We start from the raw sequence: 72,089 nt of genomic DNA on the forward strand, positions 1-72,089 counted from the left end.
AGCGCTCACGCATCTCCGGTCGTGTTGGCGCCAAAAAAGACGGCAGTGTGCGTCTCGGCGGGGTTTACCGTCGTCTCAAGGAGGTGACTGTGAGAGAAGCTTGTCCTTTTCCTGCCGCAGAATCTATCATTTCCTTGCTTGAAGGTGCACGTGTGCTTACCACTCTAGATTGCTCACGTGGCGGTTTTCAAATTGAAGTGCGTCCGTATGATATTCCGAAAACAGCCTTCACATGCTACAGGGGTCGTTTCGATACCGTGGGCATGCCGTTTGGGTGAAAAACCTCCCGGAGCTGGTTTTCAAAATTGCTGGACATCTTTCTTGACGATCCACTTCTTACGTACGCGATGGCCTATATGAACGACGTCGTCGTCTTTCCGCGTACCTTTGAGGAGCATCTAGTGCATCTTAAAGATCTGCTTCACCGCATGAAACGCGTTGGTCTCGCCATCAATCGCATGAAGGTTCAACCTGCGACAAGGTTTACTTGCGCGGCTTTGCTGTTGACAACGGAGAGCTTCGCCCTAATGATGGAAAACTGAAGGCAATCACCGAGTATCCCTGCCCGCATGATGCTAAAAGCTTGTTGCGCTTCTTGGGCATTATAGCCTTTTACTGCAGCTTCATCCCTCATTGTTCTGCGCTGTAACTTGCGCTGAGCCAGCTTCTTTGGAAAGCCGTGAAATGGCAATGACAGGAGGAATCGTCCTGCACCGAAATGTGCTCGACCATGATCCGGAAATGTTGGTGCAACAGATTTCGGTGCAGGTTGTTGTGGTGTGGTGTTTTCAGTGCACGGACATTCGGGTGCACGGACGCTTCCCAGCCGCGTTTGCCCGCGTTTAGTACCGGCAAGCGTATGGCGCGAGAAAATAACTGCGACCTCTGTTTGAGCCGGCACGCGTGCGTTGGTATTATCCGTAATAGAAGCGTTGAAAAAGGAAGCAAATTAGGCCAATGCAGGCCTCAAACGCCCGCGTAATTTGTCCTTTGAGTGCGAGAGGGGTGCAGGCATTTGATGGTAGAGCACTTCACGGGCCACCATTTCTACGCCCGGCCCAACGCGGTCGGATGGAAAAAATTTAAAAATATCAGCCCGAGCCCGGCCCATGCCCAACGAATTTTACCATCGGAGTCCAAACACGACCCGAGCCCGACAAACTTCTAAAATATGAGCGCGAGCACTCCCCGAGGCTGGCACCATTCATTAAAATAGGCGCCAGCCCGGAAACTGTTGTTAAATATCTTCTTTAGTCCGACAGACTACAAACATGAACTCGAAGAAGTACGCTGCTAACCTAAAACGGGTGCCCAAAGCGAATGCGACTAATTTAGAGTTAAATTTCCTTCACGTTTCAACCGATCTTTGTTTAACCTAACTATCTTCATAGAGAAGCTGTATTTTGGGTAGTCGTAGTACTTGTTTGGGGAGTCCTCGAAATCAAGACACACCGAGGATACCCTAAATGATTCCGAGCAAGTGGATAATGTTTTTAAATTGCAATACTGCAAGAGATATTGCACCTTTCGTTGTTCCAATACTTCCTGAAATTTGAATAGACATTGGGTCGGTATTCGCCACTTTATTTTAGTCTTTCATTCTGTTACTTTGACAGCATTAATTTATCTCCTCTTTTCTCCTTCCTTGCATTTATTCATTGTTTACCGAAACTCTTACCCAAAGAAGTCATGTGCCCTGCTCCTAAAATTGGTCCTTCATTTTGTGCCCACAGTGCAAAAGGAAGGTCACATTTGTTCTGTTTGTTTTAGTGTGAAAAGCAAACGAAAAAGATAGTCATCTTGTACCCCTTCTAACCCCATTGGGAACGCCCGCAAGGCGCACAAGCCCCCGCTGGTGTGCCGCAAAACCAATAAAAAAGTATAAATGAACGTTTATCCTCCCTGACTCCCTCCCTCTGTGGCTGGAGTGCCATCGTTTTCTGGCCCGCTCTCTAATTATGCTTATGGGTGCCAGACGTTATTAGATGTGGAAAATCTCTTGCTCGGGGGGATGTCTCTTGTCCGTGCCGCGTCCGCAGCGCCTCTGATGATGATTGTGGCAGGATGCCCGTATAAATTGGCCAACCAAAAATCCATCATAACATAGCTTCTCGTTTAACCACCGTCATCTTCCCGTAGGGGAACCGCGGAAGAAGTAGAAAAGAAGGAGGCAAAGCTGTGAAGAGGAGGGTGTGTGCGTTGCTCACAGCCGGTGCACCAACGTCAACAACCTTTACTTCACCAACGCTTAGATGCGGGGCATCTCTTGCTCGGGGGATGTCACTTGTCCGTCCGCACCTGTTCGCCGCGCCTCTGATGATGCTTCTGGCAGGATGCCCCTAGGGTTTGGCCAACCAAAGAATCTATCACGAGAAAGCTTTACGTTCAACCACCGTCGTCATCTTCCCATAGAGGATCCTCTGAAGAAGAAGGAGAAGAAGACGAAGCTGGGAAGACGAGGGCGTGTACGTTGCCCTCAGCCGGTGCATCAACGTCCACAACCTTTACCTCACCAACGCATAGATGCAAAGCATCTCTTGCTCGGGGCATATTAGTTTTCCGTGCCCCATGCGCACCGCTTCTGATGATTGCGGCAGGATGCCCCTAGGGATTGGCCCACCAAAGAATCCATCACGAGATAGCTCGCGTTCAACCACCGTCTTCATCTGCCCGTAGTGGAACCGCGGAATAAGAAGAAGAAGTTAAAGCTGCGGAGAGGAGGGCGTGTACGTTGCTAATTCATCACGAGATAGCTTCGCGTTCAACCGCTGTCGTCATCTTCCCGTAGTGAAACCACTGAAGAAAAAGGAGGAGAAGACAAAGCTGCGAAGAGGAGCGCATGTACATTGCTCTCAGTCGTTGCACCAACGTCAACAACCTTTACCGCACCAACGCCAACGGAGACTACCGATTCTACCACAGAGACGACAAAATCGACAAGAACATGACGGATGAGTTTCGGCTCTTCAAGAACCACCGCCTACTCACAGTCACACAACAGTACTTGCGTGCCTTTGCCACCGGTGTGAGCCCGGACGCGGAATTCCCTCTGACGCTACTTAACACCAAACCACTCAACATAATGGCAACACAATGGAACCTCAAGGAACCCGCATGATGCTTCGCATCCTCATCAGGGTTCCCCACAAGAAAATGGTGTAAGTATTTTTTTATATATGTGGCTTTCGAAGCGCAGTTGTCTTTTTATTTGATCTTTTAACGGCACTGTAGTAAGTTTGCACTTCGCTTCTTGTGGTTTTCGCGTAACCTGAAAATCAACAAGAATTCGTTTTGTTGTCAGCATTAGAGAGTTTGTGGCACAGGTTTGCGCGGGTCAGGGACTGCTCAGGGACGCTCGAGCCGGCACGGCCCAAAACAAAAATTTTATTCAGGCCCGAGCCTGGCTTGGGCCTGGAAACTGCGTACTACCCGGTGCGAGTCTGGCCCGCGAGTGCACTACGCCAGACTCTCTAGCTACGCCACCTCACCCAACTTTTTCAGTGGTCTGCTCCTGTGGTGTGCTGTTTTGTCATGTGCTGTTTCATCGCTGCGCTCTTGCATCGCGTGCGCTTTTGTCGCTGCGCTCTTCTGTCTGTGTGCTTTTCTGTCGTGTGGGCTTTTGACGGTGTGCCCTTCTGACGCTGTTTTTGTACGTGTCCTCTTGACGCCGTGCTGTTGTTTTGTTCCTCTTTTGTCGCGTGCCCTTTCGTCGCGTGCTTTTCTGTCCGTATACCCAGGAACTGCGCAGTTTCTTAGCAACAGCCGTCACTAGCAGCGACACTCACCACGCCATTTATCATCACGTGAGAGGAGGACCCGGTGAAACCGCGTTGCTACCACACAGAAGGAGCTAGTGTAGCCTCGTATACATAGAAAGGGCGGCTCGGTAGGACTCGTCATGAGATACGGATAGTAGTGAGTGAGAGAGACGGAAAGAAACCAGGCTTCGTTGTCGGAACGAAACCAAGAGGAGGCAGCGAGCGAAGGAGGCGGAGGAAGGACAAGCCACACGCCTCGAGAAGCGTCTTAAGTACGAAGAGGCCAGGCGAGTGAATTGAGGTGAGGATGGTTCGTTGTCTTGTTTGGCACGTCGTTCTAGCGCCGCGAAGGAAGTAACAAGCTGCAGGACAGAAGAATGTGCTCGTCGTATTGAAGAGAAACTTAGTGAGAGGAAGCAACCAAAGCAAAAAAGACGCAAGAAGTTAAACGATAAAGGTACAACCGTACAGAGAACCAAGATAAACAATAACGGTAATCGTAGCCCTCGCTAAGCACACCCAGGCCTAACTGAGTTAAGACACAGAGAATTTTTTTTTGTAGATGCTGACTCCACCCACTTGAGTATACACTAGTCTGCAAAATATTTTCTAAAGTTGGGCCAATGATTCATATACTAACTGATACAAAATAAAAAGTTCGCATTGACACCTACGGCTTCTTTGGTGTAAGGATGTCAATACCTTACTAGTCGTAGCCGCAAGTACAATTATTATCAATTCAGTTGAGTTCAATATTAGAGTTATGTTTCATTTCGCCCTGCGGGCGCGTATCCCATGGACAAATTGTGCATCGTTACAACCACGCTGCTAAGCCAACTTACTTTGAAGGCCCCGGTAAAGTACCTTAAAGCAAAACGACAAATGACAGCCATCCTTGCAGTACACCCATAGGAAATAGTCCCCAGGAATCAGATAAAAATGAAAATGAGAAAACGCTTTTATTGCAAAGCTCTCATTTTTAAACTATCCCGTGTTTGCTTTTTTTCTCAAGGGAAGTTTTAGCTCCGAAAAATTGCGGAGTCACGTATCGTATTTTGCCTTGTTAAAAGTGTCCCAGCTATCTAAGTCACACGATAGTGCGGTGAAACCGCCCAGCCACATATACAGGTTGATCAAGGTTAAGTCCACCGGTTTTTTTAAAAATACGCGCTCAGATTTACGCGAAGCAGACCTTTATAGTGAGGTTATGCGCCCAGTAGGACACATAAATAGGAGGTAATTGTTGGTATAGGAGGTAAGTAGGTATTATATTCGAGGCCAAACATAAATAAATCAAAACTAGATGCCTGGCTACGCTGTAATTGAACAATAAAAAATAATACACAAAGGTCGAAACACAATTTTCAATGTTATACTTACCTACAAAGTTATTTCCAGCAAAACAGAGAACAAACGTACTTGCTAATATCGATTGTAGAACATCACGGAAATTGCAGAATCATAGGAAACAGTGGTACCAAAACAGCATTGTCCGCCGACGTCAGTGCGTTTACCGCTTTGTGTACACCACAATATCTGGTGCCACTGTGTTTCTAGGCCAATTTACGGGCTCCCTCAAAGCGGGATTTCACTTCCAAGGACCGCAATGGCGATGACCCAACTTCGTCTGGTGCGCTTCGGTTACATTGCCGGTATTTTACTCTTGTTGCCTATGAAGTTCGGCGTTACACATATTCTGTGTTGTAATGCACAACATATTCAGTTGTCCCCCGCACTCATTTTTCCGCGTCGAGATCATTCATGAAATCAAACTAATATCATGTCGTACGCTTGCTTTTCCCAAATCATTTCTTCCTCGTACCACAATAGACTGGAATAATCTACCATCAACATTGCTTCTGAACCAAATACCAAGAAATTTACTAATGCTTTCAGCACAAATAGCAATGGGTAATGGGTAATATTTCACTGCCTTCTTTCACTCAGTTCTTGCGCTGTCAAATAATAGTCGGTGTAGTATTGCTCAGAGTAGTTGATTTTTGTTACCCTACCAATAGCCGCTATTTTTGTTTCTAGTAATTTTTTCAACGTGTTTCCAGTCTAGCGATGTAAATTGTCCTTGCCTTTTTTACTTCTTGCGTTTATTTCGTTCTTTTTTAGTTTTGTGACACCAGTGTAGCCCCCTTTACGCTAGGTAATACCTTTCTCAGAGCGCCTTTAGGTTTTCTTGGCAATACATTAAAAAAACTAATAAATTTCAATTGTTCATGGCGCAAAGAAGAATGAATTCCGTTTCTTTGTACGGCCATGTATTTCCCGATTACCTATTCCGGAAAAGCAGAACGTCGGATGGCGTCTCTGTTATTTTATTTTATGTTTAGTTTCTTTGGAACGTCTCTGCCATCTTTGCCCTAGAGCCCTTGCAGTCAGCTTTTGGAGACGATGTCTTTATCGAGCTACTTCAACGGGAAAATATACACATAATTATCTGTTTGGCGGCTGCCGATCCAGCCGTAAGGACAAAAGGTATATAAATTCTTCAATGACAAGTTTGCGTAGGCGAACCTTTTCCAAACAAAGCAATTTCCAAAAGAAAAAAAAAACAGATACCTTTTCGTAACCTTTTTCCAATCTTCATGTCCCGCTCCGTTCAGTATTTATATACAACTTTCTTTTCCAACTTCCTTCTGTGGAGTCGCCTTCCCCTCACCAATCACAATAAACTTCAGCCGCTCAGCAAAAAACATGCTGAAGGGGAAAAAAATAAAGTCCGTGGTTTCAGGTTTGCACTCTAGTCAAATATGCCCTGATAGTACAAAGAATTAGGTAGCACTCTAGTGCCGCCGGCCTTGTAAATAAGGTGTGGCTTCGGCACTAAACGCCTCATTTAACCTTTTCCGGAGCTACGTATTCCTCGTTGCCACGGTTGCTACAACAAACTTTGGGTGTATTTCTTTGACAGTCAGAGTTCAAATGTCAACATTTAGGTATTGCAAAAAGTATCAGTCGCCTAAAAACACAATTTTTTCTGCTTTCCGTGCAGATATTGTTGCATACTTTTGTGACATGATTGTTTACAGAATACTACTGTTTGTCATTGTGCTGGTGAAGCTGCAAGAGCTTTTACTTTTTCACAGCAGAATTAGGGTGGGCAACTTTGATATAATAAATACAATACCCAACCCTTGTTTGACCGATATTATAGGTACCCAAGATATTTTACCCTATGATTACAAAGGCTGTAGCTAAACTGAACAAATCTGACCGCGAGGTGTTACGTTCGTCCTAGAACGAAGGAAGCGGACAGATAGGAACTGGCATACAAACAAAACTGCGTTTGGAAACTGTGTCTATCGACACAGTTTCAGGTTTGTTTTTAGGTATACCGCAGTAACGCCGAATCATTGGTAACAATGGTGTAAAATGAACAGCAACCCGTGTTTAATGCACATGAGCGCCGACATAAAAGCATACTGTACAGAGCAAGAACAAGTGTGTTTGCCTATTCCTTTTTTGCGATGTCCACTAAATATAAAAACGCCTTCACAAAAACGGAAGTGCACAATATGAACAAAAAAACGCTTTATGCTTGTCTTTACCGCTTGTGTTGTATGGTGTGTGTAAAACAGGAAACTCATTCATTATTAATATAATTATTGCAATATTCAACGTGTTTGACAAGCCTCAGAATGGACGTCACGTCGAAGTCCGAAGACCACACGAACAAGGAGTGGTCTACGACAGCATTGGCACATGCACTCTGTTTCTGTGTAGATTCGACGCTTCTGTTCGAATACCGGAAGCAGGAGTACGTTGCCCTATACAACCATAGTTATCTTTTTTCATTTCAAACACGGCACATTGGAGTGTGTTTACGTTTACCTCCACAATTTATATTTACAGCGCTTGTATTTGCTGATGTATATTTTCTTTTATCCGACCTGTGGAATACTACTTGTTGAAACCTTCAGGGTGTCAGTGCGGCAATTGCTCCACGCTGCAAGCTGCGTGAATGTGTCAAGACGTTGGCTGAAGGGCCAGCTGGTACATTGTACTTCGAAAGAAAAACATCGAAAAACACATGACGAATTGTGTTTTCTAGTCCTTTACTTCGTCCTATCTTTTGCACTGTTTGTTTTGTAGTATGAAGACGTAGCGAGACGTTCGCTTTTAAAGGCAAATCAAACGTTCTGTAGTGCCTGTGCGTGGTTTATTAAATATTTCCCTTGCACGGGCTTTCAGCGCAGTAAGCAGTACCCTTTTCGCATTGCCCCAAATATATTCAAGCGTTTTTTGCCAGGCGTGTAAGGAAAATGTTGCAAATGCGTTTCAAATTATGGACTTGGAGGAGCTCTAAACAGGTGCAAATTGATTACCGGCGCTTGTTGAAGCTGGGACAGCTGAAACGGTATTTTTGTTTAGCGTTTCTTGGTCTTCGCCATGATAAATATTAAACGTCCGTTTAGGCTGGGGTGCTGGCAAAATAATAATCCAGATATCCCCTAAACGTCTCTTGTTCGAAGTTAAAGATGGTTCGACACTCTTATCTTATATAAGTATACCTGTGGGCGTGTCTCTGTAATGCGAGCAACAATCGGTACGCTATCGAAACGGCCCTTTAAAAACCTCAAAACGCTGCCGGGGTGCTATTGGGATTCAATCATGTTGCACTTCATCAGCTTCGCACACCAAAAGTCATCATTACGTCATACCTAGCCTCTCTTGACCATCCACATCATCATTCCCGTGGATGGAGTTGACGACTGCCACTATGAATGGACGAGCTTTTTGTCTGAGGCGCGCGACGATGGTCGGCGAAGCAGTTTCGATGGTGTTTAAGAGATGTGTCTGGGCCCTCTACCGGAGTATAAATATTCGTATCATTACGCGAAATCGAAATTGGAGAATTTTCAAAAGAGTAGGTTTCAATCAAGGGCCACCTGGTGCATGAAGACGAAAGGGATTTGACGCGAACCTCGCTTCAGTACCGCGTCATATCATGTTAGCCAAATGAGGGTGGGAATGTATGTGGATTGCTTGCAATGCACATGTTCATGTATACAACTTTGTCGCAGAAATCACAAGCTGATGAGCGGAGGAGGCTACGTGAGACAGTTAAAGGTGCGCACGGTGTAGACGACGCACTCTGCATAACCAGATCGGTTTATGCTGTTGGTAGTACAAATCAATACCAACTGAACATAGGTTTTCAAGTTTCCATGCAAATGACGCCCTTATCTCGGAATATCATGCTCATGTGTGTCACTGTGTAAATACGTCATGACCATTTTCGGATGGCTGTATGTAGGACATATTTGAATAGAAAAACCCAAGGCGTCCTGACACTGCATCCCGTCTTGGTAGTCATGTTTGCGGGATTTCTCTACACATTTTAGGTTACATTACTGGCTTGGTCGCAAAACTGTTACCTGTTGGCATGCATTTCCATCGTCCTTCGGTTTGTTAAAAGGTAATGACAGTTTTTCGTGTTTCAGTGACCATAAGACAAAACAATGGCCTTCGTGTTGCTGCAATGAAAGTTGGTAAATTTCGCAGCTACTGCAGTGGCGGTTGCTCTTCGGAGCTCAGGCTTTGTCGTTCATTTCTTAAATGCCACACCAATGAATAAGCATATGTGATGGCTTTCATAAAAACCAGGTGCCCAATTTGGGGTCAAAAGATGCATCTCAAAATCGCCACTCTGAAGTCCGCACAACGAACGGTCACGCAAATGTTCATCGAAGAAGCTTCAAAATCTGCAGGTTTAGCCAACTATTCATTTCTCAGCAACCCATTCAATCTCTTCGGCTTTTTATGCCTCTTCTTCAAATTTCGCGCTTTTTAAAAGCACTAATAATTTTGCAGAAAAGTATTTCCGAACTTGTTTGTAAAGTTCTCGAGGAGTTTCTGATGACGCCGTGACGTCATCTGAAATATTGTTTAATAGCGTGCAAAATTTGCAGAGGACACTATGACTTCGGACTGATTATACGCAGAAACCCGTCCAGTCACGAATATTATCAACTTATTAACATGTACTGACTACCCACTGCTGTACGTATGAAAGGCTGTAGCTGGTAGACTTGTACAATTTGTCTACTTCCCAGAAAGTGAAGCCAGTAGCGACGGTGCTGAAACAGAAAGGCACCGGCTACCTTTAAGCGGAAGCGTTTCTATTGCTTAAACGCGGTACACTTATAATGTAGGATTGTTCCCCTGTCGCAACCTGTTAGTGGTCGGACAATAATGTAGTGTTTGTGGCCCGAGGTTTAAACCTAAAAATGGTTTTCTGAATGCTTTGTCGCTACATTTTACTTTAACTGCACAGAAGACCGGACTAAGCAAAAATGGCACAACATAGGCACTGACAAACCACTGAGCGCGATTGCGGAGGGGATATCTACATAAAAGCTTAAAAAAGTAACAAAAAGTAAAGATAGTCTTACATAAAATGTGCCCTCAAAAGAATTGTTAAGAGATCTACAACATTTTCATCCACCAGGCGACAATTATTTCACTACCCGTCATGTTAGGTTTGCAATTGCCTTGTCGAGAAGCGCCACAAACGGTTCACTAATGCACGCGCTTCCTCCCCTGCTGATTACAAAATGGTGCAGCCCCCCCTCCCACAACCCTCGGCCGCGGTGAGTCATGAGGGTAGCGCATTCACGCAAGAAGAGGGCACAGCCGCCGAACATTTGGTTGTCATGCAAATTCTCCCACATAGCACAAATAGCCCGTTGCCTGCATACGCGCCTGAGGGAGCACGCGGACAAGGTCAGGTCGTCGATTGGTAACATGCTGTCACCACCATGAGCCTGCTGCGGCAGCAACCCCGCTTTAATGAAAGTGCCACCCTCATAACTTACTGTTGTGGAAAGGATGGGGAGATAATCGAATGCTTTGAAATCAACACGAAAGAAAACATGCGTTCCAGTGAACGTTTCACCATTCGATAAAAGAATTACATACATGTCATAAATGTTCGAAAAATCCTCACGCGGCACAAAAAATGTTTTGGTGTCTTAACAAATATTTTGATAAACCATTTTTTTGTGAAATTTTATTTCGCTTTTTCTTTATTTTTTCTTTGAATTTTTATGTATATTTTTTATCAGCGTTAAACCGCTTTTAGTTGTTTCTCAGTTCCTGTGTTACGCTTTTTTGCTTATAACCGTCTACCGCTTTACGCGTTCCTCTAAAACAGGAACGAAAGCTCTTTCCTTGTTCTTTCCCAATTTTTAAATGAGTTTCGTTACAAGTTCCTTTATTGCAAAAGGAACGTGTTCGAATTCCACTTCGAAAATTCGAACGTGTCGTTAATATAAAGTTATATTTGATATTTACAAATTAACACACGGTGCCTTATAATCCTGAGGCGAAATAAAGTGAGACAATTAAAACTCACATTGAACTACGTATATTATATGAATATAAACACCGTTGGCTGCAAGCAGATTTTTTGCAGATGAAAAGAATTCAAACAAACTCTCCTACACGAATTGTTTCAGGGAGCATAGGACAAACTTCAGACATTTCTATCTGTGGCCCTGATATACAAATTTAACATAAAAACAGATAAATGCCTAAATTACCTCAGCTAAACATTACTCACTCGTTCACACTGGTTTTGTCAACTGACCGGTCTCAAGCTCACTTAAACCGACTTTCCAGATCTCGCTCTGACTGTCCAAGAACACCAAACACTTCGGTTTTATTACACAAAAACCACGCCTCGAGGAGCTATTAACTAACATACACTGGGCTGCTGATTGGCCATGTAAACAAACCCAAAGATTTGTTCACAAACAATCACGTGATCCACACTCTTACTCTCACTCAAAGGTATTCCTCAAAGCACAAGTATAAAACAGGTTGAAACCACCTAACTAAAGCAACGCTGAACGCTGGCCGTTGACCCTTGCGAGGCCTCTCTAATTAATTGTCCTTACGTCGCTCGACGAAATTAGTCCCAACAATGGCGAAATTCCTGTCCTTTCTCGAAACGACATGCGATACAAAAGGACCTGGAACTCCCGCCGACCCATTCCCGCCAGATCGGCGATAGACCAAGCCGTGACGAACAGCGCGCGTACTCTGCACTTTTGAGCAGTGCAACATCACGAGGCCAATAACCGCTGATTCTTCAAATGACCTCACAGGGAGTGCAACTCCCCGACTACAACTCACCCGCGCCTTGCGCGCACTAATGCGGTAATTACCCCTGTGCAATATCCAGATGCACTGGTTTCAGAAAGGACCTGCTGCTCCGCTTGGACTTATACAACCTTTCCCCTGCAGAGAACAATTATCACGGCAAGACACCCATCTTGCCCTCCCAAGACAAACTATGAAATGTGAAAGGCATTCTCATGACCGCGCTACTCCCCCGTCGAATGCCGTCACGTTAGCTAAACCAGCATAAAAGCTAGTACAAGCTGCGGCCCGCAACGTGGTTCTTGCTCTGCCTTTGACCTTCGAGGAAGCACGTTCCGCTCTAGGGCGGGCAGCCTGGCGAGCTTATAGAAAGCAAAAAACACTAGCGACTTGTGGATTTTTGTAATCAAGCCTTCGCATCAAAAACAGTTGAATCCTAGCAATGTAACGTTTCCAGAAGGAACGCCATTCCTGCCGTTCCTTCATAAACATTTTTCCTTCATTAAGTTACAGTTACAGTTACACTGACCCTCAATAAAACGGTGGCGTTCCTACGTTCTCCCAAAAAGAAAATAGTTCCAGGAACACCATTTCGCACAACACTGGTTTCGTCTTCTACGTGATTTTTTGACAGTACAGTGCACGAACACATAATCTCTGATGAACAGTGATGACCTCTTTTTGTGGTTCACTAAGCAACAATACAGCTGGAAAGCATTGCCGGATGGCACACCCATGGCGGCCTAGTTCTGCTTCGCTTTTAGTTACATCTAGCTATTTGGAGGGACATCACAGCTGAGGGGTACAATAACTCAATGCAAGTCACGTGTGCATTGCACGGTGGAAAACTGTCTACATAGATTACTCCCTACTTTTTATACCAAACACTAGTACGTGGACACATTATTTTCCGACAACACCTTAACACGTCGGTTCAAGGATTTCTACCGAAAGAATGTAAGCGCTCCATAACAACTCGCCAGTGTGGTAAACTCTCCCATGCTTGTTACCCTTAATACAGCTTCGCTGGTTTATCTCCACAGCCTCACATGCTCCTCTTTGCTCCACACATTGCTTGTATGGCTACCACTTTGCATACCTAAGGAAGGGTACCCAATATTTGTGTTAAAGCCTGTCAACTGGCGCTTTCAAAGTGCTCAAACAATTGCTGATCCGTATCCAAGTGACAAATAACTTTTTACAAAAGTGGTCCGCAAACGTTCGGGCTAATGAAAGACAGGTTGTGCAGCATAACACGCAATATCGCCTAAAGAAAGTGCCATCACACCAAGTCATGTCTATATTTTTTTGCCCTAAAATAATGTCGCAATAAAATATCGTGCCGCGGTACGAAGACGTCTGGAGACAAAAACAGCAGTCAAAAGAAACTGTGGTAATTACCAATGCAAGAGGTGTATCGATTACTGAAAAGATCTAATTTACAGTATGGGCCTGAGAAAATCACACAGCCAGCTAAGACATCCTTCGTGTAAAGCTGCAATGGTATAACATTTCTTTTATAGATTTGAGATCTTTTGTGTCTTATGTTAGGGCCACCAGAAATTGTGCATTTCTGCGGGGAGAAGGTCTTTGTCACGAGAGGGATTATTCATCTGGCATGTGACCTCAGTATTGCAACTCAACTGTTGGACCGAAGCCAATTGATGGCGATGTCAGCAGCAGCGAGCGTCTGCCTGTGTTCTAGATATGCGCCATATTAGTCTTTTCTTGCATCCTCTCATGATGCGCATTTCAACAGACAGCTACGTTTCACAGATATGCAGAAACGTGTTAAGTTGATAATATATCCTGTTATCCCCACCGTGGTTACCTTTTCCCACTGGGGTCGTATTGTTCTGCTTTACCACACCGGAACTCTGTCTTTCGGCCTTGCTGGAAACACACATTTGTAATGCTGTGAACTGATTGTTTAGTTTTTAATTGGCATGTCCAAAGTAATTTTAGAGCACGCGGTGGTAGGATTGCATCCACCGTTTATTGTTCATATCATCCTTCTCTTCTTGCTTGTTTCTGTGTTACTGTCAACGCACATATCAGTATAAAATGAACGCTGCCCCACCTGCTCAAACAATTCCAACGTTCAAGGTTAACCGCATTGTTGCTCCACCCATTGCTTTCAGTACGGTAGAAAACATCTGATATTTGAGAATACCTGACCTGTAGGAAAACGACAAAATCAACAAAGCCATCAAGCCGCAAATCACCACAGAGAACGTCTCCAGAACACCGTAAGACCTACGCAGCCTGCTGTACGCCAAAAATTACATAAGTAGCCGCAGATCACGTGGAAACAAATATCAACTGATCGGCAAATATCATCTGATTGCACCAACCAGTACCACGACCATCTCCTCAAGCCTCCTAGCAGTTTTGCCGAGGGGGCCTCCTTATTTCATTCCAATTCAATTTGATGAGATAGAGCTTGCCAGAATTCCATTACATTCAATTCATCGAAATAACAAACTTAGCCCACTCCCACTCCTGACTTGGACAGATAATTTTATTACATCGAGTTACCGATAAATGTATCCTGAGTCTGACATTTTCATGCGTGTTGGAAACTGGTATAGTATGGAACTGATACAGTATTCTATACAAAACGCGCCACTTCTCTCCGAATTAGAACCGTCGAAGCAGCTTGGTGATATATCTCTTGCAGAAGAACTGCTGTTTTATTTAAAAAGGAGCAGTATCAGGCTTCTGTTTTACGTCTTTATTTCTGCATTGTGCAGGTTATAAACCTTCCGACAGAAATTGGGGAATTTATGGTAGATTGGGAGGGGGGCTACTGTCCACGTCTTCGAGGTGGGGTGGTCCCGAGGTCGGCTCTGCAAAGAAACGGCTGGGTCCTCTCTCGTCCTTAAAATATTGAAGAAAAGCCCGCCAGAGCCGGAGTCCGATGGTCTAACGTGCGTTGGTGGATCGATCTAGTCCTGGAGGGTGCCAGGTCGGCGTGCGCCGAGAGACTGAACTGCAGTCTCCCGAACCATGTTAAAGGCAGGGCAGTGCCACAAACAATGTTATTCGTGCCTCTTGCGGGGCATAACGGGCACTGTGGGGTCATGTATGTGCACGGGTTGATGAGGTGAAGCCGCGCTGGGGACAGACGTTGGCCATTCTTGGCTCGGCGAAGACTGGCCGCTTCTATCGTTCGAAGATTGCTGGCTGGTCGCCGATATTTTTCCTCGGGGTTGGCCAACTGTCCGAGAATGCTGCGGCAAAAGTATTGAGCATGATGCCATGACTCGGCCTAATCCTTTAGAAGTGGCGGTTGGTGTGCAACATATTTTTCCCCGGGGTTGGCCAAGTGCCCGAGAATGCTGCGGCAAAAGTATTGAGCATGATGCCACGACTCGGCCTAATCTTTTAGAAGTGGCGGTTGGTGTTCAACATTGGCAATGGCCGAAGAAGTCGAAACGACAGCGAATCCAGAAAAAGGTGCTGAAAGAGCTGCAGCGCGTGCTATCTGGTATGCGTTTTCGTTCCCAATAATTTCCTCATGCGCACGAATCCATTTGATGACAATGTTGTAGCCTTCCTCCCTTAGGCTACTCTCTTCTTTCCGAATTGCGTTAAGAACAGAGTAGTCCGCTACCCCTGCACGGCAGGCGGTGTACGGTGCTTGCGAGTCGGTATAAAAATAATAGGTGCGAGATGAAGGACCCCGTATTTCCATTGTTCGAGTATTGGCAACGCGTATGATCATGAGTCCAATATTGGTGACCGTGTTTTCTACGGTGAGCCCCTGAACAACAGTCGTGTCTGTCTAAAAATCGTGGTAAACTATTGTTGCGCCATTTTTAAACTGGGCGGCACGCGTGTATATTTGGACAGCCCCTTCTAGAGATTACATGTGCGACATCTTCATGTGGCGTTTAGCGGCGGCTTTGCACCTGTGCGGATTAGCTGAACTCATGTTATTTGGTATTGGCATACCATCCACTAAGTCGGTGAGTTTTCATGGTGGGGCAGGAGACGAGAGCGGCTCCAGGTTTTCGACGTCGTATCCCAATGCCCGCAAGATGTGACGGCCAGCAACCGTTGTGGAAAGGCGGACGCGCCGGGCTTGCGATTGGTGGTTTGCCACATCTTGCAGGGCATTGATTTTGCTGCATGCGTGCAAGCCCACTACTGGGCAGTACTGCGGTTGCCCAGTGACCAAGCGCATCGCTTTACGATCTATTATCTCAAGCTGAAGGCTTTGGGTCGCATCAAGTCTCATGTCGCATCTCATTAGGTGTAAGTCCTTATGGCAAGTATTGGTCGTGCTCTGACGCCAGCTTTTAGCTCCCCGTCCTCGTCAATGAGCATCCCCAGTCTGCGAATTGTTCGTTTGTGGCATATGACTTACCCCCTAAATGAAGGGAGATAAGGTTTCGTTCGTCCTCAGATCGCAGTCGCGGACTGTTTATAACAGCCACCTATTAGGTTTTTTTCTGGAGAAGGTTTCATGCCACACCGCTGGATGTAGTCATGAACGACATTAAGGCATGCCTGCAGGGCTAGTTCTTGTTCTCCGGGGGACCCCGAATGGCTCCAAAGGTTTATGTCGTCTGCATACGCGGAAAATTGACACCGGCTATCGACGTAAGCATTGGTGAGAGACCTGACATGACAATGTTAAACAGAGGCGGCGATATGACAGCGCCTTGTGGGATGCCTGTTTGGTTGCTATGCCATTCACCCTGAGTATCCCAAACAATTACAGGGAAAGTGCTGTTCGCAAGGAAGGCTTTCACGAAGCGGTATAGGTTTCCGCCTACCCGTACGGCCTGGAGTCGGTTAAGTATGGTAGGGTAGAGCACGGGGTCAAACGCCTTTTTTACGTCTACGCCAACTACTACTCGGAGCTATGCGCTGCTAGGGTACACGAGAAAATCGTTATGAAGCCTCCTGAGAATATCTTGCGCACATGGCCCGTGACCAATGCCTACTTGCATAACGTACAGTACGTTTTACTTGTCTATGTACCACTCTAGTCTTCTCAGCACCATGCGTTCTATTACCTTACAGAGGTTGGATGTTAGGAATATCGGCCTGAGGTCTTGTATTGTTCGACGTGGCCTGCCAGGTTTGGGTATTGGTGTCACTACTGATTTATTCCAGGCAGAGGAAACATAACCGTTTGTCCAATACTCGTTGATCACTTTAAACAATGCAAGTTTATGTGATTTGTGAAAGTTCAAACGTTTTGAATATCGCACATCATCCGGCCCCGGGGCCCTTTTAGTGTTCGAATCATACATGGAAGCTTTTGAGTTCATCTAACGTGAAGGGAACGTCGTATTCCTTATATCTGATGCAGGGTCCGCAGGCAAGGCGCCCAGAATCTCAGGTTGAGGAAGAAAGATCTCCCCCTCTTGTAAGGCTAGATCTTCCGCAGAGACGTTCAATTTCAGGGCCATGTTTTGCGACGGGGAAATTGGCCTCTTGCGTCCAAGCATAGATTCAAACAATTACACCATATTCCCGTGGGGATCCATCAGAAGAATGTGAAGCATCATAGGGGTGCCGTGTAGGTTTCATTGTGTTTGCCTTATGCTGTTTCATTTATTGGAGCACGAATGGGACGGTCGTTCTAACCCCCATGTAGACACAGAAAAATAAAGAGAAATGTAGAGAAATTAGAGACAGCGAAGAGACCGACAACCGCGTTGCCTGATCGAACACGTCCTGGTTTTCCTCTTTCTTTATTGTGTTCTCACGCTCCTACCCCGCTGCCCGCCTTCTTCGTCCTCGTCTATGGTTTAGCTGCAAGACGTGGGGCGCTTCCCATAGAACATTTATCATCATCTAAAGTTTTCAATTTGTCATTTCCGTTGACGTTCATCTTCGCGTGCCTTCATTGTATCAGTAGCTTCTTGACGTTGTCTGAATGAGTCAAGGTCTTAAGGCGCGTTCGTAGCGCAGTGGGAAGAGAGTCACGTACCTCGTGTTGCGGCCAGAGAGTCGGGAGTTCAAAACCGGGCGCCACCTATTTCTTTTATTTATAGTCGAGTATGCTAACGTCAGGCTAAATGCTGATGGGGCTGAAGAGACGCGCATGCGCAGTAGAGTACGGACGGCGGACACCGACAAAAATAAGGGGGGAGGGACACAGCCCCGAGCACGGGATGATTCGCATCTTAAATATGCCAGGCCCTTGATAAGTTAGCGGGTTTGTTGCGCCAGTGGCACAGCAGCTGCCAATCTTGCCTCGCGACGTTTGTGATACACTGGTCAACCTCTTGAAAAATTCGCTTGAGAGCGCACCTCCGCCGGGGTGTCCAGCCAGATCGGCGATAGGCCTTGATGGCACGAAGCGTACGATTCCACAATCTCAAAAGGTGGGAGTCCGGCTTCAGATCATCGAATTTGAATGAAAGCTTTGCTGTAGCTTTTTTCTTGGCATCATTAATCTAAGCGATCAGCTCGTGTAATCTCGTGGAGACATCCAACTCAAAGGGCGTCGGACGGAAATCTTGCCATAAAACGTGCTCCTCGGTCCGATGGAACTGGGGTGGCTGGAAGAACTTTCGCCTTCGAGGGGCCCACGACAACACCACAGGATAGTAATCACTGCCCATGGCGTCATTCACCCGGGACCTTTGGAACTATCTGTGATGAAAAACAAGTGTCAGTTCTGGAGAGGTGTCCTCTTGACATCTGTGCTGACCAAATCAAGTGGGTAGGGCCAGTTCGTTGATGATGGTGAGCTTGGCGTTGACAATTTCTTGCCACAGGTGTCTTCCCCTCACATCTGAGCGTTTATATCCCCAGCTGGTGTGCATAGCGTTATAATCGCCCCCAGCAATAACGCAATCCTGGGGATATATTCTTAAGAAGTGTTCCAGAAAAGACACAGCCACACGATATGTAGTAGTACCGAATGATCTGGCATAAACTGAAAAGAGCAAGGGTCGGTGGTCACCATCTAATATAAGGCGCACTCCCGCTACTTTCAGCGTCTGTTTCCACTAAGCGAAAGCATTCAGCTCGTTGTGGCTTACCTGGGAGAGCACGACGACGCATGCCATAGGTGCAGTAAGGTTTACACCCTGTTATATTTGGCCTTTTTGTGCCCGCTTTCTCAAGTAAGACAGCAAGAGGGAGCATTGGTGTAATGAATAGTCTTCTTTGAATTTCAGCTTGTTTGCAACGAATTCCCTGGCAGTTCCAATTTGACGCAAAGATGTCTTGCGGGTTTGCGCTACTGGTCGCTAATATTGAATTGGAAGGTGCGTAAAAATGAAGATGATTTATGTACGTGTGTGGTCTCTTGCTTCAGAGATACTTGCGGAAGTTCAACGAGAGGCATTATTTGTTTATTACCTCCGCAGTAATCAGTTCGATAATGTGCTTGAGTTGGTCTTCTTCCAAGTGTGCCATGCGTGAGCGATCTGTCGAAAAATGTGCCACTGCACCTTGTAATTTAGTATGAACAGAATCAGCATCAGCACGATGTAACCGCGCCTGCTTTGGTACCATCGTAGGTTGCTTGAAAGATGCCGGCCGTTATAACGGAACGGCATTCCCTGTAGTACCCTGAGATTGCGTGGTATGTTTCTGCGCATCGCGCCGTTTTGCTTTGCCTTCCCTGTCTCCTGCCTTCGGTAATCAGCGTCTTTGTATAGGCGCGAAGTCCCCAGGAACAACCACGAAAGGTTCTGAGGCCGATTGAATACTAACAGGGGTGGCATGAGCAGTCGTGGTCAACGTTTGGTTACCACGACGAAGCTCAACTTATTGTTCACGCTTCTTTTGTCGCGACGCTCGGATACGGTGAGCAATGCCGCCGCTGAGGCTTTCGGTAGCCTGTTGCCGAGCAGGACATTTCGAGTATGTGACTGGGTCGTTACCGCCACCGTTTCGTCATACTGTTTCTGCAGGATGACAGGCCTCGAGATTGCCATCTGCGGGACGACCACAGAAGGAGCACTGGCACTCATCGACGAGGGGACACGAATTTTTCCTGTGCCCGAGTTTATAACAAGTCTCGCATACGGGAGCTTTCGGATGATAAGGCACAACCGGTGGGAGTGTGCTGTATAAATAAATTTTGCGGGGTAGTCTGGAGCTCTCAACTGTGATTAGAGGGGCTCCGTTCATGCCCATGGGCCTTGCACGAGTAGCAGGTGAGGTTAGCCATAAGCTGTTCACTTGTTAGCGCAATTGCACGATATATGACACCGCGAATGTGACCGAGGCAAAAGGTCTCAATAACTGCACAGGTGTCACCTTCCTGAAAATTGCAAGAATATGGTGGTCACGGGCATGCGTCTGCGAAACGTCTACTGCAAACTGGTTGCTTCGTTCGAGAGGCTTTAATGAAATACTGAGTCGAAGTGGATTTTTTGAAGTTCTTCGGCGATAGCTCCGTGATGCGAACGTGCGGAGAATGTGCCATATTGCCGCGGTGATGTAAGCTTAACAATCACACTGTGGTTAACATTGAGTGGATCGGTAGCTGAAGCTTTTTTCTGTACAGGAGGGGATTGGGAGATTATCGAAGATTTTCAAATCTACAGAAAAGAAAACTTGTGTTGTAATGGACGTTTCACTTTTCGACAAAAAATTACATATATGTCATGACTGCTCTATAAATCCTCACGCGGAAAAAGAAAACGGTTTGTTGGCTTAACAACGCTTCTAATAACACAATTTTAGGGAAATGTTTTGTCGCTTTTTTATTTTTCTTCTGTTTTTACGTACTTCTTCCGTCAGCGACAAACCGCTCTTGGTTGTTTCTCGGCGCCAGTGTTATGCGCGTTTAGCTTAGTCCCGTCTTCTGTGCTGGTTTTTTGGCTGTACAGTGGAGGGATACATCAGCACTGATGAACAGTGATGAGCTTTGTTGTGGTTCACTAAGCAGTAGGACAGCTGGGTAGCATTGCCGGATGGCACCACATTTGCATCCCAGTTCGGCTTCGCTTTTATATACATCTAGTTATTAGGAGTGACTTCACGGTGGAGTGGTACAATACCTTAATGCAAGTCACGTGATGCATTGCATGGCGAAAAATCGTCTACATAAATTACTTCCTAGTTTTTGTACGAAACACTAATACGTGGACACATGTCATTTTTAGACGAGCCCTTAACACGTCAGTTCAAGGATTTCTACCGAAAGAATATATGCCTTCCCAAACCATTCGCCAGTGTGGTAAATTCTCCCATGCTTGTTACCCTTACATCTTCACTGGTTTATCTCCATATCCTCACATGCACCGCTTTGCTCCACACATTGCTTGTATGGCTGCCGCTTTGCATACCTAATAAAGGGTATTGAATATTTGAGCCTTATGCCTGTCACATGCCGCTTTCAAAGCTTTCAAAGAATAGCTGACCCGTATTCAGATGATAAGTGTCTTCGAAAGAAGGTGGTCCGCAAACTTTCCCGCAACTGAAAGGCAGGTTGTGCAGCATAACACGTAATATCGCCTAAAGAAAGTGTCATCACACCAAGTTGTGTTTATATTTTTGCTCCTAAATAATTTCGCAATAAAATGTTGTTCCGCGGTACGAAGAGGTCTGGAGACAAAAGCAGCAGTCAAAACTAACTGTGGTAATTACCAATGAAAGAGGTGTATCAATTACTGAAAAGATGTAATTTACAGTATACGCCTGAGAAAATCACACAGCCAGCTAAGGCGTCCTTCGCGTGAAGCTGCAACGGTATAGCGTTTCTTTATAGCTTTGGGATCTTTTGTGTGATATGTTAGCCCCACCAGGAATTGTGCATTTCTACGGCGACGAGGTCTTTGTCACCAGAGAGATTATTAATCTGTCCTGTGACCTCTCGATTGTAACGGTTGAAGAGAAGCCAATTGATGGCGATTTCAAGAGCCGCGAGTGTCTGCCTATGTTCTAGCTATGCGCCTTATTAGTGTTTCCTTGCATTCTCTCATGATGCGCATTTCAACAGGCAACTACGTTTCACAGATGTGCAGAAACATGTTAAGTTGATAATATATCCTGGTATCCCCACCGTGGTTACCTTTTCCCGCTGGGGTCGTATTGTTCTGCTTTACCACACCGGAACTCTGTCGGTCGCCTTTGTTGGAAACCGAACTTTGTAATGCTGTGAGCTGTAGAAATAGTGCCATCGATTAAAACAGTAGGCGTTATGATAAATCAAAAACTGTCCTGGGACGACCATGTAACCTATCTTGGTAGCAAACTGTCGCAGGTAATAGGCATTGTTTACAGAAACCGCGAGATGCTGCCGCCGAACGTGATGATCCTAATCTACCAGTCTTTATTTTATTCTCACCTAAACTACTGTCACTTAGTTTGGGGCACTACGACACAAGAAAACTTACACAAATTGCATGTCCTGCAAAAGAGCTTCTTACGCGTAATGGAAAACCTTCCTCGGTGGCACACAACAACCGAACTTTTTGCCAAGCACAAAATTGTGCCTGTAACTAAATTAAATGACTATCGTCTGTGTCATTCGTTCAAGCGTGAAATTAAATATAGTACGTTTCTACTTCGTAAGATTGCTTTGCTAGAGCCGCGAAAACATATAAGCAGAACAAGAAATACAGATACATGTAACGTTCAAACATACCGAACAAGTTATGGCACGCAAACCCTGGAAAACAAGCTTCCGCGACTGCTCAATAGCTTCGCAGCTAAAAACACACCCCTTGAAAGATTCGCAAATAGAGAGTTATTGTCATTTTTCTTTCATAATTTATGTTATCTCTTTGTGTACTTCGTTTGTGTACTTCCTTTGAATATGTGTACTTTGAAAAAGTGTGCTCAAAGTGTACTTTGAAAAAGTGTACTTCGTTTGAATGTCTTCTGTTCTTTTTTTGCAAATGCAAACCATTGCAGCTTTTTATTCCTAACTTTTTGTTTCACTGTGCATCTTCTTTTTTCATGTTTTTTTTTCTTTTACTTTTCCGTAGTAGGTTGTAACAAGGCTTAGAAATGCTATCCCAGTGTTCCTGTGTATTGGTGTTATGTACATTTGGTTGTATTTTCTTTTTCTCATCTTGATCCTTGCTGTTCGCCAAGTTAGGGGTCGGCAGCTTCAGTCAAGCTGTTTTTTGGAGCGTTTACTGGAGCTTTCTTTTGAGCTTTTGCAGCTTTTACTGCGGGCCCTGTCATCATGTAATGATAATGAAATAAACGTATTGTATTGTATTGTATTGTATTGCGACAACCTTACACGCATTCTCACGGAGTGTGCACTAGAAGTCGGGGGCACTATGGCTAGACAGGATACTGGTAAAGTTTCACAGGAGACGAAAGATCTAATCAGGAAACGGCAAACCATGAGAATCTCCACCGCAGCTGACAGAATAGAACTAGCAGAGCTCTCGAAGTTAATCAATAAGCGCAAGACAGCTGACATACGGAAGTATAATATGGAGAGGATCGAATACGCTGTAAAGAACGGAGGTAGCCTGAAAGCAGTAAAGAGACGTCTTGGCGTGGGGAAAAATCAGATGTATGCACTTAAGGATAAGCAAGGCAATGTCATCACAAATAGGGATAAAATAGTCACAGTGGCCGAGGAGTTCTATAGGGATCTGTACAGTAGCCGGGACATACAGGATAATGCCGAACGAGACAGTAGTTCAGAGGAGATAGACATCCCACCAGTAACGACCGAAGAAGTAAGGAAGGCTTTGAAAGAAATGAAAGGGGGCAAAGCACCTGGTGAGGATCAGATAACAGCAGACCTCTTGAAGGATGGCGGAGAAATTGTACTTGAAAAACTGGCAAACCTGTATACGCAATGCCTAATGACCGCAATGGTACCGGAATCTTGGAAGAACGCGAACATCATCCTAATTCATAAGAAAGGCGACATGAAGGAGTTGAAAAACTACAGGCCGATCAGCTTACTGTCAGTCGTCTACAAAGTATTTACCAAGGTAATCGCTAACCGAATCTCTGCAACCTTAGATTTCAGTCAACCTAAAGAACAAGCAGGGTTCCGTAAAGGTTATTCAACAATGGACCATATTCACACGATCAATCAGGTGATAGAGAAGTGCGCTGAGTATACTAAACCCCTATATATAGCCTTCATAGATTATGAGAAAGCATTTGACTCGGTCGAAACCCTAGCAGTCATTCAGGCATTACGGAACCAGGGGGTAGATGAGCATTATGTAAAAATACTAGAGGATATCTATAATGGGTCTACAGCTACTATCATCCTCCACAAGGAGAGCAGTAAAATACCTATAAGGAAGGGTGTCAGACAAGGAGACACAATCTCTCCAATGTTATTCACAGCATGCTTACAAGAAGTATTCAGAACGTTGGATTGGGAACAGGTGGGAGTAAGGGTTAATGGAGAATACCTCAGTAACCTCAGATTTGCTGATGACGTTGACTTGCTAAGTAACTCGGGGGACGAATTGCAAAGCATGCTTTCCGCACTGGGCGAACAGAGTAGAACCGTGGGCCTGAAAATTAATATGCAGAAAACTAAAGTAATGATCAATAACCTCGGGACAGCACAGCAGTTTGAGATAGATGGCGAGGCAGTGGAAGTGGTAAGCGAATATATATACTTAGGCCAAGTTGTGACCCCAGATCCCAACCATGAGGCAGAGATAATTACAAGGATCAGAACGGGGTGGGGTGCATATGGCAGACATTATCAGATAATGAATAGCAGCCTACCATTGTCGTTGAAGAAGAAAGTGTATGACAGCTGCATCTTACCGGTACTCACCTACGGGGCAGAAACTTGGAGGCTCACTAAGAGGGTTCAACTTAAATTGAGAACGACTCAGCGGGCAATGGAGCGGAAAATGATAGGTGTAACATTAAGGGACAAGAAGAGAGCGGAGTGGGTCAGGGAGCAAACTGGTGTTAAAGACATATTAGTAGAAATTAAGAAGAAGAAATGGACTTGGGCAGGGCATGTAATGCGAAGGCAAGATAACCGCTGGTCATTAAGGGTAACAGAGTGGATCCCTAGAGAAGGCAAGCGCTGCAGGGGGCGGCAGAAAGTTAGATGGGCAGATGAGATCAAGAAGTTTGCGGGGATAAATTGGTCACAGTTGGCACAGGACCGAGGCAATTGGAGAATAATGGGAGAGGCCTTTGCCCTGCAGTGGGCGTAGACAGGCTGGTGATGATGATGATGATGATTGTATTGTATTGATAGTTTATTTTTAATTGCCATGTCAAGTTAATTTTAGGGCATACGGTGGTAAGATTCCATCCACCGATTATTGTTTATATCATCCTTCTCTTCTTGCTTGTTTCGGTGTTACTGTGAACGCAAATATCAATATACAATGAACGCAGCCGCAGCTGCTCAAACAATTCCAACGTTCAAGGTTAACCGCATTGTTGCTTAACCGATTGCTTTCAGTACGGTAGAAAACATCTGACATTTGAGAATACCTGCCCTGTAGAAAAATGTCAAGATCAACAAAGACATAAAGCCGCACATAACCCCAGATAAAGTCTCCAGAACCCCATAAGACCTACAAAGCCTGCTGAACGCAGAAAACCACATAAGTAGCGGCCGATCACTTGAAGCAAATATCAACTTATTGGTAAATGTCATCTGATTGTACCAACCAGAACCACGTGCGTCTCTTCAACCCTCCTAGGCAGTTTTGCGAAGGGGACATCCTTGCTTCATTCGAATTCCATTTCGATGAGATAGAACCTGCCGCAATTCTAATCAATTCAATTCCTCGGAATAACAAACTTAGCCTACTCCAACTCCTGGAATGGACGGAGAATTTTATTCAATCGAGTTACCGATAAATGCAACATGAATCTGACATTATGCTACGGGTTGGAAACTGATATAGTGTGGAACTGGTATAGTATTGTAGGCAAAACACGTCACTTCTCTCCCAATTAGAACAGTGGTAGCAGCTTGGTGGTATATCTCTTGCAGAACAACCGCCCTTTCAAAGAAAAAAGGGGCAGTGTCACACTGCTGTTCTTCCCTAATGACAAGGTGGTGTCCCGCTAGTTGTGATCGTTTTTGTATGTCAGCTTGTACTCATGGTTTGTTCTTGTGTGATTCGGGTTGAAGCAGCTATTACATTTATCTCTTTTTTTCCCGCTTCGTTACACAGCCTCTCGCGCGCCATCTTACTATTTGCTTTGCCTAATGTCAGACAAGCGCCATAACTACGCTATAGCTAACTGACGAGCCTGTCGCGTGTACCTCGCTCACATATATACGCACTTGAAACCAATACTGATATATTTCAAGTGAACTTAGAGCATTGAGCAGTAAAATTCTGTCCTAACGCGAGATCCGGCAAGGCAGCGTCACGAAACACCGTTAACTGTTTTGAATTCACCATAGAATAGTGGCCATCGCTTTTATGTTGGCCTTAATTTAACGTGTTTATTGTCATGCCCTTACCTAAGCTCACTTTGTTCAATATTGGGCCATAATTTTTACCCCCTCGTTTTTCTGTGTGTGAAAACGTATGCCCGGAGTTTTCAGTGGACATTTACGGACCCAACTTGGGCCTCGGGCTTCCATCCACATAACGCAAGCAAACTTTCAAATGCATAATCGGGTTTGCTTATATTAGGCATTAGGTGACTATTTGTTAGGGCTCAAGCGCTGAGGCCTGCTTTTCTAAAGAACACTTACGCGCCATAATGTTTAGAGTGATAAAAACATATCAAAATCGGAGGACTGGTAAAAGAAAGAAGTATGCTAAGCAGACTGTTTCCTCTAACGAGCAAATATGCAACAGGGCCTTATGAAAATTTTAAAGACGGCCTTCTTAGCTGAACAATAGCGTTGCTCCAGTTTTCAAAGTGACGACTAAGGCTTCCGTAATCAGAGGCAAAGGACACGCGCACAGTACCAGATCAACCAAACTACGAACAAGGTTCGCACAACTGGATAGGATGTCTGCCCAATAAGATGAAACTGAGGCATGGTGTCATCCTGCTGCTGGCTACCAGAGCACTCAGAAACAAGGCTACTGCTGTAGCCGGAACTGTTAGAAGCCGCGCCCTTTGGCTGATGGGTCTTGTGTTTTGTCTTATACAACACCTAATGTAATCATACAACCCCCTGCCCTCACTCCATTACTCCCCTTCTTGTTCCCAAACTGACCTTTGGCCCTCGTAACCAATAAAGGTGCTACCACAACTACTGTATACTCCTCACAGGAAAATATTGAAGCACGTGGTTGGTTATTGAATGACTTATTGAAGCACTTGAGCTTCAATAAGCACTTCAGCTGTTGAAACATGGAGGAATTAAGCTGGTGAAATGCACTCCTCGTACGTAGCTGGCGGCTCCGTCTCCGGCTCACCCCAGTTTACTTGTCTGCATAAGTTAGGAGTATTTAGGTACCCGTAAAAATAGAACAAATGCTGTTTCCTTATTGTATTTTTACCCCCTATATTTCCCCGGAAATCCCGTCCATGAAAGAATTATTGTTACGAGGCAAAGGCGACTTTTTTGGTATCCTTGGGTCCTTGGTCTGTGTAATGTTGCTTTCCCAGATTGTTTACGCCAAGGCTTGACTAAATGAAACATTTGGAGTTCAAGTCGCCCTCTCTATGTCTGTGTCACTCGGGCCGGCAGCACACAAGATTAACTTCCAGCCGTCTGTGACTACCCAGGCGCAGGTTTCCTAAAAGACCTAACGAGCTCTCCTGTATATCACATGGACTCACAGGCACAGTGTCGAGCTTGTGCCAATGTGCGATTCACCAGCTCCGTCACCGAAGTGATTCGCCGCAAAGTTAAAAACCGTCCGGGCATCGGGTAACGGCTTCACATTTCTCTGGGTGCCCCACTCTGAGGCATCCTCGAAAATGAGAAACTGCACCAACTAGCACGCCCGTATTTACACCCCGTGTTTGGTCTGAGCACACCCTCAGTCGTTACAATGGTGTCCTTGCCCGTCCATCAAGAAGAAGCCGTTTTCACGGCTGAGCGACCGCTTAGAAAAGCCTGCTGAACAGCCTAAATCGGAGCCATGGCCAACCATCGGCACATTCACGTACCGCCTTCCTGTGAATGTCGCGGCGGAAAACTGTGATCATCTGACGGCTTCAGACAGAACCACTGCTCGAACCGTTTTGCTCCACCGTTTTTATCGCCGGGAGGCAACTCTCAGTGTCCCGTGCACCTGCAGCACTTGCCCTACCACGGCAGACCTACATCTAGTGTGGGACTGCACCCGCTACAGTTTTAGTTTGTACCGTGCCATCACCAACGTACGACTTGTATCGTGGCCCGTGTCTCTCCAGCCCTAGTCCTGTGCACCACCTAAAGCGCCTGCAGGCTACGCTACTAGCTTGTGGCGCGCCCTGCTGCGTTGCGTCCTGGACTCTGCAGCACCAGTCGTGTGTGACCGGCTTTGAGGCGACACGCCGGGAACTACAACGACTACGACTCCAGTCGACCACAGTATTTCGTGCAAGCCGTTGACGCAGCAAATGGCAGCATAATTATTCTTTCTCCCTTACCCTTCCCTATCACTCCCCAAACCTTCCGTACGCTTATCTATAGCAGCGCCCAAGCACAGCAAAATTGAATAAAAGTGTTTTAAATGAATCTAATAATGCCACGTTGTCTGGCGCCCAGTGAAGCATAACCCATCTACGTGCAGAGTACGGTTAACTCCACTTTTGATTTTTCTCCACTGTCGTCGCCCCTTTCCTAAGGGGGTATCCTGTTCGCTACGGCCGCCGTCTATCTACCCTCTGCGATTGCACTATGCGGTATGCTCCTGGTCAGCCACTTGCGTGGCGGATTATATCCTGCTCTGTTATCTACGTTGTCACGCTATATTAAGGATCCGTTTCGCTACGCAACAACAATGCGTGACAATAGTCTGTGTGTCCGTAAAAATGAAGCAACGTTTATATTCAAAAAAAGCAAACTTCAAACATTGCTATTCCAAGCACACCACTGCTTCGCAGAACTTCACTTTCCTCACTTGAACAGCTCCACTTTTTCTCAATGTTATCCTCTCTGGACGGTGAAAAACACCTAAATGTTTAAAAACCTTGTAGGGCTTAGCTTTAATGGCGTTTTTCTCGTGTTTAAGCAGCATCAATTCACATTCTGTGGGGCGCGATCGACCTATATACCTACTTCCAAACCTCATACTTCCAAAAACGTTTCTCCACCATTTTTTTCGTAAGAAATAAAAGTCTCACGCGTAGCTCGTTCTTTCATGGGCTTTTATTAAGTTACTGTTATTCACAGGCAGGGCTCAGTAATAGTATTTGGTACTGCAATTGCAGCGCGCAGAAGTTTTTAATATTATCTTTCTTCTACAAAACTAAAATTGTAGTGTGCACCAAGTACATGAATTACGAGGCGGTAATTAAGTACAAACCTTATTCTTTGATACAAAGAAAACGTTCAGTGTTTTAGAGACGTCAATTACCGTCGTAGTGTTTATTGTTTGAAAAGAAGTTTAATTTCTTCAGGAATCTCGTCTTTACTAGGAGCATCAAGTGCACGGTGATAGCATATGCATAAATGTGGCACAGATTGTTTCATAGAAAGAAACACTATGCAGAGGTTTAATAAAGTAAACAACTCCTCGGTAAGGAACACTTTTAAAAGAGTGGTTTTGTTTCTCTTGTTTTTCCGACCTATTACTAACTCAATATTCACCTTTAAATGGCGGAATCATTACTTACAGGATGACAGAGTTCTGCAGTAGAATGAAACCATTATGTGCAATTTTTTTCAAGGACTATAGAAGATGCTCTGTTTTGGGAAGTTGTCCACAAAGACTGGCATTCACTTTATAATTACAAAAAGATGGTAAGTACTCTGTTTTACACAGTACAATAATTATTATTTGTATGAATTTTGTTTGTAGTGCCTTGCAGTAGTACGCCTTTTTTGTACCTCCTTTGGGCTAACTTCACCAGATACATTCATAAAAGGAGACATTTCATTTCTTTGAACCTATACTGTTTATGGTACTCCAAAAAAGCCTGGGTTCTTCTTGGCTGAACTTGTGTTAAAAGAATGGCAAAATCACAAATTCATGCAAAAGACTAACTGGAAATATATTTTGCACAATGCAGACTGAGAGCGACATCCTATGTTTTACTCAAGGAAAGTTCGCTGCAGCCATCAAGGCGCTAAGCCTTATGTTGCACTAGACGTTTGGTTTTTCTAGGTTGTGGGCGTTGTCAGCAATATATCTTTAGGATAAGTGCATTTTAATTCAAACGGGAAGCGTTACGTCCACGAAGCGATCACTATTGAAAACGTTCACTGGTTAAAAGCAATGTCTCGTTTGTATTGTTCTGGATATACCGCCATTGCAGGTCAAAAAATAGTGAAACAGTACACCAAAAAAAGTTCTTAAAGAAAACTTCGCACACAACAAACAATGTAAAGCCATTGCTTCTGTCTCCGTGGTGCGCAAATACTACTCGCTGGTAATTTGTATATGTGACGTTGCAAAGAGTTGAAGACCTATGACAAAAAACTCGGAGCTATTTTGGTGGTGTAAACAAGAGAATTACACAAAGGGCGCTGACAATGCGTGCTTCATTTATATCTTACTCCCGCACTTTTACACACGTAGCGTCTGGAAATGCGACCAGCTTTTTAAAGAGCATATGTATAAGGACAGTCGGTGTAAAATGCAAACTTGATAAACGCTGGCATGCACAGGGGGTACTCATAATGTGATTTAGCCGCCTCTTTCCAACGTATATAGCACTTCCATGTTATGGTCTGCACTAGAGAAGAAAGCAAAAAACACCCCAATTTCGGTTTAGACCTTACTACTACGACTTATAGTCACCACTAGTTAGATAAAACAACTGATATATCCAAGTACTTCTGTGCAGCTATCATCAGCCCATAGGCCAGAAAAACCGAAACAGTGAATAATTCTTATTGCAACTAAGCGTGAACTTTGCCCCGAATCTTCAAAAAAAGGTATTCGACATCTTATGCCATACGCCCTGAAATGGGTTTCGCGAAAACCTGAAAGGTTCTTGGTGATTTTCCACAGGCGAAGAAAAATAACATTGAACAGACCTGCTAGATCACTATTATTTGTGAAATATTTTAGCATCCTATTTTAGGAACCGCATACAAAAACACCTACACTGCAAGGTTCTGCATGTTTGTGGAGTCTCTCCAAAAAATAAACATAAACGTTCCTTCATGTAAACAGACGTTCTCGGGAATGTTTGATAGAACTAATTATTTACTTGACAGTTGGTTACGCTCCTAACGACAAAATAAAAGTTCTTGACGCTTACATCATGTTACGTAAAAGTTAGGGTAAAGCTGGCGTTAAGCTCGGATTTGCGATGTTGGGGATTAGCTTGACTCGGTAGGCTGGCTGTTTTGCATTGAAAGGAAAATGACGTGATATACATGGCGAGAACAACGCACGCAATTGGTGTGTACCGACAATGATATCTGCAGTGTGCCACACAGGTGGCCGCCGAAGAGTACGCGGCATTCCGTATTGCCAAGGTGAGACCGACGGCGCGTGTTGCGAGTAGCATACTTTACCCTGAAACGAGATGCCGATGAAAGAAAGAAGTCAACGGTAGATTTCTAACCACAATCTGTGTATAGATAGGCTTGCTTCACAGCGCTAATTACAATGTTGGATGGCTTAACTTCAAAAAATAGGCTTAGACGGATCTCCTCCTAGTGGGCTGCCCCATAACTTCAAATTGGTCCTTAAGAACACAATTTTCACAAGGAATACACCTCTTCAGAAAACATTCAGAGCATTACGATCTTTTTTTATTTTCTGTGATCTTTCTTACGCTAACAGCTTTCTGTGTATGCACTCTCCGTCGACGGAGGCTACCTGCTAGGTCCAAGTTACAGACAGCTCACTGCAAAAAACCCACCATTCTTTCCTAAAAAAAGTTAAAAGAAGTGGAAAAGCTTTGACACACCAACCATGGCCTCCGAGATTCCCCCGCGCGCATTTTGCTCCGGCCGCCCAATCGCCGCGCGCTCCAGCCAAATTTAGCAAGCGCGCTAGCTCCCCCGCGCACCGCCAGGCGGCAGTGCGCACCTAAGCATCAAATGCATCGTTCAGCTTGTTGGGCCGCTGTTTATGCGGCATTTCGCGGCATGTAAACGCCGCACATTTTTTGGACTTGGCACGATTGTTTTTGCGAGTTTTTCGGCCGCATTTCTGTTCAGCTACTGCCGAATATTCTCACACTGAACACCTGTAATGAATTGGGCCTTCATTGGAACAGGCGAGAGCTGGAAACCTTCGAGGCGTAGGCCTTCGACCTTGCAGGTCAAGCCCCCCGATCTTCATTGGTCCCACCACTGCGCCCTCGCGCTCTTACGCAGAGCGAAAGCCAACATAAAACTGTAATAAACGTTTTGCCATAAGGCATACAATCGCAATTAGAAAAAGAGCAGCCTATCGTTGTTGGATGATTCCAGAGTGAACGAATACACAACGGTCGAGTACCGCACGTACGGCACCAAATGTGCATTCAGCCCTGCATTTCCACAGAAATATAAATTGGCTGAGTTAATGTAACTGATCGCTACAAATCGTGGGTAATTAGTCGAACCTAATTTAGAAAAAACAAAAATACAGACAAATAAGAAATATAGAAATATTATTAGCAAATTCAACAGTAAATGTTTTATACAGCTCCTCCACAAAAAACAAAACAAAATTAAGGCAGCAGCGAAAATAATGACAAAAACGTGAAACACAAACTCGCGAACAGACAATTTATAACCTTGTGACGCCCTGCATTTGCACATAAAGTAATAACAGCGCGAATAGAGATAATTGATCGAACGGAATCTTCAAAACAACAAAAAAACAGAACCTAAAACGAAAGTATAAAAGCGCACTTACGAATTCAAAAATATGAGTTCTATACACTTCTCGCGCACAGCGAAGAAAATGACAAGAAGCTCTCACAAAAATCAACGACGGAAGCAAGAATAAAAGAAGTATGAAAACTGATCAAAGTGTAACACCCTGCCTTCGTGCAAAAGATGTATAATTGGCGGAGTGAACATGTGCAATTAATCGTTATAATAGTGTAAACAGAGAGGGTTAGTCGTACGAAATCTTAAAAAAACCAAAAGCAGAAAATAAATATTTATACCAGTTAGCTTACAAATGAAAACAAAAATGCGCATTCATATACCTAATCCAAAAAACGATGACGAAAAAAAAAGCGCTGAAACGAACTACGAAAACACGTACAAAAATATTCTGAGAACGACCAACCATGTATACCCCTGCCTTTGCATTGAAGAGCATAATTCGTATGATAAGATGTTTAATATATTAAAAAGAGCGTAAATGGAGCTCAATTATTGAATATAACTTGAACACAGAAAAGACAAAAAAAATTAACAAATTTTTAAAGTGATCTTACAAAATCAAAAATATCAGAGTTAGCACATTTATTGTTGAATTTATATGGAACCACCAATCCAGCTGAGCCATCTGCGTGCACAGGTATACAAGCTAAAAGCATTCTCTATTGTAAACACAGACAAATAATAAGTCGCACCTCCCGCGATAATTATGCAGCTTTATATGCTACGATGTATCGTGTAGTTTTTACAGACCACGATTAGCTTTGCCTAACTGCTGCGCAAATGCGCTATAATAATATATGCAGTTCACAAAGCGCTTACTATAACCTCGGAAATACTCACTGGCACAGAATTGCAGTGAACGGTGGTGTCTGAATGTATCACCGTTAATTTGTGTCGGACGTGCACGCTAACGATTTTCTAAGCCTGCCTTAAAAAGCCACGGCAACAAATCTACCATGACATGCATACCATCATATACAAACAGAAACAATCTTGATATTGCATTTATTCGACAGATGCTTATGCAAGTCACCACTCTAGTAAATACTGTTGGGCGAGGACGTGAGGGGTTTTTCATGAGCACCGCATGTAAATACACATCGAAAAATCTGAAAAATTCAAGATAGGGAGGCGAATTCGCAGCAAAGAGTGCCAGAACCGACGGCGCTTCGCTCGTATGATTGCTGCTTAAACTTTGTACTCCGCTCCTCATAATATTCAGTAACCATAATAAATCTGTTGGTTGGGGACCGAACCCACCGAACGAAAGGCCTGGGTTCGGTCCCCACAATGGGCGCGTGTTTTTCTTTCTTTGTTTCTTTCTTACGTATATATAAAAAAATGTTAACTTCACTAACCGCAGTAAAAAAGAGCCTAACAACACCCCTATGCCTAATTTGGTGTTGTAGACTGCCGACCTATCTGTCTGTATATATATATATATATATATATATATATATATATATATATATATATATGTATTTAGCGAATCGGAATAGGAAATGAGGGGCTCGTTGAAAATAAGACAGAAATAAAAGTTAGCACTCAAGAAGACCTCGGAAAGCAAAGGGGAAGATGTAGTAGCTCAAGATAAAGAATTTGGAAAATGGGACAATGGAGAAAAAATGCCCGCTAGGTGGGATCCGAACCCACGACCTCCAAAATACCGGTCTTGTGCGATAACCACTACGCTACCGGCGGGGCTACTTTAGCCTCCACTTTCTGGGCTATTTATATTCATGTGTTTTTGTTTCCTGCGCTTGGGGGTGGTAGCCAGCGCCACTCGAACTACTCGGGGTGAAGGGGACCTTCTTTGTAACCCCCGGGCCGTGACTCGAGCGTCTACGACATGTCGAGAGTGGTCGACCAGCGTTGAACCCTCTTAAGCTTCCTATGGAACCAAGACTGCCAGAACAGAGGCCCTCGCTATGCATGTAGCGAATCACAATAAGAAATGAGGGGCTCGTTGAAAATAAGACAGAAATAAGAGTTGGCAGTCAAGAAGACCTCGGAAAGCAAAGGGGAGATTGTAGTAGCTCAAGATAAAGAATTTGGAAACTAAGAAAGTGGAGAAAAAATGCCCGCCAGGTGGGATCCGAACCCACGACCTGCAGAATACCGGTCTGGTGCGATAACCACTACGCTACCAACGGGGCTACTTTAGCCTCCACTTTCTGGGGTATTTATGTTCCTGTGTTTTTGTTTCCTGCGCTTGGGGGTGGTAGCCTGCGCCACTCGGACTACTCGGGATGAAGGGGACCTTCTTTTTACCGCCGGGCCATGACTCGAGCGTCTACGACATGTCGAGAGTAGTCCACCAGCGTTGAACCCTCTTAAGCTCCCTATGGCACCAAGACTGCCAGAACAGAGGCCCTCGCTATGCATGAAGCGAATCAGAATAGGAAATGTAGTCCGAGTAGTCCGAGTGGCGCTGGCTACGACCCCCAAGCACAGGAAACAAAAACACATGAACATAAATACCCCAGAAAGTGGAGGCTAAAGTAGCCCCGCCGGTAGCGTAGTGGTTATCGCACCAGACCGGTATTCTGGAGGTCGCAGGCTCGGATCCCACCTAGCGGGCATTTTTTCTCTACTTACTTATTTTCCAAATTCTTTATATTGAGCCACTGCATCCTCCCCTTTGCTTTCCGAGGTCTTCTTTACTGCCAACTGTTATTTCTGTCTTATTTTCAACGAGCCCCTCATTTCCTATTCTGATTCGCTACATGCATAGCGAGGGCCTCTGTTCTGGCAGTCTTGGTGCCATAGGGAGCTTAAGAGGGTTCAACGCTGGTCGACCACTCTCGAAATGTCGTAGACGCTCGAGTCACGGCCGGGGGGTTAAAAAGAAGGTCCCCTTAACCCCGAGTAGTCCAAGTGGTGCTGGAAACCACCCCCATGCGCAGGAAACAAAAACACATGAACAAAATACCCCAGAAAGTTGAGGCTAAAGTAGCCCTGCCGGTAGCGTAGTGGTTATCGCACCAGACCGGTATTCTGGAGGTCGTGGGTTCGGATCCCACCTGGCGGGCAATTTTTCTCCCCTTTCTTATTTTCCAAATTCTTTATCTTGAGGTACTACATCCTCCGCTTTGCTTTCCGAGGTCTTCTTGACTTCCAACTCTTATTTCTGTCTTATTTTCAACGCGGCCCTCATTTGCTATTCTGATTCGCTACATGCAGAGCGAGGGCCTCTATTCTGGCAGTCTTAGTGCCATAGGGAGCTTAAAAGGGTTCAGCGCTGGTCGACCACTCTCGACATGTCCTAGACGCTGGAGTCACGGTCCGGGGATTAAAAAGAAGGTCCCCTTAACCCGAGTAGTCCAAGTGGCGCTGGGTACCACCCCCAAGCGCAGGAAACAAAAACAGATGAACATAAATAGCCCAGAAAGTGGAGGCTAAAGTAGCCCGCCGGTAGCGTAGTGGTTATCACACCAGACCGGTATTCTTTAGGTCGTGGGTTCGGATCCCACCTGGCGGGCATTTTTTCTCCACTTTCTTATTTTCCAAATTCTTTATCTTGAGCTACTACATCTTCCCTTTTGCTTTCCGAGGTCGTCTTGACTGCCAACTCTTATTTCTGTCTTATATATGTATCTATATATGTATATATATATATATATATATGAGCTACTTTCTTTACTTTTTTTAAAATTTGTTATCTGTTGCAATGACCTTCCATGTCCTCGCCTTTGCTTTCCTAGGTTTTTTGACTACCACTTTTTATTTCTGTCTTATTTTCAACGAGCCCTTCATTTCCAATTCTGATTCGCTACATGCATAGCGAGGGCCTCTGTTCTCTCGGTCGTGGTGCCATAGGAAGCTTAAGAGGGTTCAACGCTGGTGGACCACTCTCGACATGTCGTAGACACTCGAATCACGGACCGGGGGTTATAAAGAAGGTCCCCTTCACGCCGAGTAGGCGGAGTGGCGCTGGCTACCACCCCCAAGCACAGGAAAAAATTGCATTGATATAAATACCCCAGAAAGTGGAAGGGAAAAATGGCCGCGCCGGTAGCGTAGTGGTTATCGCTCCAGAACGGTATTCTGGATGATAATGATGATGATTCTCCTTTGCGGCTTCTCCTTTGTAACGGGGTGGCGTAGCGCAGCGGCCTCAGTAGAAACGCCACTGTACAATGACCTCGCCAAAAAAATACAAACAAAATAAGTAAAAAGTAATATCAAAATAGAAAGAAAATGCATCTACGAAATTTTTGTGCTAGTCACTTGTTTGTCCGCATGTCTTCCTAGATTGTTCTTTTCTTTTTTCCCACCAACATTCTAACCTTCTTTTACTAACCTCTAATGCTGTCCAATTCACTTTTACGTTAACCTTAGAGCCAAGGGCCTCCGGAAGCTGGATGGCTCCCTCACCGTGGACTGGACGGATACATTTTCACTCCGTTACAATATGTCGCATGGTTTCTGGCTCCTTGCCGCAGCTTGCGCGTAGCTCTTCTTGTACCGGCTTGCGGATAAGCGTGTTAGTCCGCAAGCAATCCGCCCGACTTCAAGAAGCAATGCACGCCCTTTGGTATTATCGAATAATTTTTTCCTTGTGATCTCCTGCTTCCCGATCCTGTGGATATCTAAGGACGTTTTCGCATACGTCCTCTTTTTCCAGGTCGTTGTCTCTGTTTCTTTTACTTCATTTTTTATTGCCTTGATTGTTTCCCCTGCCCTTCCAGGTTTCATGTACTTTGTCCTGAGCCTTCTCGTTCTTTTCCTCCAAAGTGTGTCCACGCTTTTCATGTAAAGATACCGTTACACTTTGGCCGCCCATATCTGGTCATAAATATTTCTAAGTCATTTTTCAGAACATATTTTGCTGTGTGCTTCTCACACTTCGAAGGATGCCCATGCCATGTCTCCTTGCACTGCTCAGTTGTTGTTTTACTGGGCGCTCCTAATGCCAATCGAGCTACGGCACTTTGATTTACCTCTAGCCCTCATTTAATGACTGATTTGACACACACTACTGCGTTTGAAAAGGTGAGGGCTGGTACCATTACTCCCATCCAGATTCCTCTCACAACTTCATATCTGTTATATCCCCACAGTGCTCTACGCTTCATAATACAGGCGTTTCTTTGGCCTTTCATTCTTAAATGCTCCTCATGACTTTTTAGATACGCCTGACCTGTGTTTATCCATATGCCCAGATATTTGTATTTCGTTACCCACGGTATTGCTGCTTGTTGAACGAATACCGATTCGTTACGGGCGTCGTGGGTTCGCATCCCACCGGGCGGGCGTTTTTTCTCCAGTTTCTTTCCAACTTCTTTATCTGTTTCAGTGACCTTCCAAATTCTCCCCTTTGCTTTCCGAGGTTATTTTGACTGCCAACCTTTGTTTCTGTCTTATTTTCAACGAGCCCCTCATTTCCCATTCTGATTCGCTACATGCATAGCGAGGGCCTCTGTTATTGCAGTCTTGGTGGCATAGGAAGCCTAAGGGGGTTCAACCCTGGTCGATCACTCTCGACATGTCGTAGACACTCGAGTCACGGCCCGGGGATAAAAAAAGGTCCCCTCACCCCGAGAAGTCGGCGTGGTGCTGGCTACCATCTCCAAACACAGGAAAAAAATAACATCGACATATATACCACAGAAAGTGGAGGGGAAAAATAGCCCCACCGGTAGCTTAATGGTTATCGCGCCAGACCGGTATTCTTGAGGTCTTGGGTCGGATCCCACATGGCGGGCATTTTTTCTCCGCTTTCTTTCTTTCCAAATTCTTTATCTGTTTCAGTGACCTTCCATATCCTCCCTTTTGCCTTCCGAGTTTTTCTTGACTGCCAACCTTTATTTCTGTCTTATTTTCAACCAGCCCCTCATTTTCTACTACTTTTCACTACATGCATAGCCATGGCCTCTGTTCTGGCAGTCTTGTTGCCATAGGAAGCTTAAGAGGCTTCACTGCTGGTCGAGCACTCTCGACATGTCGTAGACACTCGAGTCATGGCCCGGGGGTTAAAAAGAAGGTCGCCTTCATCCAGAGAAGTCGGAGTGGCGCAGGCTACCACCCTCAAGCAAAGAAAAAAATTACATTGACATAAATACCCCCGAAATTGGAGCAGAAACATAGCCCCGCGGGTAACGTAGTGGTTATCGCACCAGACCGGTATTCTGGAGGTCGTGGGTTTGGATCCCACCTGGCGGGCATTTTTTCTCCACTGTCTTTCTTTTTTTCGAAATTCTTTATCTGTTTCAATGACCTTGCATATCCTCCGCTATGCTTTTTCAGGTTTTCTTGACTTCCAACCTTTATTTCTGTCTTATTTTTTCAGAGCCTCTCATTTCCTATATATGTATAACTATATATATAGTCTGAAAAGATAAAAACTCACACAGAGCGTGAGACAAATAAGTTTAGAGAGACAGAGACAAACGAGAAAGACGTAGAAAATAGAAAAACGTTTACTGGCGTTTCAGGGAGAGGACTGTCTTTCTCGTTTGTCTGTCTCTCTAACCTAACTATATATATATATATATATATATATATACATATATATATATATATATATAGCTAAGAATGGAGAATTCGTTTCGGAACCACATAAGGAAAGCGCCGCCGTCTGCAACGCCAAGAGAGGAATAGGGGAAGTGTCAAGTGGTTTTTCTACGAATATTAAAGTTCGAAATTTTTAATATTTTTATGCTGTAAATAAAATGAAGAAAAACATACGCTCAAAGTAGAAACCGCACCCACACCTTCCGATTTCATCTCGTATGCTTTACCAATTCGGCTATCTGGACAACTGTGTTCCCCCTCACTTTCTGGGGTACTTATATATAGCACAACTACAGCTGACACTTGAGGATGGTAACCAGCCAAAGTGTGACAACACGGGGTGAAGGGCACCTTCTCTTTACCGCTTACCAGAAGAAATGAATACCGCCTTCTGATGTATCCATGTAAAAAATTCCCCGCATTTCCCCGAAGGAAAGAATGTGAAAGTGCGAATGCACGAGTTGAATTTGCGTGGTTCGGTAATTTTCGCGAAAGAGAGATCACACACACACACACACAACTACAAAGAAAGAAAGATGCATTTATTCACAGACACCTATTTGTGTTGTCGTTGTACTTTATTGCTAGAGCGGATCTCAGCTTTGAATTTTCGTGTCAGTACTCCTTTAAGCGGGTGCATTAGCCCTTCTCACGCCCGATTCCTGGCCAATCCCCCACATGGGTATGTGCCATGTCAGCGGCCAGGCAGCGCGCGCCCATCTGCCCCCGTTGCCAAGGAAGACGAGAAGATTCCGGGCCAATCCCCCACGTGGGTATGTGATGCGGACATCGCCGGTGGACGCAGGTTCAGGGTCGCTTAAGAAGTGCATTGCACTTAAAACCTAGCCGAATGGAGCACACATTACAACACCCCCAATTGCTATCACACCCGCCGAGTTGGGCACGTTGTGCAGGACTGTAAGAAGCGTTGGTCTGCACCACTCCCCCGGCAAAGGATTCCCAACTATCTCTACCAATGCAAAGAACACAATCTTTTTCCGCAACGATAGGTCCACTAGGCCTAAACAGACGAAAAAAACACACTATCCGAAGCAGCACAAGCATGTACGGCTAAGCATGCGCTGTCCACCTCTGGCCGGGAAATTTCTGCTTGCTTTTGCTCCATCAGAGTGTAAAGCCCGTACTCAAAAGTGGGCCTTGGCCGTGTGCTGATAGTTCCCTGGTGTAAGCTGAACAGCTGCTCACCTTTGACCAAAGAATCGCCTAGGGGCCTACAACCGCCCTTCGGCCGCCAGACTTTGCAGTCGGCTCTCCGTTCCTTTATTGGCCGGCGGCCGTTCAACATTTAACAACCCACGGCCGTTCAACTTTTACAGACGACGGCTATTCATCCTTCCTCGGGGGCCAGCTGTTAAACCAGAGCCGCTCAGCCATGGTTAAACTTAAGCCATGCAGCATACTCGTCCGGCCGTTCCACTGCAGGAGGCATATTAATTCTGGTGCTGCAGCTTTCATCCAGCCCTAGAATGGGTATAGTCGAGCTGTTTCTACAGCCAAGTGCAGAATTTATAACCTCGTAACAGCAATCATTCGTGCTTTTAAGTAAAGAATTAAATTCAGCAACTCACAAAGACTGTTGATCACAAAGTGTGGTGCAGATTCATTTTCTCAATTGCTGCTCCTACTGTGATGCTGCCTCCATTTGATGCCACCGGTACTGTGGTCATGGAAAGAGTTCCAATGGAAACCACAGCTGCCATGCTTAGGAGCACCTGCAGCACAAAACAAAAAGAGAAAAGGACAAGTTACAACACTGCACAGGTCACACTGTAACCAAACTAAGAAAGGCAGTTCGAGGCACCTACAGATATTTACACTGCTAATGTGCAATGTATCTTGCTTTAAAGCGACCCTACAACACTCTTGGAGCAGTGGAAATAAACCTGCACGGCGTTTAGATTACACCGCCAGGAATACCTGAGCCAAATATTACACGTGCACGTGAAGCAATGGGTGCGCAAATCACTGTGAAAGACGTTTCGAAACCACCAGCACTCTTTTCAATGTTGCTCATTGTGCACCCTGGCATTGCCGAAACAACGTTAATACGGCCGTGGGTGTCCTATTTGCTGCCGCTGCTCAACTTCGCGGCTTATTTCTTGCATTTCCTGTGAGTCGGCGCTGTGTACCAACCTCTTGTAAGAGTGAACCTGTACGTAGAGTTTTGAGGGTTTTGTTGTGTTTTGAGTGCGCAAGGATTTTCAGTGACCGAATAAATAGTCCCCGTTCAACGAGATCATTCTACAACGAACGTTCATTACTGTGAAAACGCCCTACCAGACTGAGCACGCGCTTGCGACTAGGTAGCAATGCCTGATTTTTTGTGGCAGCAGACGAGAAACAGACCTCTCCACGTTGCGGAGAAAGAAAAAAAAACTCCACGACCTGGGAATTGGCGAAGGCCCCCAAAGAGAACACTGTGAGCCGCACCCCACTCAAGGTGAGAGCGCACAACTTTCGCGCGTTCAGCCGAGGCGCTCCTGAACTACAAATTGGTTAAAGAAAAAAAATTGTTTTTAAAGAAACAGAACACAAGAAAGCATTAGGAAAGTTTTGCAAAGCCCAGATTTTCAAACTGAGATTTTCAAAGAAAGATCAGTTATTGCAAAGCTCATATTTTCAAACTATTCCCGTGTTTTCTTTTTTCTGAAGGGATGTTTTACCTCCGAGAATTTGAGCAGTCGCATATTGTATTTTGCCTTGTTCAAAGTGGCCCAGCTATCGAAGTCACACGATAGTGCGGTGAAACCGCCCAGCCGGCATGTATTTTTAAAAATAGGCGCTTGGATTTGCGCGAAGGCGACCTCTACAGTGAGGTTATGCCTCCAGGGGGACACATAAGAGGAGGTTTTTATTGATTTTGGAGGCCTAAATAACTAAAATTGACTAATTAACTTTTTAGTGGCTACAGTAACCAGACTTATTGGGAAGTTAGACTCAATCATGTTCCTAGGCAGTTTCAATTTGCATAATTCTGGTGCATCCGTAGTCCGAGATGTCAAACGGCAAAGTTTATTTGCCGTTCGCATGATTACGCATGGAAGACAGTCTGCAGCGGCCCGAAGCTCCTCCCTTCGGTGACGTACCTGCTGTGTACGGTGTTTATTTCGACCAAGGGGTGGAGGACCAGGAATAAGTCATAACCGGCACCCATTCATTCTTCGCTGGCGGTATTGCAATCTGGAGTACTGGGAACCGCTATCGAAACACAGAACAAAAGGGAGGAGCTATGCGCCGGTCTTGACTTCTATCATGCGTAATCATGCGAACGGCAATTAAACTTCGTTGTTTCATATCTCGGACTGTGGATGCGCTAGAAGAATTCCGCAAATTGAAACTGCGTAGAAACACGCTTGCGTATAACTTTCCAATACAAACATGCCTGGTTACTACGGCCACTAAAAAAATAATAATTAATTTTAGTTAATAAACCACCTACATCAATAATTACCTCCTAATTATGTGTCCCCCTGGGAGCGCAACCTCACTGTAGAGGTCGTCTTCGCGTAAATCTAAGCGCCTCTTTAAAAAAAAAACATGTCCACTTAACTTTGATCACCCTGTATAAACAAAGCTCGTGCAATAAAAACCTGCATACACAAAACACCTCCATTCCTCACGATGTCACCAACAGCACGGGCAATTATTTTACACTTCCTAGCCCCCTCCGCTGCACCTACCACCTGTCCATTAGCAACGCTAGACATATCGAGTGTCGTCAGCATCAGCAAATTGAATTTAGCTTCCGCGAACCACACCGTGAGACTGAAGCGGAAGCGCGAAATCGAGCTGTAACACGTTTCTGCACTGAACCTTAGTTGCGCTAGAAAATGGCCGGCAAAAATGAACTTACCTAACTTTCTTTGTCCGGGCACTGGAAAACGCCGCCGTTCGTCGATCGTTTGCAGCAGCATTCCAAAGTGGCAAGCAGGATATCCACAAAGCGCGAACACATGTCACAACACAAGACTGAAAATGTGCCTTTCGAAATATACCACTAGCAAAGCATTATTTTGTCTTCACTAACCGTTATGTTTGATTTAGCGTATTCGGTTAATACTTTTGTGTCCTCGTTCATTTGTCCATGAGTGCACATGTGTATACAGCACACTGTTCGGTGGCTGGGCGCGTGTCCACGCATGACCTTCGGAATTCCGGTGATTGGGCGCGGGCGGTGCTATACCTGCGACAGACGTCAGCCGTTCACCTTTCGAAGAGCAGGATCGTGCAGATTCATAAGCGGACCGGATAACGTACGTTTCCAAAATAACGTTTGAACAAGGGTGCCTACGAAACACGAGTACTCTAGAACTAGACAACAGACATGCATCATGTGTTCCCCTGCAAGCGGAAGCAAAGCGGTCGCCTGCTGGCCGTGTACAAGCTGATAATCTTTTGTAAACCCGCTTCGAAGCAACAAGCGAGTACTCGGTGGCGGGAAAAATGCCGCCTCTCTTTTGATTGAACGTTGCTGGAGCAAGTGCCTTTTATCGCCGGTGGTTGATCCGCCAGATAACTTCTGAGTAACTTTCGCCGAGGGAAAACTGTGTTGACGGTTAACGAGGGAAAGCTGACCAACTCAAGGACATTGGCTGCCGAAAACGTGCGCAGAGGACGGTGACCGAATTCAAACCGTTTATTTTATGTTTAACGCTGGCCAGTTTGTTGCGGATGGCCGAGCATTCCAGAAAACAACCGTAGGTTGGTCGGTCAAGAATCGGACTTGTTGTGCTGCCTGGGATTACGACCATCTCTTGATGCCATCGCAATTTAACACCGACGCTTTCTTGGAATCATCACCTCCAACGCCACGCCGTCAGACGCGCTTGACGCACTCTCGCCACTCGTCTTCGTCGGGTGCCCTGCCAGCTTCCGAAAAATTGATCAGTACAGCTCCCGGAGGTGACACTGCTTGAAAGAGAACCAACAAAAGTCCTCTACGTTCGCTCTTTACTCAAAAAAAATTATTGGACATTGACGCTGACAGTTTTCCGGCAACCGCAGTGATCGACATGGGCGCGCACATCCCAGTTATGAGTTCAAGGTTTCGTTGTCGTCTGCGACCGGTGCCTACCCGTGCTCGATCATATGTTGTACGAGTGGCCTATAGAGGGACACCTACCGCTGTACGAATGTTTATCGCACAGCTGGTTTCACGATTGCTGGCCGATAAACATACCTTATTATTTACTGTGCTCCAGAAGCACTCACATGACATTATCCTGTGGATTGATTTTCTGGCGGAGCGCTCTGCCCTAAATGATTTCTGGGCCGCAGTCCTCCAGCTGTAGTTGCCTAATGCTATAGGTGACGACATCAGCAAGCTCAAGCTTACTATCTTCTCCGCTGCGCATGTTCGTTTGCCCCCGCACGCTGCCACTTCCATGCACTTTGTGTCGTATAATTCTGTAGCTGATGATGACTACGTCGTTTCCCCATTGTTTACGCGCTTTTGACGCGCAGTGTTACGGTTCCAAATAGAGCCATCAAAGTTCTTAAGGGTCCATTGGACTGGCCTTCTGAGACCTCGGTTTCTTGCCTCAACTTATACGAGAGTTTATGTTCCTTGTTACTCTTTATCTCCTGTAGTTGAGGGTTATCATTCCAGATAAGCGTCGACAAAACACAACGTCGTGAATTTGCGCTCGGCCCAAGCACACTACCACAAGCAGTAGCTGCCGTCCTTTTAAGGCATATTATACGTGGGTGGGGCCCCTGTAGCCGGTCTTCCACAGTTAGGCATCACGTTAACGCTGGTGATGCCACACCTGTACGTCAATGGCCCCTTCGTGTGTCCCCGACTGAGCGTCGCGTCATTCAAGAAGTTGACAAAATGTTTTGAAAAAACATTATAGAACCTTCTTCTGGTTTGTGGTTGTCATCTGTAAGGTAGTCAAGAAAAAAGGCGGATCGTGGAGATCGTGCGTAGATTTTCGACACTTAAAAAGTTACAAATAAGGAGGTTTACCCTCTTCTTGGGGTTGATAATGCTTCCGATCACCTACGAGGTTAAGCACACCATTTTTCGTCAGTGGAACTACAAAGTGCGTGCTGTGAAATTCCCGTTACTGCCTAACCGCAATAAAAAAGTATCCTCGTGACGGCCTGTACGTATTGAACGTTAAGCCCTTTCAATTGTGCAATGCACCAGCCCCATTTGAGCGCACGATAGACTCTGCTCCATGGCTTCAAATGGCATGTTTGTTGATGCTCCTTGGGCAAGGTGATTTTCTTTTCCCCGAAGTTTCAAAGCAATCCGGGGCGTCTATCTTCGATTCGTTTTTTTTGACAAGCCGGAATCTAGCTCAAGTTCAAAAATTTGGTTCTGGTTATTGTCAAATTGCCGTCCTTGGACACGTTGTTGACGCGACCGGTTCGCCCCGTCCTGGGAAACTTTTTGCTCTCAAGGATTTCCGGCACGCTTGATCACCAAAGTACGTCCGTAGTTTTGTCGGCCTAGGTTTATACGTTTGCCGGTTCCTCTCAAATTTTGCGACCATCGTCTGCCAATTGACGGACCTCTTTAGGAAAACCACCATGTTCTCGCAGCGTTTCCATGAAAGCAAAACCTTCACCACTCTGATTCAGCTTCTGAATTCTTCTATCTTATGCCACTTTGATCCGATAGCTGCAAGTGAACCTCACACAGATTCAAGTGAATGCTGCATAGGAGCTACTACTGGCGCAACGACAAGGTGGTCTTTTCCGAGTGGTCACCTACGCCAGTCGGGTGATCTCTCCACCAGAACGGATGTATTCAACTACAGAAGATAAGTGGTTGCCGTAGTATTGGCAGTGGGACAATTCCTTCTCTATCTGTATGGTCGACCGCGTCACAGTGGTTAGAGATAATCCTGCTGATTATCTTTTTTGGTTCTTTTCATTAAAAGATCCCGTCAGCCCCCTTGGGCGTTTGGCGTTGAGCTTGCAGTGTCATATCTTGACCGTCACCTATCGGCCTGAACGCATTCACCAAGACGGGGACTGCTAGTCTCGACACCCCGATGGCGGACCTGATCCCTACAATGACAATCCTGAAGCTTGCGTCCTAGCCATATCTGACGTGCTAAACATGAGTAGATAAACAACCCCGCCACGCGAATATAGACGACCTTGGCTCTCCCTCGCGCGATCCGGCACTGATCGCGTGAGGGAGAGCCAATACTGCTTCACGATCAAGTACTTTACCGTCGCTACTTTTCTAGTTACGCGTCTGCCTGGCTACTGGTCGTGCCCGAACACTTCCGTCGATCGCTCCTTCAGCAGCACCATGACGTGCCCCCCGCGGTCCACCTGAGACCAGGGCGCATTGGTGATAGCGGGTGTCGCAGCTTGCTTTCACGAGGCCTTTAGAGATCCGTGTGAGGATACATCAACACGTGGGACCTTCATGAACGAGCAAAGTGAAGTCCTGGGCCCTGCTGGACTCCTCCATCCACTTGACGTGCCCAGTGGACACTTTTATTGCGTTGGGGTGGACTTAGCAGGCCCTTTTCTCTCCAGAATTTAATAAAACGCATGCGCTGCAGTACGTTCTGATTACGTTACCCGCTTTGCAACTCCATGGGCGCTTCCCAATAGTTGCGCTACTGAAGACTGCGGCTTTCGCCTAAATGATGTTCTTTTGCACCACGGCGCTTCCGGCAGCTCCCCACAGAGAGCGGTCGGTACCTATCGTCTAAAATACTAGCTAACATTTCTCGTTCATATTCCTCACACCACAAACTTATGACAACGTATCATTCACAGGGATATTGTATCGCGGAGCGCTTCAACCATCAAGATTGGGATCTCGCCTTACCACACGTCACCTTCGCGTTTAATTCCTCACAACATGACACTGCTGGAGTCTCGCCATATATTTATTCGTGGTCGCGAGGCCACATTGTTACTCGAAGGGTTGCTACATCCACTCACTGCTTCACCAACCGAGTATGCCTCCAGTGCTTTGTCATGCTCGCCAGGCCAGTTAGGTGTGGGAGACCCGTCTCGTCGCGTCTCAAACATCCCCAAAACACTGCTATCATCAGAGACACAGAACCGTCCACTTTTCTTATTACGGTATGTAAGAAAACTGTTCTAAATGTTTGTGGCACCAATATAATATTTTTGGGCTCTGATAAAGGCAAGTCCCATTGCAGCTACGTGAGTAAAGCGTACTTGTAATTGTTCTTGCAGTGTATCCGACTTTCCACTCATAATATGTCATCATCGTTGTCATTATCATCTTCAGCATCATTCTAATCAGGTCCACGGCAGCACCGAGGCGTCCCCCATTGTCCTCCAATTTGTGCTGTCCTGCGCTGCCCCATTTCACAATTTAACGTAACGTCGCGTAAGCGGCGTTACCCTTCCTCAAACAAGGGTAACGTCGCGTAAGCGGCGTTACCCTTCCTCAAACAAATCTCGTGGTATCCACTCTGTTTATCTAAGTGCGCACCGTATGTCTGTTCCCCTCACTACATTCCCACCCAAAGTCCATGTCAGTTTCTGCATTGGTACCATATCTTCTACACTAGCTTATTCTCTTATCCTCGTAACTCGCTTTCTGTCCCAGAGTGTTATTCCTAACAATATTTGTTTCATGCCCTGTTAAATCGACATAAATTTGCTTTCTAGGTGTTTAGTGAGGTGTTAGGTTTCAGCTCTGTAAGTCATCACCCGCAGTATGCACTTGTAAATTTTTTTTGACAGACGAAGGTAGCTTACTTTTAGTCATTTTGGATTGATTGCCGAGTAGCTCCTAGCCCATACCTATTGTGGGACGGATTTTTCTCTCGTTGTTGGGGTTAGCACTAACCCTCTGGCCGCGGTAGTTATATTCTCTAACCCCTCCTAGTGTTTCGTTTCCTAAGCCGAAAGGGCCGTTTCTGGTATGCTTATTCCCCGACACTATAGTTTTGTTCGTATTTCTTTTAGCCCCACGTTCGTGCTTTCGGAATGAAGTTCCTTAAGCATTGTTTTCGTATGTTCTGCAGTCTCATTCAGCAAGAGTATGTTGTCCGCCAACCTCAAATGGCTCAAGTATTCCCCGTTTATCCTTAATCGTATGTTTTTCCGTCCATCTTTCTAAACGCCCATTTCAGAGAAGCTGTGAAAAGTTTTCGAGATGGTATCTTTCTGTCTTACACTTTTTTGAAAACAAAATTTAACGCTTTGCTGGTGGAGCGTTATCCTGGCTGTGCATTCTTAATAGATGTCTTGCAGAAGTCATAAGGAGGTTTCCTCTTATCCGTGATCTTTCATCGCTCTAGCATAGCTGCGGTGAGTACGGAATCTAACGTTATCGCATAATCTATACACGCCATGTAAAGGTGTTTTGTGTGCTCTCCAGATTTTTCTATCACATGAATGATGAGATGAATGTGCCTTATGGTTAGTTTCCTAAACCCAGACTGCTCTCTGGGTTTTGGGAATCCAGGCTGTGACACTCTGGTGACTATAATTACGGTAAACATTTTGTAAGCAACTGAGAGTATGCTGATGGGTCTCTAACTTATGATGTCTTTGGGATCTCCCTTCTTATGAATCAGAATATTGTTGGAGTTTTTCCAAGCTATTGGAGCTTTGAAAAACTCCAACTCCAAACTCCAAAAAAATCCAAAATGAAAAAACAAGCTTGTCCTGTACAATATCTCCTCCTTCCTTCAAAGGATTTACGGTTATGCCATGGTCCCTGGCTGTTGTGCCTTTTTTATGCCTTTAAAAGACTTCCCAACTTCCTGTTCAGTTGGAAAGGCTCTCAAAATTACCATGCATCACTAGTAACTTCCCCGTTAATTACTAGTGGGACATCGCCATTTCAGTTTGTACTCCCAGTAGTTTGTCCTCGTCTAACTTCACTGTTATACAGCCTCGTGCGAAATCGTTCTGCTACCTTTAGTACATTGTCAGAGTTTTGTGCAAGGTAAAGCTTAATGACCCCTTGTGCGTAAGGAGGATATATGCTGTAGGGCGCTTCGCGAAACGATAATTGACGTCGGGGTAATGTTTCTAACTCCTGTGGGGCACAATACTGCCACTGCTGCTTGTGCTACCCGCATCACTCTGCCACACAACATCGCTGTTACGGCGCTCATTGTGTAGCCTTTGAAATTTCTCCGGCTTGTACCTGCATGTAAGTGTACGCGGAGGATGGGAATAAACTAAAGCATAAACTTGCCACCCCGATGAATGGAGCATCAAATGTGCTTGTTTAAAAAAGTTACCGGAGTACGCACTACATCATACAACCACGCGACAGCCAGCGAACAAGAAAAACACATACTGTGTTGCACGCAGCCCAGATGAAATGAAGTAGTCGCAGCTGATTTTGGTGTGCGTGGCCCGAGCATACGACGTCGCTTTAGCAACCTGGACGCGCAGGTGTGGGCATAGCAGCGTACACACAAGGCTGCCATCATTGGAGCGACACCTGTGGACACAACCTATACTAATCAATTATACCTTTTATTCAGGTTGCTGCTCCCTTTTAAACAAAAATATTGTGTTTGCCGTTATTTGCTCCTTACCCATGGAATGTATTGGTCTAATTGCGCTGTTTTCATTACGTTGCAATACGCCTGGACGGGAAAATTCTGACGGGTTCTTCTGTTGGAAACAGTGCTTTTTATTGCGAACACCACTATGGTGAGGTGATTAAACAAGTAATATAGTACTTGGATCATTCCACCTATCAAGCTGTGGCCATCATTGCATCCACCGCTTTCCGATGTGTGATCCCGGCGAGGTGGCCCCACCAGAAGACGTAGATGTCTCCGTTTGCAACGGCTCCTGAACATAACTACAAGTACTTATTTATGTCCAAAATATATTGAAATTTCTAAACCGGTCTTTATGCCTGCCAAGTAGAGCAGCGAGGTTTTACTGCGCCTATATCGCACATCCTGCCTGTGCACTCGAACTTTTGCGGCTTTTTCATAGTGGTTCAACACCACTTCCCTACGCCTTTTCTACTTCGATACTTTTGAGCCAAAAATGATGAACATGCAAAACAAGTGTTTGCAAGTTAATGGCCGCTACGTACACCAACTCTGGAAAGCCCATGAAGCTTGAACTGTTCATGCAGCAGGCCGTAACGCAGCGCTAACTGCTATATTGAGGTCAGGCGAGTGCTTTGCATCAGAAAGCGTAACAACAACGGCCCAACCAGAATCCCTTATAACGTCCGGTGGCCCCATTCTTATATTTCTGCTGTTTCATATCTAGGTTCATACGTGAGCTGCACTAGACTTGTTATTCGAATTGTTTGCCCTTTTGTGTAGCGTTGACGCCTGAGCACTGACCAAAACACACTTGCGATATACTCATGGTGTAGTGAAATGAACGCAACCAGCGTGGAATGCGGTCGTAACAATACAAGAGTAGTCATTCGGAGTTTGTAATGATCTTTACATTTCAAATTTAAAAAAGGGAAGAAAACGCGGCCGACCACGTACCACGAAGTGGCATATATAATATGAAGCCCATGTTCTTCTACTTAGGCCATCTTAGCAACCTTGTTTTCCACTCCTTCTGGTGGTATCAACATTAGTTTTACTGTACCATGTGCTTCCGAGTGGTAGGAATTGGCGCTGCGAACACGTGGAGCATTAAGAATCACCTTCAAAGACATCGTTCTGTGATTTCACTGCCCACCGCATTTGACTTGGAGTTAGCTGAACGGAACACTTTCGATGGCCAATTGTAGCAAAGATGGTCAGAGCCGAACACCTCGTTTTGTATGCTGCTGAGCATCATCCCCAAAAACGAGGTTGTGGGATGTGCACAGAAAGAAAGCACCAGATGTCTTGAACTGAAACGGAAGTTCCAGAGAAAGGTTTGGCTGTTCGTTTGATTTAATTTAATTGCATTAGTGAAGTTGCGATTTTGGTTGTGGTTATTAGGCACCTGGACAATACCACTCATCCACAGTGGCCATGGAAGCCACACCTGAGCCAAGGAGACCTTCTACAAGCTGCCGCCATCCAGCCAATCTGCACAGATGCCGTCATACCGATAATCATTTTGCCCCATTGGCAACCCGATGAACCCCCACAAAAAAAAAAATAAACAAACAGCCTTACCAATATACCCACGTACTTACAGCATCATGGCATGCTTGAAATATTTTGTGGGGATCCCTTGAAACCGGAGAAATACTCATGAAGGCCGCATAGTAAATGCCTCAGGCGGATGCAGTTACTTTGGCGGACCAAATTTCCGTAACCGAGTTTCCAGCTGATGTTCGGGTTGCGTTATCACTCTGATGGTGCAGTTGATTTCGTCCATCAACACATAGGCTGTCCCAGTTGATTTTCTTATGCCCTGTTTTGCTTGTTAGAACCACGAATTGTATAGTCTTACTGTGTCTTGCCGGCATCAAAGAATTATCTTATTTGATTTCACCTTCTCACATTTCAAACAAGGCGTTATTTTACATTTTAACAAGTCTCTGTGATACCTTCAATATGCGTTGAGCATAAAAAATACAACCTTCGTTTGATTAAATATTACCCTAGCTGAACATACAAAACGTATATCCATTTTTTTATAATCACTACATAAATCATGTTCACATGGCTAGTTCACGCTTGCACCAAAATTGCTCATTTGTTGCTCACCAACATTTTCTACTCAGTTCCAAACAGGGCCTTGTATTTTAGGGCGTTTGCAGGTTTTTATTTTGCTTTTCTCAAAGGAAGTTGAACTTTTCTACCCCTGAATAAATAGAGATGTCCCCAGTTTTCCCTGTGCTTCTACGGCTGAAGCTTTGGATGCCCTTAAGCCGTTTATATCGCACTGGGGGTTGCTTCTTAGGTTGGCTTTTTTAACGTACCTGCTCACGGGATAGGCTCCTGACCTAGGACTGAAGCTTCTCTTTGGTCGGCGCTTTGTTTCAGCTATTCGTTTTCCTTGCGCTCTTGATACATCGGCCAAAGTGTGGGTAGACGCTGTTATGCCCTGTGCCTAGCAAGCTTGGGCAAGAATTGACTGCATCAGTCGACTGTAGGGTGTATTGAAGGTGTCATTTCAGTAGCCTCACCTAACGGCCTATACGCGAGATAGTCAATGATAGCAAGTTTTTGTCAGTTCAGAAATCTCGTGCTTCTCATGACTGCCTACAATATTTTAATCACCAGGAGAACGCACTGGTTTTGTATTTTGTCCGCAGTGTTGGTATTCAGTTCAAACATGAGCTATAGAGGCACGAGCATGATTTTTTGCATTTTTGTTATTTCTCAAATTGGCACATTTCTAATTACGCTATACAAAAGCCAGGATAGGTGCTCTGTCTTTTCGTGCTTTTATTCTGGTCTTTCGGCAATTTCTTACCCCAATTTTAATTCAAAAACCGTGTTTGATGTGACGACGTTGATTAGTATGGAATGAGCACTTGACTGTTACCAAGTGTACCCATGAGCCACTCCCTTTATTTGTAGAGATTTCCAGTGAAGCGGTCATCTTCTCGTTTGTCCGAGTTGTTCGTTACCCTCCACGTGAATGAGTTACAACCGAAAGGCATGAAGCCGCACCATCGGTCACGTACCCCTCGTAGCGAGAACACAACAAAGAAGCCAATATAAATAATAAATGTCCAGAACCTCAGCGTAAAACCATCCTACTGGTTTGGAGGATGAAACCACGTGAACAGGAAAACATCAAATCTTCAAAAGTGACATCACAAAGTCTCGCAAAAAATGACAAGCTATCATGCACATAACATAGTTGCCCCTCAATGACTCGATGAGTTGGGCGTATTGAAAACTATTCGTCTCCGCTCTGTGACCAAAATATTCGCGAGTATGTCCATGGCAATACAATTTATAAATTATATTTCTACTAAACAATATAAGCAGGCCCTACACACTTTCTCTTGCTGTGTAAATGTGAAATCGATTGTGGTGAGTTCTCCAAATGTCGCTTCATTTTGGAATAAATGAAGTCTTGCTCTAACGCCTGTCCCAAAATTAAACTTATAAATTGAAGAATGTTTTGGTATGAAATTGTACTGCTCCTTCAAAATTGAAATTACAGGATGGCGGAGTAGTCAGTGTACTCTGACAGATTTATCGTTGATTCCTGAAGTTTTCTGCGCTAGTCTTTCATGTGTGCTGGAGACATTACACATAGGTTAGCCTGTACAAGACACGCTAGCGAGACTGGTATGATCTTCTTTACATAGTATACTCAATGTACTTCAAAGGAGGAGAGTAAGGATTTGTGACCATGGTTTAACTCCCCTTAGTATAAACGAACCATGCAAGCCAATGTTTTTAGTGATTAAATTTATCGCGTCTGTATTAAGCCAGTGAATACGCGATTTCACGTTTTAAGATCACCGGAACGTTCCGTGTCACACCGATCCGAATGTACTTTTTAAAGCAAAAGAAATCATAAGGAGTATACTTGAAGACACTTGCAAGAAGCCACTTTTGCAACAGTTGAATTAATAGGCAAGTCTTCTAAACGGCATTCTTCGCTTCATGTTTTTCTTTTGTTCGCACCCAAAGCAATCAGGCCATTCATTTGTGGAGTTATGGAGAGATGGGCTTCTTGAAGTTTTAAGTAGCGGAGCAGGAGAAATTCATTTTGAGTGCTATAGACATTTTGTGTTAAGCAACCTACAATGCTTTGGCTTTAGGCTAAGACGTAGTCAACCTGTGAAGGAGAAAAATACGCCATGATGAGAGATGGTGAATCGAATTGCACAATGGGCGGTGGGCGCCAATTCGTTTTAGAGCGGAGTTAATTCACTCGCGTAGTTGGCTCTATCTTTAAGCCGTTGTGCTGTTAACCTGACCAAAGCGCGTTGGATTATGGCTCTTGAAGGCGCTTTACAGATAACGGAAAAAGGCCAAAAGGCAGTTGGTTTAGATTTCTACGCAGAGTAGTCAAAATATCCCCAAAGGTGTCTACCACGTTGCCCTTCGTCCAAAGGTCATCTGCTGTGTGCTAAAATGCGCAAATGTGATTGGGAGCTAAGTAAGAAATGCGAACGCCTAACAAAAGCCCATCGAGCGATTTTTCGGGGGCACTCGTCGTCTGCTTTCAATGTGCTCTTCAAGCGTTGTTCGAATGAAGTCCTTGACAGCTGCAAATAAACATACAGCTCCCCGCAATCTTCTGCTTGAAACTGGAGTAGAGCGGAGTAATTCTGGAACGTAGAAAGCAGGAGGTGCGAAGATATTATGCCGAGACGGGCACCACAGCAACGAAACAGACACGTGGCTTGAGCAACTGTCTCTAGTTCAAAATATTGAGCAACTGAAAAACAACAATCTTATACTTCTCAAAAAGCATTATCTCGACAACCAGATACAATATTATAAAGACAAACAGCGAATCCCCAAAGCCAAAACCGCGGTTATGAACTCCAGCGCACTCCGGAATGCCTGGCAATGAAGTTGCACACGAGGCTGCTTTAGATCTAGTCTACTGACTACCCAAACCCCTGAAAGCACACTGCTATATGAACGAGCGGAAGATATACACCCACTGACTGCGTATAGAGAGACGTTGTTCCACTAAAGGTGTAGCAGGATAAAGTATGCAAAGGCATTAGAAAATCCGAATAGATCTTATGTATTAGATTGGTGACAAACTTAAGCCGAAACTTTTTCTAGCGCACCTTTGTAGACCTAATACTAAATAATACCTCAGCAAACTCAGCGGACTTTGTGAAACGTGCAGCAAAGGGTAGATATAAAACACGTAATGTGGTCATGTGCAGGAAAACGGAAACGAGGTTTAATCATAATCAATTTTTGAGATACCGCGTCTAAGCTACAAAAAACGAGTGCAACAACTACTGCTTCAACGAGCTGGTGAAGTCACCTGGTGGCAAGGGCAAGCAAACAGAGTTCTTTTTCTGTCTCCCTTTCTGTCTCGGTTTAAACCGCTGGCGCTTTATCACTGCTCATGTGGCACAGTCGTGAGCCATGAACGGCGCCACGCGCAAGCGCCTGTGTCCCCATGATTAGGACATGGCCCTGTAGAGCTGAGCAGTTTCGGGGAAACGGTTTATGCACACCCTAGACATCTACATCGAGGTATCCCTACTGCCATTAGCCACTGTCCCATGAGGGGGAGCTTTTGGAAATTTTTTTTGCTATCTCTCTCGTAAGAACTGACGCTCATTCTAAACTTTCATAATATATTTAAAAATAGCAGCCACATCTACGGTAGGTTCTTCATTACAGTGGAAGACGTTTAATTTACAAAATAAATTGTGCTCTAAAAATTACACCAGGAAAAAATCTGTTAAGATCACTGCTGAAAAACGCTTATCTGCACGCTCTCACCTTATCCTTATCCCCACAAACAAAATAAAATCATCATAAATGCTCTGCCGTACCACCATATTGACACGAATATTCACTGAAAGAGTAACAAATACATCAAAAACAAAAAAAAAATGATAAAGTCGTATGGACGCGGTTGCTATGAATTATACTCAGCCAAGGCACATAACATCACTACATAAACAGGGTGTATTTGGAATGTTTAAACATAGGCAACAAAAATTAGATCAATAAGCAAGAGGGCAAGCTGCACTGGCGTTTCCGTCACATGCATCAAACTATGTAAACTATCAGATTTCTTCCCCTGCTGTTAACGTGAGCACGCTCGTGATCAGGGGCCTGAGACTCGTAATAGGGTTTTTCTCTTGTGGTCGGTTTCTTCGTTATTTCTTCAACCAGGTTAAGGTATAATATTTAGTTGCTACGACCGCATCTACAGATTTTTCTTCAATGTAGGTAAAGTAATGTGACAGACAGGGTTGTTACGTTTTTTTGTCGTTCAAGCTCACGGGGTGCTGTCCGACACCGTAGAGAAGAAATTATTGCAAGCCCTGCATTGAGCACGTAATATCTAGGTGTGCGTAAATTCTGTCTAATGAACACTATACATGCCGCTACTTTGCAAAACGCGGATTTTTACTAGTTAAGATCGTCACAGCTATATTTCAATCCTGCTAACGTAGTACTACGCAATGTCGTGTGGATCACATCTGTACCCACTGTCTAGATACTGCAGCATCTATTGGTAATACCATTCCCCTTTCCTAGCCACGCTTGCTGAGCCGCATCTTTAGGCGAGCTGATACGAATATTTACTATGCTTATCGTCTGGACGTAAGCACTACATAAATCTTGTACTTGTCACTAAAAGGTTTACGTCTTATTTTAAAACTTCTGTTGACCGCGCAAGGTTTTCTGCATTAGTATCTCTAAGTTCTTGTTTTGTCTATGATTTCTAAGTACACCTGGATTGCATATATCTAGTGTCTACACAACGTGATGCCGTTGGGCAATCGAATGGTACGTCAAGTAGGCTTTTCACATGCGCGAAGAACAATAAATACTCACAGCTATTTTTTAAGTTTACCCAAAGTCTGTATAATTCAAGTGAAATCGCAAAACCCTTAAGATAAATATTTCTTCAATAATTCAAGATTTGTTTTGTAACAACTTTGCTTCAAATGCGAAAGGATAGTGCGAACGCACTCTCTTTTCTTTTTTGTACAGTTTCAGTAGGAACGAACGTCCGAGGAAAAAATCTGGGACTCCTCAGTTTATTCATCTTTAAGTAGAAGTCGCCGGGAATTGGTACACAACAGAAGAACAGTTACTTCTACTTCTTCCATGATCGCACCCTATGACAGTTGTACACTTTATAAACGCTGCCTGGCACTCTAAGTACACCCAGTGACTTAGGTGTGTTCCCCTAGGTTTCTTCACTCGCAGAACGCACCTGCCTTTTCTTTCGCTTCCTGTAAAAAAAACCATGCGCGTCATTTTACAATTGCTTGTAGAGATATTTTAGAAAATAGCAGTTATCGTAGCAATAAGATATAATGTAAAGAGATGGCCGCGTTTTTCCTTTGAGTTTAAGTTATCTGTTCTAAAATTCAGGGTTACATAGATTCTTTCGAACCCCTTTGGAGCAGAAACTTCGTTTACGGCGTTACTAAGCGAAATACCAGGACTGCAACACAACAATACTTTTCTGCGTACAAAATATTACGAACTACGTACGAGCCAGTGTCCTGCAACTGAACGTTCACAAAGATGCCTAATATTTACCACAAGCTGAACGTCGCAAACCAAGTATCACACTGTTTAACCATATGCCGAAGTGTTATGTTTCAGTACGTTATGGTTAGCAATGGGCTGCTTCAACACACGATTTTTCTGTTTTTTTATCTTTCAAGCTGGAGTGGCGCCGTTTCTCGAAACACTTCTACTCAAAGCGACGAAGTTTTCATTGCTGGACACTGCAAGTAGTCCTGCCTGCAATGAAGGAGCGCTCCTAAACCAGGCCGAAACATACACCGCAGAACATCATAATAGAAAACATGAGCTCTATTTAGGTAGCAGTTAGATCACATGAACGATGCGCACGCGGGGTAGAACAAGGGCCAGATTCACTGGAGAAGCTAAATTTTTTCACAGCGGTGTGGAACACGCTTTTTGAGCTGTATCTCGAGACTAGCTGTTGGGAATATTTACTTTGCGTATCGTCTTGGCGTAAGCTCTGCATCAAACTTGCACATATTACTGAAATACTTCAATTTATTGTTGAATTTGCATGGATCTTTCGAGGTTTTCTGCATTAGTATCTTTGAATTCTCCTTTGTATTCTGTAGAGATGCATAGGTGCTGCTAGCCACCGGGCACTGCTGCCTGTAGACGTCTCTGTTGAAGACTGCCGTTGTGACGACCGCCTTCAAGTGGTACCACCGCTGCCCTTTTTTATAGTATATTCCAGCAGCGCAGACTTTCTAAGAAAAAGTCAATTTTTCACGTCAGCTACTAGGTGTTGCTGGTAGGCAGCGCGTGGTGATATGAATACTGGGTGAGCCCACACTTTAGAGGCAAAGATTTTAGGCGAACTATGATTGCAACACGTATATACGGTGCACAATTTGCATGTACATTAGTGAAAAATTTTTTTTTGTTCTCCAGCTAGAAACAGGTTTGCTATTGTACAGTGTAAAGGCTCCACATTACTGAGCCTAGATTACATATTTTTGCGATATTGATTGTGTTTACTTCTATTTACGCAAAATTAGGTAGAATACACTTCAGGATTCTTTCGTTCAAATTACAGCACATTTCACGCAGCATACTTTGAATGTTTATTCAATCCGACAATAGGTCGCGGTGCATTACTGCAAGAAAGTCACGGAGCAGGCAACCGAAGTTGTTGAGCCCAAATTCTGGTGCATTATCAGGGCACTCTAAGTGGTACTGAGATTACCTTGAACATGTGTAGGGAACGCTTTCAAAATGTGAGTGCAAAAATCATAGATCCGTACATTAGGCAAAAACCAAAGCCCCATAACCGACCCACCTATAGCCCCAGGAGTGCGCTGCCAATATGGGTGACCTAAGGCTTTAGGAGGCATTCCTTTGTGTTGTAGGGACGCCGCCCCTACGGGCTCCCGCGGAGGGTGATTACACTGCAGTGCGTGCCCGTCGAACACCGATAGTGGCGTCAGTCATAGAGTTTCTTAGTAAGTATACTAGAGAGGAAACTGCGCCTCGTAAGCCATGTGGTCATGGGGGTTCAAGGGAAGACCCCCTTTTTGGGCTTGGGCTTGGCATGACAATTGGATTTTTAATTGCTTTTGGGGATTTGCTTTCTTCACTATGCATTAACAGGTTTACGAGCTACAAAGAAGCCGAAATCCTCCCGTTTTTGTGGTAGCCGTGTTCGGTGAAACAGCAGGCAATGCGTGATCGCACCTGACGTTGCTCATGCCGCAGTCGAAGGACGTATGACTGAGCGGGTAATATGCCGCCGCGAAAGCCCGAAATTTGTAGCCGACGAAAAGAAGAAACAAAACGTTCTTCGACGAAGACGAGATACGGCAGATACTGGCGCTTGTATGCCTCCTGTCTTTCCATCGTCCACGACTGTTTAACACCACGTTTTCTTTTTTCTTGTTAAACTAGCTGGCGGTCACGGTGCACCGGTTCAACACGAAGGCAACGTTTTCAGAGGCACGCTCAAAAAACTGTCGAAACTCTTCAAACAACTTAATATTTGAGATAGTGGTAAAATTAATAAAATCACACTCTCTAATGAGTTAACCCCAAATATTAACATTGTTCGTAACTACAACCTTGGCCTGCGGAATAGCAGGCACAACCGTTCCGGCATAAATACGCTTTACTTCTTTATTTCTTAGTTTTAAAACAGCCTGTTTTTATTTTCCCCTTACATAATTGCACACCATTCTGTGCGTTTTTGTGGCACTTTGTTTAAATTTGCGGTCACTAAAACGTTTCGATCCAAGCCAATGATGAAACTAAGGCGAGCGTGATGTATAATGGCGGCCCATGACGACACAGACGACCTTGATATAAGCCGCATAGACGATAGCGCCAGATTCCTCTCTAGTGTATACTGTAAGAAACTCTATGGCGTCAGTGCGTCATGTGCCCGTGCGCGCGTGTGCGATGAACAGTGAGCCGCAACGAACACGGGTAGGGCAACCAAACCCGATGCATGCGCACAACCAACCGAGTGGCTTTAGAGCGGCGCTCACACGAGGAGTGAAGGGAGTGCGCACAGGGGGACACGCGAGAGCAGCTGCGGCCGCGGGCGGCCGCGAGCCACGACCATGACGCCCGGACAGCGAGAAGCAACCAGCATCCGCAGCGGACGATCTTCACCCGACGTCGGCACAAGTTGCTGAAGACTTCGTCGTGAATGTACAGCACCATGCTCTAACTTTCTGGACAAGCAGTGCTTCAACCGCCGCAAGGTTTTCTTTACGCGCTTTCCGTGCTTGCTTGCTTTACTCTTTTTTATATTGCCTCCCAACTTGGTTTTGTTGTTTTTTCGTGCCTTGGTTTTCCGGGAATAAACCGGTGATTCGTTCTCATGTGGATCGGTGTTACTTCGTAGGGCGGGTTCGGGCTCGCGAACGCTTTACGCTCAAAGGGGGATCCTTCACTGGCGCCCAACGTGATTTCTTTCTTTTTTTTCCTGTTATCGCCTTCGAGCCTTGACTCGCCCCGCGAGCTACACTGCCGCCTGCATGTGGGAATGCTTGCAGAATGCTTCCGAAGTGTGTATGCTTTTTTCGGTTCGCTAACCTTTTTTCACGCAGCAGTGACCGGCGGATTAAGCGCCCCAAAAGCCGGCCGTGCCTACTTTGCGAGCGTCACTTGGCCAGCGGAGGATGCTTCCAATCGTCTACCACAAGCCAATGCTCACCGACGAGGCTGTCGTGAAAAAAGAGCGGCCGAAAGCTGCGCACCAAATCCTCTGAGTGACTCGTCACAGAATTCGCGCTTATCGACAAAGTGTAACCGCTGATTAACCGTGCGCGCCCACTTCGAAGCATTTTTTATTTCTGCGCGGATCAGAAAGGCTGTATTTCAGGCCGGGTTGACAGTATTTTGCAGCTACAACTATGTCGACGGACGAGAATGTTGCTCCTCGGTTAAGCGAAAATGCACCCGCACTTCTCCCGGGTAGTACTGCACAGACTGAACCGCTATCAGACAACACAAAGCAAATTCTTGACTTGATGGTCCAACTCATACCATCGAAGGCCGAGTTTGAAAAGCAGGTGTTGTCGCTTCAGACTAGAAAGCTTAACACTGAGGCATTGTGCAGTGAACGGGCACCACAAGTTAATTAATGCAACTGTCACTGCAATGCGTCATTGCGGTTAAACTTAGCCATGCCAACGTACACAGGCTACACAGACAAAAAGTCTGTTTTCGACTTTCTTTATGAATTGTCGGACTACCAACAAGCCATGGCAATTTCTGATAGCGTGCTGATAAGCAGGATCTTGCCAGTTGCTTTGCGGTCGGCAGCCGGTGTTTGGAGACGTCACCAGAAGCCATTTGATCATATGATGGACTTCAAGGAGCGCTTTAAGCTGGAGTTTCTGCCTCCAGGGTATGAGTACCGCATCAAAGACGAACTTCCCGCACGAACACAGGGAGACGGTTAAAGCCTTCGCGAATATCGGCGTTGTATGCAGGGCCTGTACGAGCGAGCGGAACCGGCAGCACCCGAGGCGTAAAATTTTTCCGGGTCGTCCGACAGTGCCTCCCGAGGTTCCAGCCGTACTTGCGATCCCGGCGGTTCTCCGACTTCGATGACCTGGCAAAGGAGGCCACAGCCATACAAGCTTCACTGATGGCCACGGAATCCTACCAACCACCACCGCCTAAAGAGGCGTGCTTAGAGCCTTCCTGTGCGTGCATACTGGAGGCCCCCTCCGGGCGAAACCAGCCGAGATCATACTGGACGAGAGCAACGCAGCGAGCCAGGAAGGCAGCGCTGTTCGCAGGCGGGGGGTCCGACAACCGGCAACCACGAGGGAATAGCCAGAGGCAAACAGCAGAGAACAGCCACAGCGGGGATGGCTGCAGCGCTGACTCACCCCAGCGGTGCGGCGCCACCTTGGGAGAGGTTTTCAAGCGCTGACTCACCCCAGCGGTGTGGCGCCATCGCGGGAGTGCCCGTTGGGCCGGAGGGACCAGAGGCAAGTACCGCAAAGAGGAGAGTCATTTCCTAACCATAGGATGTACATCTGTGCAGACTTCAGCAAGGAATTCGTGTACACATCACCCGAGTCGAGCAACAAGGAAAAGCGGCAAGCAGCTTTCCACCAGACCGAGTACTCCAGCTCGGCGAGCCCGGAGGCGCCACCTCGAGCTTTCGCAGTGCAGCCAACAGAGGTAAACGACAATGCACTCGTATTCTGGTCATCCTACCACCCAGGGGCACCCTCTGCTGCGACCCTGGCCCAACCAATCGAGAAACGCCAGTCGAAAGTGCGGCGAGACGTGTCGGATCCTGGCCGGCAGCAGTGCTCAAACCCGCAGACAGACCAATGAACAAACCAATTGTCGCCACAGCGCTCAAAATGCCCGCGGAAAGCTCGGCGAAGACGAGGAATGCAGGAGCAGAGCCAAGATTCCACACCAACTGCCATCGAGCACGCCGCACCCAACATGGACGAGATGGAAGGTGGGAGCACGGAGCAGAAGGCACAGAAAGGGCCTCTTGCTAGCAACGATGAGCGCATGGTGAGCTGTTGGCCATTGGCGGCCCGAGAACAGGCGGCAAGCGTCGACAATGCACCTTTTATTACCGTCAAGGTTGCTGGCCTGAGAATACCTGTCCTGCTGGACTCTGGAGCAACGGTTTCTCTGTTCGGAGACCTTGTCAGAGAATGGTGCTCTCCGAGCAAGATCAAATTCCGGCACGTAAGCACCAGTATCAGAACAGCTTCAGACCAGGTTGTGCCGATTACAGCGGCAGCGAGACTGACTGTAATGGTTGATGGCCGCAAACACAGGCAGCGGTTTTTGTCTTTCCTGTCTAGCCATTCTGGGCCGTGATTTTATGGTCAGAACAGGGCTAGTGCTTGACGTGAAGGCCGGAAACTACCACTATGGGCCTGGAACGCCGCTAAACAGCTTTGCGGCAGGGCCATCAGAATCACTGTAAGGGTAGCTGACAGCGGAAACCACTGCGGGAAAGGTTGAAACTGGTTTGCAAACAATCGTGCTGTCGTTCGCAGGAGCAGCGGAGGAACAACCACGGCTCGCAGCAGTACTACAACCCTTTGCAGCCATATTCACGGAAGCCCCTGGTACAGTGAACATCTTGGAACACCACATCGAGACGGGAGATGCGCGTCCACTACGGTTCAACAACAGGCCCTTGAGCGTCCACGAACAACCACAGCTGGACGGAGCCCTGCAGGAGATGGTAAATACAGGAGGTGTAAGGCCATCAAAAAAGCCCTTGGGCATTCCCGATTGTGTCGGCGGAGAAGAAAGACGGTAGTGTACGCATGTGCCTAGACTACAAACGTCTAAACGCGATAACCACGAGAGACTCTCATCCATTTCCATCCATAGCTGCGGTTATCTACGCGCTAGGCTCGGCAAAGGTTTTCACCACACTAGACTGTAGTATAGGTTTTCTACAGATCCCTGTAGCGGAAAAGGATATTGAGAAAACAGCGTTCACGAGTACCAGGGGGCTGTTCGAATTCGTCAGGCTCACTTTCGGGTTGTCGAATTCCCCAGCGACTTTCCAGCGCATGATGGACATTGTGCTGGGGGACGCAAAATTCAACTACGCGATGGCGTACATGGATGACGTGGTTGTGTTTTCAGACAACCTTGAGGATCACGTTGTTCACTTGCAGACTGTGTTGCAGCGCATGCAGAACGCGGGCCTCACAGTAAACCCTCGTAAGGTACAACTGGCTGACAGCAGGATCGAGCTCCTGGGCTTCGTGGTAGACCAAGGTTCAGTCCGGCCAAACGAGGAGAAGCTCAAGGCAATCTTGCACTTCCCGAAACCAGAGAACGTCAAAAGCCTGCAGCGCTTCCTGGGTATGGTCGGCTTATACAGGCACTTCATTCCCAACTGCGCAGACTTGGCACGGCCCCTTCACCAGCTCCTAAGGAAGGGCGCCAAGTGGTCATGGAGGACTTCAGAGGAGCAGGCGTTTCAGGCACTATCAACGGCCATCGCCAGAAACACAAGCCTGCGGTTGCCAGATCTCCTCCGCCCCTTTGTTGTTCAAACTTGACGCAAGTGAGTACGGCATAGGGGCCGTTTTGCTACACGAGCAAGGCGGCGAACTTTACCCTCTGGCGTTCACCAGCCGCACTCTCCCAGCGGCCGAACGAAACTATTCAGTGACGGAGAAAGAGTGTCTTGCCATTGTGTTCGCCCTCAAAAAGTTCAACGTGCACTTGGATGGCGCAGATTTCACGATACAGACTGACCACCAAGCACTGTCGTGGTTGGCACGGCTTCAGAACCCTGCAGGTCGTCTCGCAAGCTGGGCGCTAAACCTGCAGGAGTATCACTACAAAGTGTAATACAAGAAGGGCACCGGCAACAAAACCATGGATCCCTTGTCTCGCGCACCCCTACCAGCAAAAAAGCAACCAGAAGCACAGGTCTTTGCTGTTACAACGCCGTCAGAAGCCTGGGGAACCCAGGTAAGTCGCCAGGAGATGCTTCAAGCGCAGCAGGCCGACGAGCAGGGGAAGCGCACTCAGGAGTCGATTACGGCCCCAGAGAACGACGATACTACGGCTGCCCGGGGACCGGACTACGACTGCTACGTTGAAAGCCAGGACGGCTTGCTACTGCGGTACATTCCAAGCGCAGACACCGACAGTGGTGAGTATGCTTTCCGGGTATTCGTACCAAAGTGCCCAAGGAGGTATTTTCTGGAATATTACCACGCCACTACCCGTGCTGGTCATAGTGACGGTCTGAAAACGTACCAAAAGCTATGCCGCGTTGTCACATGGCCTCGCCTACGAAAAGAGGTAATGAAGTACGCCCAGACATGCCCAGTTTGCGTCAGTCAGTCAAGCTAAGAGGAGGTAAACCACCTGTCCTCATGAAGTCAGTCGAGAGCCGCTTCCCTTGGCAAATTGCGGCGTGTGAAGTGATGGGTCCATACCCAAGATCAGTGAAGGACAATCACTACCTTCTGGTCATCACAGATCATTTCTCCAACTGGGTCGCGCTGTACGCGTTACATAGACTTGATTCTAAGTTGATCTGGGAGAAGTTGTTGGATACTTTCACCCGCTTTGGCTTTCCAGAACAGCTAATAACAGACAATGCGACGTACTTCACCAGCAAGAACTTCGTGGACACTTGTTCGGTTCTGGGCGTAGTACATAAGAATACTACTCCGGACCATCCACAAGCAAACATTACAGAACGGGTCGACAGAAACTTGAAGATGATGCTGGTGGCCTTCACTTAACATCACAAAGACTGGGATGCTCGCCTCTCGGAAATGGCGTTTGCCACTCGGACTACTGTCAATCGCTCTACCAGGTTCACACCAGCAGCCATGCTTTTCGGTCGCGACTTGTGCTTTCCTATGGAACACTCTTTCATTGACCAGGTCGAGGTGCACTTATGTTAAGTATGCGCAGGATCTTCGCAGCAGCCTGAACGGGAAGGCCAGGGACCACCTGGACTTGGCACGCCTCGAACAGCGCCAGCAGTACGACAAGGGGCGGCGCCAGGTTGACTTTTCCGCTGGTGACCTGGTATTCCATTGAGCGATGCAGCAAAAGGGTTTCCGGCTTCCCTGGCTACCCGATGGCTGACCCTGGCTGACTTATAAGGTAACAAAGCGCACATCTCGGAGGACGTATCGCCTTCGCAACCTGCACGGAGTGCGGGATACGGGTCCCGTAGGCATTGACGACCTTAAGGCATATTATGAGCGACTCTCCGAAGAAAGCTAATCTTGTTCAGGTTCTCCCAGGATACGCTACCTGCTCAACGTTACAGCACCAGGGGTCGGCGGGAAGACCTCCTACACCGGCACTCATCTCAAACCCACGGGAGAAAGAATCCTCAGCGGCCGCGCCCCCCCCCCCAGCGCTTCTCCGACAACTAGGGAGTTGTCCGCTCTTGGGGGAGGGGGAATGTAGGGACGCCGCCCCTTACGTGCGCCCGCGGAGGGTGATTACACTGCAGTGCGCGCCCGTCGAACACCGATAGTGGCGTCAGTGCGTCATGTGCCCGTGCGCGCGTGTGCGATGAACAGTGAGCCGCAACGAACACGGGTAGGGCAACCAGGGCAAACCCGGTGCAGGCGCACAACCAACACAGTGGCTTTAAAGCGGCGCTCACAAGAGGAGTGAAGGGAGTGTGCACCGGGGGACACGCGAGAGCAGCTGCGGCCGCGGGCGGCCGCGAGCCACGACCATGACGCCCGGACAGCGAGAAGCAACCAGCGTCCGCGGCGGACGCTCTTCACCCGACGTCGGAACAAGTTACTGAAGACGTCGTCGTGAGTGTACAGCACCATGCTGTAACATTCTGGACAAGCAGTGCTTCAACCGCCGCAAGCTTTTCTTTACGCGCTTTCCGTGCTTGCTTGCTGTACTCTTTTTATATTGCCTCCCAACTTGCTTTTGTTTGTTTTTTCGTGCCTTGGTTTTCCCGGAATAAACCGGTGATTCATTCTCATGCGGATCGGTGTTACTTCGTCGGGCGGGTTCGGGCTCGCGAACCGTTTACGCTCGAAGGGGGATCCTTCAGTGTGTATTGAACACATTCAACACAATGAATTGAACACAAGCGCATTGAACACGACGGATTTTGGGCGAAACACGTGAGATTTGAGACGCCTGAAACGTCAAAACTTGTCCAACTTTAGCACTAGGCCTAATGTGAGCCCGAGCTTAACCAAAATATGAGCGGTGGTAAAAATAAATCTCGCTTCCCGCAATTTGTCGTTCTCATTTCAATGAGTGTAACACGTGATAAACTTTAAAAAAATGGGGCACTTGAATTCCCTAATTCCGACCAGTAGAACCTTTTGCTCAATTACTAGACCACTAAACCCGCCTGGGCAGTTCATTCACGCATACTTACTTGTGGGGTGCGCTTCTTGCGACCGGAGTATCAGTTTCTTACTTACATTAAAGTTCACCGCTCCCATGTCAAAATGAACTGGCTGACAGGAAGTTCACATTAGTTACCAATAGAATCACAAATTCTTGTTAGGTGACCATTGTAAAACTTGGCAGGAGGCATAAATCGCTTAATCTCATCACCAGGCTGATTCCTGTGCCGTATTGAAGCTCTTCGCCTAGTTGCTTTCCTTTCCGAAAGAGAAGCTATTTTGGCGCAACTTACCACACCATCTCACGCACAAATATTCACATAATTGCACTTTCACGCTGGCTGAAAAGGCTTTCCCAGCACACATTTCAAATTTAGAAGCCAGCTCCTTATCGCGCATGGCCGGGAAGCGACTACAAATCCTCGATGCTTTGTTACTCTCCATTTTTTAACCTCTTTAAAAGAGATCTATCTCTTAGGGACGAGCACAATCCGGCTTTTGCATCATACAGGTCTAAGCGGACGCCTAACCCGTTTCTTAGACAGCTATAGGGTGTATTTACAAATTTGTGATTGGAGGTGCATTTTTGAAGACAAGTATACGAAAACGAATGGGCACAACAACAACCCTGTTTCGCTCAATTTTTCTTATCGCATTTTGTCTGACACCCCGTGAACACTACGCAGCATACTGTAAATGCAACACACACGTCGCGCTAATAACATTGCTTTTTGCAGCAAAAGGAGTACAACAAAGCAGGCAACACTTAAAAATATCGGGTTATTGCAACTCTTCTTTTTAAGAATATGTTCATCAAGTTCTCTGTGGAGAAAACAACGTACATAATATTCACGGCCTACCACTCGTCACATGACTTCGAGATGACTGGTATGAGTGAAGGAACAGTGTATCTTTGGTCTCGTTCTTGATTCCGATAAGCGAAATGAACGGCGTGTCTACTCACTCAACGAGAAATGCCTTTACTTTTCAAGTCATCAAGCTGAGGCCCGTCATTTATTTGGACTCCTCTGCTAAGACCGTTCCTAATCTTCAATAATAGCTTATTGAATAAAAGATATGCTGCGTCAGTCCTACCTACCACTAACAAAGGTCTCGGCTGACAACTTAGACGTGCTAACCGACCGGGCTGGTCATTAGAACTAAAACAACCAAGGTACATTTACGGAGATCTCCCTCGCGACAGGCCTATACACAGCAGCACTGCCTTCCCCGGAAATTACTCATCTCCGCGCCCTCTTAAGCGACCAGCCGTGGAGTTCACTATACTCGGTTACAAATTATTAACGGCACCAGATGTTGCCCTTGAACCTCGTCGCCGCAACCGGCTGTTCCTCCGCTCGGCGCAAAGAGTGCGTTACTGCGAATATTTGTAGGAGCACAAAATAAAAGAAACCACCAAAACAAAACAAGTAAAGATAATGTAATTGGGATTTTAAAATTTCAATGTGATATAACATGTATCAAAACGTAAAAATGTCGTACAAAATTGCCATTTCCAGTCAAAACCCAGTGCAAAAATGACAAAACGAACCTTTTTAGAAAAAAACAAAGTTCAGTTTAGTTTTTATGGCTTACGTGTTGTATTATACATCCGTATGCATTATTCATTAGCTTTGAAATTACAAAGTTTTTCGTATAGTGGCCTTTTTGCTTCGCGCATTGTATTTTTGTCCCCACATTTTCTACCATTTCATTCTCTAACATGGACGTCTCGTACGAGGTCGATTTTTTGGCAGAGCATGACTACGCAGTGCCACCCGCAACCGCATTTCTTACTGTTTCTTCGACTCTAGTTTCTTCGTGGCGTTTGCGGTGTGGGGCCAGTTCACCTCCCCGAAAGGGCCCGTCAACGCCGAATCATCTGTACAGGAAGAACTGCAGCGGCCTTGTTCTTTGTTGCCACGTTCAGCAGACAGTTTTTAACGTCTACATGAGGGTGCGAGAGGAGCACCCGGACGTTGGCGTGAAAGAAACTTGCCGCACGACAAGTGAGTACACCGGTTGGAGTTTCCGGAAGATTTTGACATCAAATTCAAAGCGAAGGCGACGGGCGGGAATCTGACAACACTTTCGCGGTAAAGACAGGGAAGCGAGAACCGCAGCCGCCACAGTGCGATGTATGACGGCTTCACTCTGTGCGCGCTGAGAAACATTGTGCACGATCCTTCCGGCGCAACGAGCCTCCTACTGCACAGGATATTGCGGAAGAATTTCGGCGGAGTTAGCATCTCCCCAGCCTTCGAACATGGACCATCTGCCGCCTCCTGAGTGACATCGGCTTCGTCTTCGAGAAACGCGAACAAAACTCGATGTTGATCGAGCGTCAGGACGCGGTGATTTGGCGGCAAAGGTACCGTCGCCAGATTGCTGAGTATAGGCAGCAGCACCGCAAGGTGTTCTACAGGCGCAACTAGGGCAAACGCTGGCAACACCATGACGAAGGCGTGGAGGGACGAGACAGAGAAAACGCCTGAGGCCGCTTTCCAGCGTGGTTTGACAACTGGGCTCAAAGAGCCATCCGGAAGAGATGTGTGGCTGATAGTGGCGGCAATGAGGACGCCTTTGTTGACGGCTGTCTGTCCGTCTTAAAAGCCACAAAGGCGGGAGACTATCACGAGCAAATGGACGGCGAGCATTTCGAGGCTTGGTTTGACTCTGTTCTTCCTAAGCTGCTCCAGGGTAGTGTTGTCATCTTGGATAACGCGTCCTACCTCTCCAGGCGCCTGGAGACTGTTCCAACCGTGTCCTCACGCAAGCCTGAGATACTAGCCTGGCTGACATCAAAAGATATCCCGTGTGATGGAACGATGACAAAGAAGCAGCTTCTGGAACTGGTGGCGCCGGTGAAACCCAGTTTGTGGAGTTCAGAGTTGATGTCCCGGCAGAAAAAGCTGGTTGCACCATTCTGAGGTTCCCACCATACCACTGCAAGTTAAACCACATCGCGCTGATCTCGGCGCATATGAAAGTTGAAGTTGTTAGGCTGAACACTGACTTCAAGGTTGACAGTGTGTGGAAGCTCCTCATCACAGCAGCTGAGAATGTTTGTCCAAACAACTGGGCCAAGGGTGTTGAGCACGTCATTGGCATTAAGGACAAGTGCCGTGAGGTGCATGGCTTCAGTGACCATGTGAAGCCAATCATCATAAGCCCCAGGGGTGGGGGGGAAGACGACGACGGCTGTGGGAGCTCACATAACGACCTCCCGGGCATCGAGCAAATGTAGTGGGGCTTACCATGCTGCAGCCTTCAGCTCCGAAGCTCCAAACGGCTCTTTCAGGAGCCCACCAAATGTTGAATAGTGGTCTGTCCTACAACGAGCTTGCAACCTGTGTATCCTCCCACTATGTTTGCTTTATGCAGGCAGAATTCAACGTTTTTTTATGGAACAATACCAAGGTTATTTACATGGCTGGTCAACAAGGCAGGGCTCAGCACTAAGGGGCTTGGTTACACAATCTTGCATTATTGAAAAGACAAGCTTGTAATAAAGAGGTGACGCTCTGTACCTTTATGCTCGGCTGCCTCCCCCCTACCTATCTTTGTGGCATCACGTGTTAATCCTTGACTTAAAATACTTTCATGCAGCCACGTCATCAGTGTTGGTTTCAATGTTCCACTGGTCTTGTTTACCTTTTCAACGAGTTGAGGTTTGTGAACAGCGCCAGGATTCGTTATCCGGCGATTGCTGGTCTTTCTTTCCACACTAGCCAAGCTAATTAATAGGGAGGAAGACCCTAGTACACCGCCAGAAAGGACGTGCGACACTGTATCTAACTACTCACTTCAAGAAGTCCCTGGTAACGCAGAAGCGATCCAGCTGACCTTGAGACCTGCCGGGGCGGCACCCCACTGATGTCCCGGGTCCACATGGATTCTATCACTGTCCCACAAAACGAACATTATCGTACAAGTTCAGAGTGTCTGGCTGTGCTCTCCCTTATTACTGACACCCTAAAGAAGAAATACATTTCCCGGTACTTTACGTGGTACTGTTTGTGGGGAAGCAAACAGGTCAGTACGACCTTGCGCCTTGTCGGGGGAATGCACGCAAAGGAAACAGAAATACTTCCCGCTCATTTTTGGATCGACCAGGGAGAAACCACCATCTGCCCAAGCTTGCAGTCAGCAATTTTAAGGAAGTCTCTTTTTCTAGTAAGAATGGCTGTTCTGCCTACACGACTAAATTTAGCAGGCTAACGTACTGTCCAACCAAGAAATTTCTTGACGTTGCTACCACGTATGCCCTGCTTTCCACAACAGACTCTTCGACCCTTGGAACGAATGCCAACATGTAACAACAATGCACAAGATACGCTGAGTGCCACCAGGGCGAGGCTGTCTGAATAAATTATGAGATTGCCTGAAACTTTCCGCGACAAGCTTCAACGAGAGGACTGTGTCTCGCGGCAGTACAGAAATTTTTAAATAGCTGCTACGAAAACTAGCTGCTGTCCAAAATGTGCTCATGTCATTTTGTTCTCTTTACGTCTAATTTATGGCGTTCTGCCTGATGAGTAGGAACCTTCTGTGCATAAGCTTGAAATTGTCTGGCAGCATTACGTGACCAGCAACCATATTTCTCGTTGTATGGTGATTTTATTTCATTTGAAACTGCTGGCAATGAACAGTTGCCGAGGTGCTGAGGCAAAAAAGACTTGTATAACCATCTTACTAAGCCCCTTTGCAACGGCAGCATTTGGAAGTAAGGTATAAGTTAAATCACTGCAGTGCTCTAAGTGGCATGATATGCTACTTATGTGCTTGATTGGACTTCTCATGAGAGCGCCACGTATGGGATGTTTTGTTCTTTCACTGAGGATGCTGTACGCCTCCCTCTCACTACAGGTGTGGTTGTATGTGATTTCAAGTCAAAGCTTGCAGTGTAATTCATTGTATGTAATATGTAATAAAAAATTACAGGTGACGGTGCAGTTGTAATTTTGCAATAACATCCCTGGCTGGGTGTCGTGTTGAATGGTATCAAAAAAGCAGCCGTTGCGAATTTTGTGCATGTAGACTCCACTGCTTATAACGAATGCAGGTATAATAATGTCAGGCTCATTGTAAGACACGATAAAAGGTGACTGTCATATTAGGGCATGGGGAGGTCATTGAATGCAACTTTGTTTTCAATTATGCAACTTTGTTTCGATGTGATAAAGAAGATTGAGTGTCAAGTGTGTCGAAATCGCCTCACGTATATCAATAAGCAGGTGAACAGAAGTGTAAGCAGCTGTTTCAACATCTGGGCTGTAAAGCACACTTCAGATGGAAATGTGAGGTATCGAGGTTCTTAGCAGTGGGTTATTGTGATAATAAGAAGGAAACATTGAAGAAAACTGCGTATGAGCACTGTGAATGTCTTCATACACCTGTGGTAGCGCCCCAGTGGTAAATCCAGATGGAAGGCCTGCAGAGAATCACCTGTCACACTCTGCATTCTGGTGTTCAGTGAAGATCCATGTCAAAACCA

Source organism: Haemaphysalis longicornis, unplaced genomic scaffold (assembly GCF_048455015.1).
Source record: "Haemaphysalis longicornis isolate Haplotype H1 unplaced genomic scaffold, Haemaphysalis longicornis Haplotype H1 scaffold_6, whole genome shotgun sequence".
Lineage (NCBI taxonomy): Eukaryota > Metazoa > Arthropoda > Arachnida > Ixodida > Ixodidae > Haemaphysalis > Haemaphysalis longicornis.